This window comes from Leopardus geoffroyi, chromosome B2 (assembly GCF_018350155.1).
Source record: "Leopardus geoffroyi isolate Oge1 chromosome B2, O.geoffroyi_Oge1_pat1.0, whole genome shotgun sequence".
NCBI classification, from domain to species: Eukaryota; Metazoa; Chordata; class Mammalia; order Carnivora; family Felidae; genus Leopardus; species Leopardus geoffroyi.
Genome location: NC_059332.1, coordinates 126404374 through 126476462, shown reverse-complemented (window position 1 = coordinate 126476462; position 72089 = coordinate 126404374). Strand labels below are relative to the sequence as shown.

At 37.9% G+C, this 72089-nt stretch overlaps 2 long non-coding RNA genes across 2 annotated transcripts; both read right to left on the bottom strand.

Annotated features, from left to right (window-relative positions):
- Nucleotides 1-39677: 39677 nt before the first annotated feature.
- On the bottom strand, nucleotides 39678-41814 carry LOC123609094. Its single transcript, XR_006717607.1, has 2 exons — nucleotides 41720-41814; nucleotides 39678-40399 (listed from the first exon to the last, which is right to left on the bottom strand). It is a non-coding gene; the product is annotated as an uncharacterized LOC123609094 (long non-coding RNA).
- A 23664-nt stretch (nucleotides 41815-65478) lies between these two features.
- Nucleotides 65479-66596, bottom strand: LOC123609835. Its single transcript, XR_006717986.1, has 2 exons — nucleotides 66426-66596; nucleotides 65479-65635 (listed from the first exon to the last, which is right to left on the bottom strand). It is a non-coding gene; the product is annotated as an uncharacterized LOC123609835 (long non-coding RNA).
- Nucleotides 66597-72089: the final 5493 nt, after the last annotated feature.

The window sequence follows — 72089 nt, the reverse complement described above, 5'->3', positions numbered from 1 at the left end:
CTTATTTCAAATCAACATTTGGGCACACACGCTCCTTATAGAAAATTTACAAGTAAAACATTTTAACACATTGAATTTTCACTCTTGCAAAGTAAAAATCATCTTCTCATTTTATTTAATTGAAGAGGCAAAGCATGCAGTAAATTAAGTCCAATTTGCATGCAATTGTGCATGCAATGTAGAATTTGGCTTTAACTAGGGAGCAAGCTGTGTACAAACTCAAACACCCTTATATTTGAAGTTAACATTAATTGTTTACTTAAAATCTTCAGTCATTTCCTCCCCTTGTTTTCAAAGAAAAATATCACAGCATTTCTCTTTCTAATTTAAAGCCCACGAAATCCATAACTGACAATAAGAATGTATTCCCTGGGGGCTAATACATTTCTCTGATATCATAGTAGTAATGCCTTCAAGCTCTGTAGCAAGCCTGTAATTCTATAAAAAAAGAAAAAAAGCCTTGTGGCTTTGCTTCATATGGCTTTGCTCTATTTAATTATATTTATCATCCAAAAATATTCTGCACTTATAAAAATAGTGAATGGTATGTGGAGGAAGCAATGTACTGTATCATATTTTATGAAACTTCATATGCCATGTATATTGATCTGGTATAAACTAGAGAACATACTTTGTTTAAATTAAGGTTTTAAATTCAATTTTATACCAATTCCTTCAACTCATTATCCATAATATATTTGTTTACATCCATGGAAATGTTACCTGGTTAACTATGTAATTTTGCCTAATTCAGATTGATTTGTATCTTCTATCCTCTCGATTTGTGCAATTTCGTGTTACAATCATTAAATAATGAAAGAAGGGCTTTTGGTTTAATAAAATTATTATTGTCCCAGAATGTTAAATATGCAAGTGAAAATAAAGCAGAAACCAAATAAAAGAGAATGCTGGACACGTTTGGAGACACTGCACCTACCCTGTCTGACTCTATGACAGTCTTTGATAGAAGCGGTTTTCAGGGGTTTTCGTGTGTCCAGGGAATAGGAGACCGCTGGTGCATTTATTCTATTTAGCACCAGTTTTTAGAAACCGCCCAAGAGTTCCTCTTTCTGAGAATTATATCATTCCTTTGATCCCCCCCCCCAGATTTTCCCCACGCCACCCCATTGATGGTTCTTAGACTTGGATGGTGATTCCAAAGATCCCTGAACCACATTAAGACCTGTTGAACTCAGATTATTGACAGACAAGGCCCAGGAATTTGCATTTTTAAAAAACACTCCAGGTGACTCAGCTTCTGAAGATTTAAAATCCTCAGATGGAGAAACACTGCTTGGATGTTTTTCTGCATATCGGCACCCCCCAGCATAAAGCTACTGGACACCCTCCTTCCCACTGTGCAGACTCTGTGCCCTTTCTTCATCCTGAATATAATATAATCTGGCTGACTATCTCAGACTGATGGGAGAGCACTGGAAGGACTCATTAATTCACATAGATGTATCTTCATAGAGGCCTTCTGGTGGCTATGGCCAGCCCCACTGGAAAGGGTTGTAACCTAAACCAGAGACTATAATGGTCGGAATATCATCCAGGTGGTAGTTAGGATATTGCCATTTCCCCCTAAATAATAGATTGTACGTGTCTTCCATTTGCAGTGAAGAACGACAGTATCTCTGAGACGGGTATTCGTGTTGGATAGACCTCATCCTGAAACCCAGATCTGCCCAGTGCTGCCTATGTGGCCTAGGGCAGGTCATGTGCACCTTTCTGAGCCTTACATTTGTCAAGGGAGATAATTATTTATACTTACAGAATTGTTTAGATTAATAGTGTGTGAAAAGTGCATAGTACTCAATAAATGGTAGTAAAAATATACAAAAAGGTATACTTTCTATAAAAAGATTGTCCTGGTTCCTTCAGTGGTCCCAGGAGCCTACACAATTCTTGCACTTATGACAAAGTCTATGATGGTGAGGTTTGCTCCAAGTTCTGAGCTACAACCTTAGGGTTAAAGTTGAAGGTCAAGGTAAGGTTAAAAGCAAAGCCATTTAAATTAGCTGAAGTTCCTGGATTTTTTCTCTTTAAGACATAGAGTTGGGAAGGGGTCAGAAACAGAGATGTCTCCATCAAAATGTTCTTTAAATTGACAGCCAAATGCTTTTTGGTTAATACCAAACAATGGAATTCAATGTGAGAAAAAAAATATTTCTTTTGTCTAAATGATCATATTTTACAGCCTATTGATTAGTAATTTCCAATCATCTCAGTTTCTGGGATTAAGATAGAGGCTTCGGGCTTATAGTTTGTTTGTATTTTATTCTTTTCATTCGTTTAATTTTCCATTATGAATTGGACGTGAAATGTACACCAAATTCATGCATTAAATATCCCTGACATAAAAGACATCCCCAATGTATTCAATCATTAATGAGGTTAGTACTGAGTTTCAATTGCAAGAGAGCAGTGGCAAATTTCGGTATGTCCTATAGCAAATGCCTGAAGGTTTTTACCCTCCTGTAATATGAAGAAAGCACAAGTCAAATTATCACCTAGCCCTAGAATTAACATGTGAGTAGTTTCTATGTCTTAGATGCTACTGCCCTGAGGTAAAGTATAAAATTACATAGCCCTAGAATAGGTTTGCAGCCTTGAATCCTGGGCAAACTTACTTCAGGCTTCTGTAAGTTAATGAGACCTTTGTGGAGGTTCCTCAAAAAATTAAATATAGACCTACCCTATGACCCAGCAATAGCACTGTTAGGAATTTACCCAAGGGATACAGGAGTGCTGATGCATAGGGGCACTCGTATCCCAATGTTTATAGCAGCACTTTCAACAATAGCCAAACTATGGAAAGAGCCTAAATGTCCATCAACTGACGAGTGGATAAAGAAGATGTGGTTTATATATACAATGGAATACTACTTGGCAATGAGAAAGAATGAAATATGGCGTTTTGTAGCAACTGGAGAGTATTATGCTAAGTGAAATAAGTCAGGCAGAGAAAGACAGATACCATATGTTTTCACTCATATGTGGATCCTGAGAAACTCAACAGAAGACCTGGGGGAGGGGAAGGCGAAAAAAAAAAAGTTACAGAGAGGGAAGGAGGCAAACCATAAGAGATTCTTAAATACCGAGAACAAACTGAGGGTTGATGGGGGGTGGGGGAGAGGGGAAAGTGGGTGATGGGCCCTGAGGAGGGCACCTGTTGGGATGAGCACTGGGTGTTGTATGGAAACCAATAAGACAATAAATTATATTTTCGAAAAAGATAGACATTTTATTCCCTCATTCTTGGAATCCTACTTGCTCCTCCATATTTTGACACTCCCTTGCTTGCAATACTTATTTTAAAATACATATTTTCAAAGCATTTTGATGTCTCTTTTTATTGAAAGTACACTTAGATTCCTGAGTAAAATGACCTAGACATACAGTTCTGTCTTATCTTCTACTGGTCAAAGTAATTTCAGTGTTGTTTGTTCATTTTCTCATAATTCTGCAAAATACAAAAAAGTACAAAAATAGCGACTTTTTAATTCTATGGACCAACTGGAGAAAACTGATTTATGAGGACTGTCTAAAACAGAAGTTAGCAAATTATGGTCCATGGGCCAAATCCAGCTCACCACCTGTTTTTGTAAATAAAGTATTATTAACTGAAACACAGCCATGTCCGCTTGTTTAGATATTGTCCATGGTTGCTTTTGCACTCAAATGGCAAAGTTGAGTAGTTGCCACGGACATTGATGATCTTACAAAGTCAACAATATTTACTGTCTGTTTTTTACAAGAAGCGTTTGCCAACTCCTGGTCTAGAGCACAACCCTAACAATATTGCGAAGGCTAATGTCTGCGGTTTTCCACAAAGCTTCATCTGTTAATAATCCCTGGATAATGGATAGAGTCTAAACTTAACAAATGGTTATTTTTTTTAACCAATGGCTATTTTTGTGTTCTTCCATATAAGAAGTTATTTAATTTTTGTTGTCTTAAATGTTGGATACCTACTGGAAACATATGTAATTTTCTACTACATGGTATTATTTCCAAATGAGTTTCTGAAAACTGCTAACCTAATCATTATTCTTCAGAACTCTCTTAATGGTATTTGGTATAAGAGAAAGAAAAGGGCAACAAGGCATTGCACAGAAATCACCTCTAGATTTTTTAAGGATATTATATATAAGATATATAATAACGTTTTATTTGCTCTGGTTTGTATTTGGTCTTCCATATCAATAGTTCAATACATATAATTGCAAATTACATGTCTATTAATCTTTTTTAGGCAAGCACTTAACTTTTAAAGCCGAACAGCACACAGCAGAGGCTGATAAGTCCAAGTTAAGCATGGAACTGTTATATCTGGAATTTGGGTCAAACTATTCTTTACACATGTACACATGTACACACACACACCCCAAAACCAACTTTCTTCATGTTTTCATGTAGCCATAGCAACTAGGATTAACATTAGGAGAAGTAAAACTATCTTTCAAACCTCTACTTGTCTTTGCAAAGCATCCAGGCTTAGATGAGTATTGTGCAACATTATTTATTCTTAATCCAAAAACACTGCAAATCAAAATAAGAGTAATAATGAGGGATTAAGACCAAAGCTACTACAGAGTTCATCAAGTCATACAAAAGAGTTTCACCATATTTCTGACTCCATGTCTGTTTTCCTAGAAGTTGTTATTTGAGCAATAGAGTCCTTGCACTGACCTGAAACAATGATACAACGGCCAATTGAGTAACGGGGAATTAGACTACATAACAATTTATTCATAGAACACACTCTTACTAGGTGATTCAGACATAAGGCACTACACCAGCCACTGAGGGTTCAAAGTCATGGACTCTTCTTCAAAAGCCTGTCTTCATGGAGCTTACCCTTTAGCAGCAAAGAGAGACAAGCTGATCTAGAAGAGCATGGAGCATGCTATGTTCTAATGGAGTTCAAAAACATGACCCCGCCCACATATAAATTGGACAAGTTTTATTCAACTCATTAATTAATGAGTCAGATGTTGTGATCAGATCAAAGAGCATTTCAGAAGCTAGGTAGCTAGAGACAAGCTTGGGATAAGACTGATGGGTAGATAGAAAACTGGTTCTCGACCAGTAAGCCTTGGCAATTATTTATTGCACATGGCAGAAATTATTTGCATCTCTACTTTACAAAAAACTACAACTTAACATGTAACTTCACGTGTTCTGAGATATGTAATGAATAAACAGTGACCTAAATACATTCCCCTAATTACCTTGGAAGCTATTCCTCCTGGGACATTTTTGCCTTATTTCTAAGCTTCAGATACATTTTCTGAAGCACAAAGGAGGGCAGTTTTGTCATTTGGGGTCAAAATGGAGGAGCAGCAAGAAGGATAACATTTAAGCTGAGATTTGGAAGGTAAGTATGGGGATAAACGAGACAAGGATGGGAAGATGAACATGCTAGGAAAGGAAAAATATGTGAAAACTTTATGTTCATTCCTGTGCTAGTCTCTATAATCCACCCACAGACTGGTGCATCTTAAAACCACTCTGGAAAAGGTAGAAAACACTGAAGTTCCTTCCCTTAGAATGCAGAATAAACTTACCAACTTTTGATAGGCATTGATTAAGGAATAAACTCCCAGGTTGGCATTATTCTGAAGCTGGGGAAGAACCAGAATGCCTCCACAAACCCTAGAGCATGCCCCATTGTAGACCATGAGCTCAGCGGAAGGCTGAGAAAGAAAAAGAGGGAAAAAAAATCCTGTAAAATGTCTATTTACTAGCCACATGTGCTGCTTGTCTAAATCAGTTTGTGGTCTCTCACTTACTCTATTTAGAATTCTGTACATCTGGGTGTATTTTTTCTAGTGTTTCCTATCATATCAATGACAGAATTGCCAACACAGAGGTATCCATAAATTATCCTGCAGTCTAGTAGTTTCTAGTGTCTGGAAAGCTTGGAACAAAAGACTCAGATGCAAGTGTGAGCTGCTTAATTCAGGGAGTATTTGTGATGTTACCCAGGTGCCAATGACATCTTTCTGACCAGCTCAGAGGCACCAGGGACCAACCCAACATACATTTTTAATGTGCTCAGCTGTGACAGCATATACACGCAGAAGACCTTAAGGCCTTAAAGTCATCCTCTTGGAAACTGCCACACTTTTAGGGACCCAGAAGAAATGGTTTAATTAATCTTCTTTTTCAGGGTAGCTTTTTTTGATATAAATTATGTACACTGAAAACCTGCCAATTATAGCAAATTAGGGGACTTGGCAAGTGCATCCCTTGGAGGCAGATGGTAAATAATATCCAGATTCTGACTTGAAATAGGACCAGAGATTAGCTGGTGCAGAATGTGAAAGCAATCCAGATATGAGAAATAAACAGATTTAATGTGAGCTCAAGAGGAGAGTTTGGTTTAGGATAGCTATAGTGATGTGATTAAAACAGATGACTCATTACCATTACACACGTTTCCATGAGATAAGCCTGCTCTTAGAGCTTCTTCTGCGATTCTGTGATGAACAATTACTTATGGCATTAGTCTCCTGGGAATGTCACCTAAATGCTTCAGTTTCCTCACCTGTGTGTTGAGCATAGGACATGTCAGGGAAGGTGTTTAATGACATCATCATATAATGTGCTTAGCACAGTCCTTGGCAGACAGATGAGTGCTCAGAAAAGTTGAGTTGTTTGTGTTAGTGAAGTTATAATATGACTATCAAAGTACCTAACAACTCTCACACACCCTCATCCTTACCTTTTTGCCCCAAGTAATAGCTAATGTTTATGTTTCATTTTTCCAGAAAGGAATGGAAGGCTCAGATAGCTGAAGTACCATGCCTGTGTCATATAGGTCCCATGTGGTGAGTCCCGGATGCTTAATCACCTTGACACTCCGTTACTCAAAAACTGACAGTTACTTGAAACCCAATGAGATCCTGAAACATAAAGTCTTTAGTTGATACATCCTAGAAAGTGCCAAAAGGGCAGTAGGTGTATCAAAATTGAGACAACTTTCAGGGGATAAAGTAAAACAGGAAAAGGTTCATTCTCTGCCTACCCATTCACTCGCCCAAACTCAGTTTACCTCTGGTTTAAGTTGCTACGCCAAGGAGGATGGTGTTCTCAACTTATGCTGTGGTCTGATAGCTGTGTCCCCCCAAAATTCATATGTTGAAAATCTAACTTCCAAAGGTGATGATATTAGAAGGTGGATCTTTGGAGAGGTGATTACTGAAATGGGATTAGAGAAATTACAAAAAGGACCCCACAAAGTTCCCAGTCCTTTCCACACTGTGAGGTTGGAAAGACGTCCATCTGTCAGGAAGTAGACCCTCATCACATATCAGATATGACGGTGCCTTGATCTAGGACTTTTCAGTCTCCAGAACCATGAGAAATAAACAGCTGTTATTTATAAACCACTCAGTTTATGGTATTTTATTATAGCTGCCCAGACAGGCTAAGGCAGCTTATTTGCTTTATAACTGGATTGCTTTTTCATTAATTTACCACACACAAAAAAATCACTTAGTATAAGCACAACGTTCAGTTATAGAGTCCATACTTTGAGAAAAAGTGTAAGAGGGCAGGCCTGGAGGTAGGTGGGGGGACATCAACCAGATGACAAGGCAAAAAATGGTACCAGTTAGAATGGAGGTAAAGCGACAGAACCTGTAGGCATCCGCTTGCACAGGGCTGCCCCAATCCCTGCAACTCTCAGAAAAACACCCCTGACATCAGCCAGTTTGAGAACTGGAATCTTGCTGGAGTCAGGAGTCACAGATAGGACAAACTCAAGCGTGCATTCGTCATGTAATTCATGTTCCGCCTAGGTTGCTAAAATTGGGAATGACTCAATCATTGTACACCATTACAGCTATTTCCAAAGCTGGAAGTGATGCGGTGCACCAGCACTGATGCAAAAGCTTACCCCAATTAGCTTCTGCAAACGTTCTTCCTGCAACAGGGCTTCGTTTCCTAGGAGTCTTCAATCTAATTACAAGGCTTGATTCTCCCACAGGGCCTGCCTGGCCGGATGATTTCATTTTACTTTCAGGCTAACCTTTGCCATCAGTGATGTCACCAGAGCGTTCTGTCTTGTGAGAGGCTCCTAGGAACACACTAAAAGGTTAATTTGTTTGATATTTGGTTAAAGAGACTTCTCTACTGGAGGGGCTTTGTTTTGCTATAGGCAGGTAATGGCACAAAGCAGGCATCTTCAGAAGAAGGCAATTTGCACCCAGCCAGCACCAACATAGCTTTATGCACTAACTACCCAGGAGCCACTCAGATGGAAAATCACTGCTGAGAACGAAGTCAGTGGATCCTTTATACAATTCAGATTATTCGCTCAAGGAGATTTTGCATATTGCCTAGTGTTTTTCCTCTCAAAAACAGGAACTACAAAGCTCCGTAGAAAATGTAACTAGTTACGCCACAGAAAAAACTTGTGTTCATTGTAAACATTAGAAAAATGAGGGGGGAGCAGAAGTGACTTATATAAAACAATTCCCTCATTACTAGTTTCAAATTTGCAGTGTACTTACTGCTTATGGAGCCCCTCTCCACCCCTTGCTGCCCTGTCTCTAGTGACCGTGGCCTCTGCTATAAAGCCCTGCAGCCAACTGCAGTGCTCATCTTTGCTTAACAGGGAGAGCCAATGCTGACAATGACTTGGGAACAAAGCCAAGGCCACCAGTTGAGAAACTAAAAATCATGACAACCTAACATTTGGGGGGAGCTACACAATGAAAAGTAACAGATTCCACTAATTTTCCTCCTTTGCCAAATTATTCAAAATAAACATTCTAACCTTAACTTTGTTTATCTTTTCTTCTTAAATCAATGCTTAGCATTCCTCTTATATATGAGGGCTTCCCCCAACAACCGTCCCTCCCACCGCCTTTCAATAGCATGGTCTAAGTGGTTATTTTTATTTAATGAAATAAAACCTCATCTCCTCCCTATCTACACATTTTGAGGACTATTATTTCATAGAACAATGAAAAAACCTCTACAACATAATGAGAGAGTTTGAAGCATGATGTGAAATCAGCATATGAAAGCAGCAAATAAAAAAGTATATGACTTTTAAAACAAAGAATAGCAAGGTCCGTGAACAAATGTGGCAAAACAATAAGCCATATGGGCAGACTTCACACAGACTTACACAATGCACCCTGAGAACACAAATGTAGCTCACAGTAAAATTAGAAAGCTATAATGCAAGGGTAAGTTAAAAAAAAAGAAAAGAAAATCACTTGATTTGACAGGTAAAAAGTATATAAGACTTGTTGCCTAAGTGGTAGTTTTGGCTGAAACTTTAAAAATATGTATATCTTTTGGGGCGCCTGGGTGGCTCAGTCGGTTGAGCGTCTGACTTCAGCTCAGGTCATGTTCTCACAGTTCGTGAGCTCGAGTCCCACATCAGGCTCTGTGCTGACAGCTCAGAGCCTGGAGCCTGCTTCAGATTCTGTGTCTCCCTCTCTCTGCCCCTCCCCTGCTCATGCTCTGTCTCTCTCTGTCAAAAATAAATAAACATTAAAAAGAAATTTTAAAAAGAAAGAAAGATGTATTATTTAAAATAATAAACATTAACAAGAAACTAAAATGAAGCAACACAAGATTCTAGAATAAAGCAAAGCAGTGTGGGTAACTTCGTTGGCTTCCAAACCTTCACCAAAATTCTAGAAACAACACTGCTCAGTTACATGCTGATGATATGAAATAACACTGCCAAAATTGGGAGAAGCAAACTGAGATTTTATCCTTGAATTCTTCTTCTTCTAACTGACAAGTAGTAGTATATAGTTCCTGGGAGGGATAGTGAAAAAGAGGAAATGTTAAAAATAGGGATAGTTAAGTGTAGAGTTCACAACGAATAGAGAATAATTTAAATGGAAATGAAATGAAAACCCTACTGTTTAGAAGAAACCATGATTTAAGATATTCAACATAACCTCAGCTTAGCTCATTTTCATCTCCCATGCTCCCATGTTTTAGCTTCAAGGAAAGGAACTAAAATAAAAGTCAATGGTGATGGGAAAAGAAGTAAAAGTTTTATAAAAACTTTGCATTTTAACAGAAAAATTAGCAAATTAGATAATCTGTACCAAATAGTTCATATTAAGTGTAAGCAAGATGAAAACACACACACACACACACACACACACACACACACACACACCTGTGTGCCAAGTGAAAGACATTACAGAGGGGAAAATCAAACAATAAATAAGTGAAGAATGGGAAGAAACATGCACAAGTCAAGGAACGACTGTATATTAAGGCAAGCACAACACAAAGAGAAAAAAAGTCCCCATAAATACATTGATGCTACAGAAAAATGAAATAAGATAGTCTGACTCAACAAAGAAATGGAGAGACATAAAAAGAGCACATCCAGTAGTAAGGAAAATTGATGTCCAAAGCAACAGTGTTATGGAACACATTAATAAATATTAAACCAAACAAAACAAAAATAGAATAGACAAGGCTAAAAATAAAATCGGTAACTTAAATTGAGAGCTTTTTATAATCACAACAAATACAGACAATGCAGAAAAAGATAAAAAATAGAGAGAGGGAGATACAAAGGAGAAAAGAGGGAAGGAACTAAAGAAAAGAAAGGAAGGAAGACAATGTCCAGATAGATAAAGATGAGCCTACATAATATAAATGACTTCTCTGGAGAATAAAATCCAACCATAAAACCAAAAACATATTAAAGGATATAAAACAAGAAAATTTCTGTAACATAATGGAGGGAAAAAACAACTGAGATAAAGACAGTGCCTTCTAATTCCGATGAAATTAATTCAGAACTCTCAAAGCCAAAGCACATCCTGTTTTACTGTTGACTTTAAAAGATAAAGACTTCTCCAAGCTACCTCTGAATAACCCAAATCACATAGTAAAAGATAAAATCAGGATCCCCTGATTCTCCACATCAACATTTCAGGCTAAAATATTAGAAGAAAAAGTCTATAAACTTCTGAAGAAAAGGGAAGTGTGTACCCAGCCAGGTTTCAGGTACATTGGTGATCATGAAAAGGACATTCAGAGCCAGCAAGAAGTCAAAAGATACAGATTCTGAATGACTAATATTTGGAGGCCACAATAAGCCACTGGGCTCCATTGTACTTTTCTCATTTTAAACAGGAGAGTATTTTAAGAGATTAAGGTTGAATTGGGTTTGAGTAACAGAAAGACGTTGGTTATAATAATGGAGGATGGATAAAATGAAGGCACTCTAAGCTGGTGGCTGTATAAATAGAACGGAAGAGATACATATATGAGTAGAACTACAAAGTTTGCAAACAATGGTAGCTAAATTGATACCTTCTTGCTTGCACACATCTCTCAGCTTCACAGAAGATTTAGCCATCCCAGTATGTTAAACAACACTTTATATTTGTATACATTCTATTCTCATTTTTGTCACTCTCTAAAGCTTGTTTTGTTTGCTAAAAATATTTGCAAGTCAAATTATAACAGTTTTTCCTTCCAGAAATTTAAAAATGTATTCAACTTTTAGAATTGGTAATGTAATTTATACAAAATAATTGGAATATCCATTATAACTTGTGAAAGTTGATAAAAGTTTCAGCATTATTCCATTTCTATTCATGCTTCAAGGCTTAAAATGCCATATTTTTAGAACGGAAATTCTAATAACTTTATTGCTTTATTATATATAGTATTCCTCATGTAATGCCATACTCACCAGATCCCTAAGGAATTATCCTGGTTTCATATAGGGAAAATAGGTACATTAACAGTCTCTAAAAAATTCACTGTGGGGCACCTGGGTGGTTCAGTCGGTTGAGCGTCCGACTTCAGCTCAGGTCATGATCTCGTGGTTTGTGGGTTCAAGCCCTGTGTCGGGCTCTATGCTGACAGCTCAGAGCCTGGAGCCTGCTTAGGGTTCTGTGTCTCCTTCACTCTCTGCCCATCCCCCACTTGTGCTCTGTCTCTGTCTCTCAAAAATAAATAAATAAATGTAAAAAATAAAATTAAAAAAAATTCACTTTTACAAAAGTATGGATTCAGTATTTATTTATCAATAGGGCTGTTAGCTGATGCATTCAAGATCCTTACACAACCCAATTTCAGCCACAGGCGCCTTTATGTAGTAAAGCAAGGTTAGCCCCTGACCCCAGAAAGCAGAATTTAGCCCTCTAACTAATTTCTGTGAGAAACTTACACAAAAGTATTAGTGGGCAATGTAGGCTCCAATGAAAATTTGGATGGTCGTAGATGGCAGGTCATGTCTTACAACACTAAGGATCCCTTTGTTGGGGTCACCTTTCTGCCACTCTCTTCTTTTTCCAGAGATCCCAGTCTTTACTCTCTACCTTCTCTAGAGTAACTTACTACAAGCCCTGAGCCCAACTGCCAGCCCAATCTATCGCTGAGAAGTGTTAAGACATATTCTCACACGGGTGGAGTCTCACGAAGAAGAATTCTCAGGGCACAGGCAAGGAGAATATCACTTTTCCTGTAATGTGGTACTAAGTTACACGTGGAGAACTTCACCTTGGTTAATATCTAATACATCCTTTAGGAATTCATTCAATGAATATCAATCGGACCTCCACTGCACAAGCCAATTACTATAAATTCAAAACAGCCCTATGGAGGATTTTCATTTCCCTGTTCTTCTGTTTCTCAACTCTAGGTACATATGTGGGCCCCTGCATGTGTGCACGTGTGTGTTGGGGGTGTTAGTTTCCCAGGTGGTCCTCCAGAGATTCAAGAGATGAGACCACACCACGTGATAGTATATCTGGTCTCTGTCCTCATCCTAACTCACCCTCCCCACAGTGTGATTTATTTGTGGTAATGCGATTTACTTGGGATGGATAAACCTGGAAGAAGTTTAAGAAGTTTAAGAACACAGGTGGTACAGCCCCCTTTCTTTTCCTTTCCTTATTTTTGATTTTTTCTTCTTATGAAGCCATACCTCCTGGAGTTCCTGCTTTCCCAGAGTAGTCACATTTTGTTCAGAGCCAGGCTTATCTTTTAAAGATGGATCTGGAGACTAGTGTCTTTGTCCCAAATTTGGCAGATTCAAGGTAGCAAATCTGGGTGATCATCATATCCAGGTCTGGTGTAGGGGAAATGATCAAAAGCCTAGTATGGCTGCACACTTAATTCATTCTTCAATCCAGCTTAAGTATTAACAAACCTAATAATTTATCTCTCTCTGTGTGAATCTTTTGTTTTCTTTCAAAACTTGCTTGGTCAAACAATGGAAAAATATATGTTATTATCGCTTCATAAAACAACAATAGTCTCTAACTCTGTTATGCCAAGTAAGTTTAAGAAAAGAAAAAAAAAGGACGCAAGAAAGTTACCTAAATGATTTTCACGTTGGCATAATAAGAAGTTCATGAAACTGGCCATAATTTCTTTTCCCTCTCTCCTTTCTTCCCTTTCTCTCCTCCTTCCTCCTCTTTCCTTCCTTCCCTTCTCTTTTCCTCCTTTCTTTTCTTTCCCCTTTTCCTTCTTTTCTTTCCCCCTTAATTCCCAGATTATACAGGAATGCATAGGTGAAATAGAGCCTAGTCCTATTACCTGACTAGAGAGTGCCCAGGTCATCCCACCCACACAGACTATCCTACAATACCTCTTGTGGTAGCTGTCCTGGACCGCCATGCATTAGCCTAGTATAGGAGTGAAAACCTACCCTTGAAAACTCACTTCCTGTTTCTCATTCCCAACTGTTGCATCAAAGAGCAGGCCATGCGTATATTAAGTGCTATATTTCCCCACGCTCATATCCTCAATTAGGATTCTATTAACATTCATTAGCTTGTGTGTTCTGTGGTAAGAGACTTCTCAAGGGTATGGTTGTTTTATCTAACTGACCGGTGACCTCATTGAGGACAGAGACAAGTGATTGCTTCTCCTTTCCTTTGATGTCTCCCCCTACTTACCCACATGTCACCTAATATTCTGAATATAACTGATCCTCAATAAAATGTGCCATCTGATTGATAAACCATGCTAAGCAGTGATGCCAGCCCCCTTTTGAGCTTATATTCTAAAATAGAAGGAACTAATGCAGACATTGACATTTACAAAAAAGGCAAATGATACATGTTGAAAATAATGTTCAGGAAGCTCAAAGCTAAATTTGATGCTCTGTTTCAGGAGCTATCTTTAGCCTATAAATTCTGGTATAGCTATCTTGACCTAGCACGGCCCATAATCACATTCATCTGCCCTTGCTTGAATAGCTTCACCATATCTGCGTCTTTCATTCTAAGCTGCCTCAAATATTTTTTGGAGGAAAGAGGGATTGTAAATAACAAGTGTAGTTTTATCTCTGGCAGAATATATGAAGAGTTAAAATACAATAACTGCATTGTTCACATGTAATGAATAAAGCACAGCATACATACAGAAAAAAGAGAGAATGAAAATGGAAGGTTTTCCTGTAACTCAAATCTATTTTGGGGAAACAGAGAGGAGAAGCTGGATCATCTGAACTTAGAAAGGGCAGAACATCAAGGTTATCACCTTAGCTGCTTGTGAAAATGATTGCACAGTCTTTAGCAAGTGGCCCGGAGCCGGATCTGTGTTCAATGACTCATCCAAGATGTGGCCCTTCCATTAGCTCCCCAACTATAACACTGAGACATTCATTTAATTCTGACTCACATTGTCAAATGCCACACACTGAATCACCAAGCCTACTACATAAAGCACCTGGATTAAACGTCTCTATGAAATACTTAGCCAGGCTGAAAATCTCCATTTAGGTCAGGGAGATGGTGGAAACTGCTTACAGCTAGTTGCCTTGGAAGTCTCATTTGAGTTTGACTTCACCGGCTGCCTGGTTGCAAGATAAAACCCAAGTAGTCGATGGATTTTATTTCTGCATGGTGTTTTATGATTTCACTTTTATCTTTACTGTGTGCAAAAATATTCTCATTGATAATCCTATTCTTAGTAGTTTTTGCTTTTAAAAGTAATTTTCTTTTACTGGATGTTGTTTTCCTGCTTAGGTTGTTTTCCAAAGGGACTTTCCAAACATGGGGGGGGGGGCGGGGAATGCTACAAGGGCTTGCAAATGAAACGCATTCTTTGACTGTCCAGATGTTCATTTCAATGCATGCATCGTATAAATCTAAACTGATGAGAACGGTAATGGCCCAGCTCTGTCTGTCTTAGCTGGTGAACTCTGAAACAAGAAAAATAAGAAATGTGCTTTTTTTTGAGGTTAGGAGTTTTAACAACTCAAGAAAAGAAAACACTTTTTATATTTTATTGTTTTGATTTTGTGGACAGTAAAATTGACTTCCCACAATGGTGTTCTTACTGTATAACAGGCAAATATCATTTCTGTTTCAAAAAGAGGTTGAAAAGTTTTTTCAATAATGAGGTTATGTTTGTAAAAAGACAAATAAAAACCCAAAGCAATCCCAGAACAAATCTTAAAATGTGATCATTCTTTCTATCGCTTTTCTTTCTGAGGACTTCAATAGATCCTCTGTATCTCTTCATTGTTCCTCACACATCTCAAGTGTGGGCAGATGTGATAATCTTACATTTTTCCACCTCTGAGAATATATATAAAGTTATACAAATGCCATATAACACAGCTTCATTTGTTGTTCAACATCCTTTCAGAGATCGGGAGGATGGCTTCAGATAAGGCCTAGTGTCAGGACCCACAGCCCCTTTTCCTCTTATCCACAAAGCCATGCCCTTAGATTGACAAATATGGCTAGGAATCCTCGGAGTTGGGTTCCAGAAAGGCCAAGATTTCTTGATTCTACATGATAGCATTGGTCTTTTACTGTAGTTTTCACTTTGGAGAGAGAGACCCAGAGCAACATCTACCTGCCCACCCCTCCATGGAGGCAACCCTGAAACATTACAGGTGCACTTAGAGGAACGTAAGTCCCTGAGACATTCGAACTGCGTGTTGTCAGCAGAGGCATGGTGTTGCATTACTGATGTTTCACCTGGGCCTTTCCCAAAAATATTGTATGTCCGGTAGACGTGCTTGGGTGAAGTGCTTAACCTTGCACACATATTTGCTTAAATCATCTCTACAGTAACAGCCAGAGTTAACACTTACTCCGACCCACAAAACCTCAGAGCAGGAATGCTAACAACATACTGTAAGACAGGAGTATTTTCAAGCATCCTGCCTGTCTTAGTCCATCCGGGCTACTGTAATAAGATACCACCAACTGGGTGGCTTATAACAATAGAAATTTATTTCTCACAGGTCTGGAGGCTGAAAATCTACGCTCTGGATGCCAGCATGGTTGGCGAGGGCCTTCTTCTGGGTCTCAGACTTCTCGTGGTATCTTCACATGGCAGAAAGGGCCAAGGAGCTTTGTGGGGTCTCTTTTATAAGGACACTTATCCCACTCATGAGGTCTCTCCTTTCATTACCTAATCACCTCCCAAAGGCCCCACCTTCTACTGCCATCACACTGAAGATTAGAGTTTCAATATAGGAATTTGGGGGGGGAGGGGAGCAGACCATACCATTACCTTTCATATTATCAATGGCAAATACTTATTAGTTCCTACCAATGCACCAACACTAAGTAGCCATCATTCCCAGTACTATAGGAATTTGAGCATATCTTCAAGAAAAACCTTTATTAACCCTATCTGTTCATAATATGCATTCACTGCGTGTGTACCCTTGGCTGGGTCAAATTCAGTTTTCAACATATATGTTCTTAAGGTTTTTCATTTATACTTCCTCTTCCCTCCCCCACTACTAGATGATATACTCCTCTAAATGCAAGAATTGGTCAAGATTCTATTTCTCTTATAATCTCTCTATAGCTCTTAATATAGTGCCCTGGAGGGGAACCTGGGTGGTTCGGTGTGTTGAGAATCCGACTCAATCTCTGCTCAGGTCATGATCTCATGGTTCATGAGATCAAGACCCGTGTTGGGCTCTGTGCTGACAGCTCAGAGCCTGCTTGGGATTCTCTCTCTCTCTCTCTCTATATATATATATATACCTTCATATATATATACATATATATATATATATATACATATATATATATATGTATATATATATAATTTGCCTGGAAACCTTAGAATATTGGTGACAAACAGCTGAGTCAGTAGACCTGGAAACAAAAGAAGATTCTTTCTAGCATGGAAGAACAGCTAATAACTTCATTGGTTCAAGGAGAAGCAACAAGTTCAGTATTTATGGTAGTGACTATCATTTACCACAAAGTTCATTTGTTGTCATAGAATAACTTGATTTCATTCAAGGAGTCAGCTAAGTCAAAAGGACATTTATGGTTTCATGTACTGCCAAATTAGCACTGGCATTTAAAATTTTAAACACGAAGATCTTAAAAAATTTACTGAAACCACTGAAATACCTTTAAAGGCTAGAAGTAGTAATTTATCTTGTGGTATTAAAATTAAGTGTGTGGTTACCATCTGGCACAGTGACATTTCCCTGGATTAGTCTCTAAGTCTTCGAAACAATTTCAAAGGGGACTGTCCAAAGACAAGGAGATGGGCTGGAAGCGTGCAAAGTCTTCTCTAGCCCAATGATTATATAACTCATAAATGCGTCATGAAGCTTGTGGTCTTGGCATTTTTTTTTTCTAGAAGCACTACAGCACATCTTGGAATTTAAGAATTTTCTCTCACGGGTCTACAGCCCAGTGACCACTAACTTTGCTCTAAACTCAAGCACCATTCGGTGTGCAGAAACTGGCCACCACTGAGAGCACCAGGCCTACCTCTCTACCTGGATGAGCACGCTGTGCCCTCCTTCACCCCCAGTCTTGATTCAGTTAAAAATTCAACAACTTTGGTATTTTCATTTTAACACCTTCCTCTTTGTGTCTGATGCATGATATTTATTTTAAGTGTTTTAAAATCTCCAAATCTACTCATTTCTCACAAACTCATTCCCATTAGCACTTTCTCCTGGCAACTCTCCATGTATCTATGTACTACTTAAGCAAAAGGCGCCATTATTCATTTCCACATTTTTTTTTCATGAAGTGATAGCACCTGTCCCCAAATACTTACACTGACGTATGAACTTGGTGGGCATCTTTATCTTCCCACGTGAATAATAGCTTCATAGTTTCAAGATAACATCTGTTTACAGAATGCGGCTGGAGTACTCATGGTCCCACAGTATTTGTAAGGCAAATATCCAATGTGCTTCTGAAAACTTCTTGGAAAAAAGATTTTATCTCTCCTCCCTGAGCTGACCAAGTTGATATTCTCCCTGGTCCAGAGATCCATGCATAGAACTCCAGGGGCAAAGCTGGGTCTATTTGTAATATGGTTCTATAAATATTTAATAAAGAGTTTGACAGGAGGCTGGAGGCACACCAGACACCATGAATTAACCACAGAATACGTCCATTATATTGTCAGGGTTCGATAGAGGGCCAAAGATATGCAGCTGATCCCACATTCTGAGTAGACCAGCACTGTGATAGGAACGAAGCAGTCAAAAGTGGGTGAGTATCAATTCTTCCACCAAAGGAAGCTAATTCCTTGTGAAAAATCAGTGAAGAATGCTCTGATCAATTTTTAACAATACAACCAATTCTGATATATATGCAAAAGCTGGATCTCCCAGCTAAGCCAAAGTTCTCCAGCTCTGATTTTCACTTGCCAAGAGGTCTCAAATGGTGCCTTTCCTCAATAAATGAAAATCAAGCCAGAAGAAATGCAACAAACATAAGCTAGATGTCTGTATTCTTGGACATTCATTCAACTGTCAATACTTTTTAAGTTAATAAATATAATTTGGAAAACCAAAACCACCCAACCAACCACAAAGTAGACTGTCACAGTGATTTTGACACTTTGTGAAGGATGCTGTTTGGTTTCTAGGGAATAAAGAATGTCAGGATTTCTAATAAACCATTGATCATGCATAAAAGGTGAAGTCAACCTCCGTTACAGCAAACAGGTGGCCTCTGTGAATATGGTAGGTGAAGAGTTGAATACGCTGATGCCAAGCCTTGTCTCTTGAAGCTTTCTGTTCTGTTTTTCTTTCCAGGGACAGTGTAGAAGGGCAATAAATGGGCTCAAATAAAGGTAAATGCAAGTTTTTGTACTCTCACGGATTTGTTCCCCACCCCCCCGCCATTGACATCACTTCTTTTCCTGCCCCCACACTCAAATACTGAGAAAGAAAAGTATTTCAGTGAGAGACAGCAACAGGTTCCTGGTTTGGACCAAGTGCCTTCCGTGCCTTTATTTTTTTTAGCAGCCTTGCCCTTTAGACAAAAATTGGAGTAGCATCTTTTAGAAGAATCCCCTAAGGCAAATTGTGTTGGAGGGAGAGGAGAGGAGACAAAAAAGTACTTGACACTGAGAAAATAGGGAAATGATTTAAAGCTCTCTATTACACTCAGATTCACATGCCAGGAAGGAGAAATTAGCTCCTTTCTTTCCATCCCTACCCACAATTTAACGCATGTGCACACGTTTGCATGTACACATGCTAAGCAAATGCACACACACATACACAAACTCACACTGGCATGAACACACAACGCCTCCGTCAGTGTTTCAGGTGAAACTTAAGAAACCTATTTATCTCAGGTATATGGTGTGTGTGCATATATATATTCTCATTTCAACTGTGTTAATGTATGCTCCCGGAGAATCATTTGCCACTCTGCTGGTATAAGTCTAACCAAAGCGCCATCAGTAAACAATCTACTAGCATTTTGCACAAAGCAGTAAACACATTTGTCATGTCATTTTATGATGGGGAGCTAAGACCATGGCGGAATGAATGGCAGAATTGTATTCCCTGAATAAAAATTGTCGATGTAACTCCTGGACCATATTGTACATTTAAAGGTGCCTATTTTATGGACAAATTTTCTGTATTACATATGGAAACAGATTCTCACCATTAAAGAATGATTAGAGCTTCATTTTCGCTGTGGTTCTAAAAGAAAACAACAACCCCCTTTTTAATTTAAGATTTTAGAAAGCAAAGCTTAACAGATAAGTACAGGACATATTATCAGACGGAATATCTGATTCTGTTTTTTTAATGTTTATTTATTTTTCAGAGAGAGAGACAGAGTACTAGTGGAGGAGGTGTAGACAGAGAGAGGAAGACAGAATCTGAAGCAAGCTCCAGGCTCTGAGCTGTCAGCAAGGGCCCGCACCCATGAGCCGTGAGATTGTGAACTGAGCCGAAGTCAGATGCTTAACTTACTGAGCCACCCAGGTGCCCCAAGAATATCTGATTCTAAAACATAGGCATGAAAGCATTAAAATAGAAGCATAACTTTAATGGATTATAATTTAAGCTCTTTGCTTTTTGTGCTTAGAGAATAAATAATGATGCTATTATTAAAAGTCATTATAACACATGTGATGTGTGCAACGTGTTAGGAAATAACACAAAGCAAATGCTTTATGTCACTGGACTTATCTTTCTCCTTTGCATTGGGAAATGGGTTTCCTGGGAAAAAGAGATCAGGCTCTTGAATTTCTCTTCCTAACCAAAGGGAGAAAAATTAACTATCTTCCCTTAGGCATCAAGTTTCTGGTTACAGGTTCCAGCTGAACGACCACCTACCCCACTTCTAAAGGTACACACTGGACGAACAACACAGGAAACCAGTGCCACGTCTCCAAGAAGCCATGCGTGGTGGCCACACACCTTTTTGCACCTCTGGGGTCAGCCCAGCTGCCAGTTTGAGATCCATGTTGCCTTCTCACCAGGACCTCTAGCCAGGAGGGTTCACATCACAGAGTTATAATGTATCGGAGTTGAAAGGGGCCACAGAGGTCATTTAGTCCAACATTCTCATCTCAAAGATGAGGAAATGAGATCTATGCATTAAATGGCATGCCTAACACAGTACATTTTTGTCAAACTCTAGACCGGAAATACATTCCAACCAGCTCTCTAGAATTTTTCTATGCAAAGGACAAGGCTCAGAGCAGCAGCATGGAGAACTCATTAGAAATGCAGATTCTCAGCCTTTGTCCCAGACCTACTGGATTAGTTGAAGCTCTGCAAAGAAAGAACCAATCAGGGTTCTGTGTGTGGGGGGGGGGGGGGGGCGGCACGCGCGCGCGTGTGCGTGTATGTTTGTGTGTATGTGCACGTGTGTAGACTTATTCTGAGGAACTGACTCATACAATTGTGGGAAGCAACAAACCTGAATTCCATAAGAAAGGCCAACTGGCTGGAAACTGGGGAAGGATTTCTATGTTACAGTCTTGAGGCACGATACCTTCTTCTCCAGGAAACCTCACTTTTTGTTCTTAAGGCTTTCAATTTATCGGATGAAGTCCACCTGCATTATCAACAGTACAGTCCTTTATTTAAAATCAGCTGAGTGTAGGGGCACCTGGGTGGCGCAGTCGGTTAAGCGTCCGACTTCAGCCAGGTCACGATCTCGCGGTCCGTGAGTTCGAGCCCCGCGTCGGGCTCTGGGCTGATGGCTCAGAGCCTGGAGCCTGTTTCCGATTCTGTGTCTCCCTCTCTCGCTGCCCCTCCCCCGTTCATGCTCTGTCTCTCTCTGTCCCCAAAATAAATAAACGTTGAAAAAAAAATTTTTTTTAAATCAGCTGAGTGTAGATGTTAAATGACGTCTACCAAATACCTTCACGGCAACATCCAGACTACTGTTTGACTAAACAACTGGGCACCATAGCCTAGACATATTGGCATATAAAATTTATCCATTACACTTCCTGAATCAGAATCTGCATTTTAACATGGTCTCTGCTGACTCGCATACACATAAAAGTTTGACAAGCTCCAATTTAGCTATTTGTAAGTTTGGGTGAAGTCACAGCCCCAATTCTGTAACAGAGACATCCAATATGACAGCGCATTAAGTAAGTCAGAAGTTTATTCCTCTCCCATGGAATGTTTGAACATTGTAGTCTAGGGTGAGACAAAACAAAAGATTTAACAACCAGGAACCCAAGTCTCTCCTAACTTGTTGCTCCCCCATCTCCAATATTTGGTTCCTATTTTATGGTCCAAGATAACTATTTCCACTTCAGCCTTTGTTCTTATCAACAAAAAGGGAAAAGGACAATGAAGGGAACAACTCTTTCATTTAAGGACATGACCCAGAACTTATGCCATCACTGATGTTCAGATCCCATAGTCGAGAACTCAGTCACGTGGCCACATCTAGCAGCCACAAGGGACGCCGGAAAATATAGTCCTTTTACAGAATCATCCATTATTCCGTAAAAATTCAGTAATGTTCAGAGTGCTATAAAGAAAGAAGGGCTAACTGGCCACTAAAGGGCTAAGTAGCCACATTTTTACCACTTATTTTTCTGCACCAGGCTACCTGCAAGTACTTCTGGCACTATGGATGAAGAGCTGGGGGAAACAGCAGAAGAGAGAGAGCATCTTTTCAGCTCTCATCTATAGTAAGGAGAATTGAAGCCAGCATATCACTGGCATGATGAGGAAAGAGTTCACACTGCCATTTGCATTGACTGGCTACTTCCTTACTGTGGAGCCACTCTTGGCCAACGCGGACAAAATGTAAGTTTCCCTTGTCCCAAAGGAGTAACAGTGGTGGAAGAGGGAGAGTTTACACTCTGGCTTTTTTAGTGTTTCATCACTTCCATCCCCTCACTGCCACACAGGAATGACTCACTTCTGCCTGTTTTTTAGGCCAAGAAGAAGCATGAGAGAGGAAACAGCTCCAGTTAAAGAGCTTTCTCTTCTTGTTCAGTCCTGGTCTTTTTAGTATCCCAGAGCTGGGGAAAGAATATACAGAGCCACTTTCAATGTTCATGTTGACCACAAAACTCTTTGTTATTTCCTTTCCTGAGGCAAAGGCTGTGTGTTCAGGAGTAACTGAGAAGCATACGGAGGTATGCCTAGGGATGATTTGACATGGGGGTGATGTTTGCATAAATATATTTTCACTTACCTGATGAAAGAAGCTTTACACAAAAGATTACTTAATAGCAGAACAAAAAAAAACCTGCAAAAATAAATCAACTTGCCTGTCTCACTATCTTCTGCAATAACCCACACGAAGTCCCTGTAGAGACCAACCGGGCATATAGTACAGAATTTGCTGTAACCAAGGTAACAAAACATTGTTTATTTGTATCAACTTTTAAGACAAAAAAAAATCATTGTTATGGTGAATGTTTCTTTGTAATAACGCTTATTGCTAAGATGCTCATTTTCAAGATCTAGGTTATATCAGGCAATTTATTTTCTTGTTGGTATTAACTACAACTTTCAAAAGGTAATTAGAAATGCCTGCATTATAGGGCAAAAGTTTGCTATAAATAAGAATATAGCTGTGGCATGATTCTAATTACTTTTGTGTTTCTACAAAAAAATTATTTATTAACATAACAATATCAGTTAACTGATACTTACATATTGATTACATGGTCCACAAGCATAGAATACATAATGATATATATTATGACACTGTAAGTAATTTGCGTGTTTATTGTTTTATACAAAATCATTTGATATCTTTCTCACCAAACTTATCTGCTATCTAGTTCTATGATGAAGTAGAATAAAGCAATCCATCCCAAATCTTACACGCTCTTACAAAAGTACCATGCCTCCCAAGTGCATATACACATGCCTTTCTTAATAAAAGTACTCTTTTCAAAGTTTTTATTTATATGAAGATTTCACTTAGATGTTCAACATTGCTCTACAAATAGAACTTTTTTTTTAATTTTTTTTTTAACATTTATTTATTTTTGAGACAGAGACAGAGCATGAACAGGGAGGGGCAGAGAGAGAGGGAGACACAGAATCTGAAACAGGCTCCAGGCTCTGAGCGGCCAGCACAGAGCCTGACGCGGGGCTTGAACTCACGGACAGTGAGATCATGACCTGAGCTGAAGTCGGACGCTTAACCGACCGAGCCACCCAGGCGCCCCTACAAATAGAACTTTTTTGATGTTCATGACAGCAGAGCTCAGTAGCTGCCTGGAGTTCTGTGACATCATGCTCCCCCACTAAATTTTACCTTGATGGTCTCAATTTGATATGAATCTCTGATGGACATGTTGGCACAGCCCTCAGTCCTGCATGGATTCCACATTACTTTTTAAAAATATCACTATTACTTTGTCCACATTTGACTCAGAAAGGCATGATGAGTGTTACTACTTTGGGCCCCGGTGAATAACTACAGATGGTGTGGCTGTTATCAAGTTCCTGAAAACTTTTACCTTGCATGTGGCGTGTGAGTGTGTGTGTGTATTTGTGTGTGTGTGTGCGCGTGTGTGTGTGCGTGCGCATGTGGGCGTGTGTACAATCAATAGTGCTTACAGTTTATCACATCCTGCAATTTCAAATGTACATTACCAATATCACTAATGTAATGACTGAGTTTATACTTACAGAGTGGCCATTTTTACTTTGGACGTTAATGACTGGTTACGAAAGTCTTTGCTTACCAGCTAAAATAAAGAGGGGGTAGCAAATTGATGCTAGTTATAGAATCTTAGACATGAAAAGTGACTTTTCTTCTGTATTTTAAAAGAAATAAACATTTCTTATAGTTTGGTGAAGTAAAAATTAAGTTGTTATAGTGCTCCCGATTTCCTCTGGGACTGTGTCTTACTCAAGCTGCTTCTCTTAATATGTTTTCTTACATTAGGGAGAAATTGTTGCTCTAAGGATCTGGATTTCTATTTCCTGGGACTGTGTTCCCTATATAACTTGGTTTGACAAAAATAATTTCCATTCCCAGTTAGGAAATGAAAGCATAGGGCAGTGTAATGAGCATATGATTGAACTTTGCCAATAGCATAGACTTATTAGCTCTAAGAATTTGCAAATTCACATTAATTTTTTCCTACTCCATGATATATATGCCCTCTAGCTCTTGAATTAGATTTTTTATCCAACTTCACAGATGTCATTTTGGTTTCAGACTTAGACATTTTCTAAAGACTACATCTAGGGGCTACGTTTACATTCTTAAAGCAGGAATTTTCATTTTTTTTTAAATTCTGAGCTAATTTTAAGAAAATATTTAGTCACAGTAATATGTAATATGTATTTAATATGTATTCTCAACTATTTAGAATAGAACCCTAATTAATAGTAAAAAAAGAAAAAGGTCTAAACATAGCACTGCATGGAACACAGCTGAATGGTTTCTCAGAAGTATCAAGTTTGGTCAAATACATTTGAGTTTTGGCTACCATCATAAGCAAAGGTTATTAAATCCTCTAATTTATGTTAAGGGAGAGGAAAAATCACACGTGTTGATTTGTAAAATCAAATTTCATCTAGTTCTGAGCCCCACTAACCTTGATAGTAAAAGATCTGTCATGTTTGGGAGGCATGTGCTCTTATGTAAGAGTCTCTCCCCTTTCCTTAAGCCATTGCCCAGGTCCCAAGGAAGAGTCTCTTAGGGTTTTTTCCTTAGGGTATCCCTCTGTCCATCAGAATCACTGTCGTCTTCACTCCTCAGTAACAGGGAGCCACACTTTCTCACAGTTCAGCCATGTTCCATTTATTCTACTCCTCTCAATAGAGTCCCAACATCTTTCAGGGCTGGAAAATTCCAGCTGCCATCTCAGTGAGCTTGGATTTTCCAAAAAAAAAAAGTGACAATAATAGCCAAGTTCACTAATCATACTTACTATATGTGGGCACTTCGAATGCAGTCACTTGCTTAATAATCACAACATGAGGCAAGATACACTATTATTGTATCCATTTTACAAATGACACTATTGGGGACCCAGGGAGGCTAGGTGACTCGTCACTAAGGCAGTAAATGACACAGCCAGAATTCAAATCCATGCATTCTGGTCCCAGAGTCTAGTTCTTAGCCACTGCTTTATACTTCCTGTCCATATGGCAATCTCTCCATTTTTTCCTAAGTAAAGATAAGTCATCTGTGACTTTAGTCTACAGAGGCTTGATTGTACAGAGTGGTGACAAAGGTTGGGGGAAGAAAAAAAGATGTGAAGGAAAATACTTGCCATACTTATTTCTTCATGAAATGCCTCCAGAAAACTGCACACCACTGTCAAATTCTCAGTCAGGTTATATAGGTTATATAGCAAGGCTATATACTCATGTTATACTCATGTTATATACTGGGATATGCAATCAAAAAGAATTTTTTACAATTTCATATTTCTTTATTTATTTTTAAAAAATTGTTAATGTTTATTTTTGAGAGAGAGAGACAAAGTATAAGTGAGGGAGGATTAGAGAGAGGGAGACACAGATTCTGAAGCAGGGTCCAAGCTCTGAGCTGTCCAGAACCCGATGTGAGGCTCGAACTCACAGACTGCAAGATAATGACCTGAACCAAAGTCGGACGCCTGACTGAGGCACCCAGACACCCCTAGGTTTTTTTTTCATATTTAAGTATTCACGTCTTCCACATGAGTTCCAGCCACTAGATATGATGAGAAAATTACCAATATCCAATATAGATACCAATTCAGTGTGATTTAGTAATTTAAACCCTGTAGGTGTGTTCAATCTGTTTAGTGAATTACTTAAATCCTTTTATTTCTGAACCTCCTCCTTCTTTGGCTCTTTTCTAAGATGGGGTCCAGGGGTGTGGGAAAGGAGCTTACATTCCTCACTGTGTAAAGTCCCCAGTTTTGTTTTGTGCTTGCAATTCAGGGGCTGATAACCCGTGCTAGTGTGCAACCTCCTTCTCCCTCCTCACAGAGCATCAACTGATGTTAGTGCACGAACTGCCACCCATGTGCTCAGACCCACTTCCAATAATTACCATGCCAAATCATGTTAAATAAACAACTGATCACTTTCCTCTCCTTCCTCTGTCATTAAATCCTCCCTCTTTGCTCTATAATCCCCAGGATGAAACTTTTCACTCCTCTATATTATCACCACTTTCCATTCAAGATAAAAAGCTTAACTTACACAGCTTTTCCTTCTTCTTCTTTTTTTTTTTTTTTTAGGTTATATTTTTGCAATTCAATTTTATGGCTATGGGAATCTTACTTGCTAGGTAGATGATAAATGGACATTATAATAACTGTTCTTAGCTTTAATCCACAACTCTCATTCCTTGGGAAGGTAGAAAATTAATGTTCTAGTTATTTATGGCTGTGTAACAAACCACCCAGATACTTAATGATTTAAAACAACAATCATCATTTATTTTGCTCACAAATTTACAATTCGAGAAGGTGTTGGCAGGAAGCGCTCATCTGTGTTTTAGATTGAGTTAACTGGGGTAGCTCAACAAGGTCTAGTTGATACACTTCCAAGACGGCTTACTCATGTGGCCATAAAATTAGTACTCAGCTGAGGTTATTGGCCAGGTATCTTAGTGTCTTTCCATAAGGCCTCTCCACAGAGTTGCTGCTTCCTTACAGCACAGTAACTGTTTTGCAAGGAAGCAAAAGAGAGTGGAAGCTGCCAATCTCTTAAATCCTAGGCCCTGCAGTTTGGCTGAGAGTCACTTCTGTTGTATTCTATAAGTCAGAGTTTCCACAAAGCCTCCTACCGTCAAGGGAGTTGTGGGGAGGGGGAGACGGGTTGGAAATGAACATAAACTCCACCTCTTAACAGATAAAGTGCAAAGAATCTGTGGCTGCTATTAACCAACTATCGTTAATTTAGTAATTTTCAATGACATTAAGTAACTCCTAGGCTTTTGCAGTTAGTTACTGTTTAAAAGTAAGTCAGGGATCAGAACTTCTAGTGAGAAAAAAAAAAAAGAAAAAAGAAAAAGAAAGAAAAGAAAAACTATAAAACTATGCAAAATTTTCAAAACACGGTTATCTAAGAGTTCTGAATATCAACCAAAGGCAAAAAAAAATTTAAAAATGTTTATTTATGAAAAGCTGCTGACCATCCTGTAAAAATTGGGAATGTGTAATGTTCTTGTTTGAGGCTGTTCCCATCTCCTACCCACAGCTCAGATGGTGGGATACTGGGCAGAGTTGGCCATGAAAACCGGCAACTTCACTGTTGGTGGAGGCTGACTTGTTTTTGAGCAGAAGGCAAAAACTCCCTTTTCTACTGCACTGCTGGGGAAAATAGCAAACCTGGTAGAAAAAGAACAAGAAAAGCATACAGCTCTACTAGGCTAAGTTTTAATTCCACTTGTAGGAAGCAACAGATCAGGGACAGGGACGTCCTTGAAATGACAGAATCATGGATGGACCAGGTAATTTCTCTTTACATTTCTGGTTAAGGTGGCAGTCCATGTGGAGGAGACTCAAGAAGGCCCAATCTAGCACACATCACTGTCTGATTAGTCTGTGTAAACACAAATAAATGACCGTGGAGAGTCTACATTCTCTACATATCAATGGCTGACAGAGAAGCTGTTCATTCATTCAAGAAAGACCTGAGAAGGCCTAGCAAAAAGAACAGCTTAAGTGGGGGCACGTGGGTGGTTCAGTTGATTAGGCATCCAACTTTGGCTCAGGTCATGATCTCACAGTCTGTGAGTTCGGGACCTGCATCAGGCTCTGTGCTGACAGCTCAGAGCCTGGAGCCTGTTTCAGATTCTGTGTCTCCGTATCTCTCTGCCCCTTCCTGTCTCTCTCTCTCTCTCTCAAAAATAAATAAACATTAAAACAAATTTTAAAAAGAAAAGCTTGAACAAATTAGAAAAATATCTGAATTTTGAATGCATTCACCACCCCATACAAAAATCCATCAATAAATGGTAGAAGCCTTTTTAAGTCCAGGAATTTAAAAAAGGAAAAGAGAAAGTAATAACAACCATCAGGGGAAAAAAATCAGGCCTAGAATTTCTTAAATATATTATCTAAAATGTCCAGTTACAAACAAAAAATTTGAGACTTGCAAAAGAACAGGAAAATATGACCCATATGCAGGAATTAAGAAAAATAGTCAAAAGAAAATAACTCTGAGTGAGCCCAGATGTTGAATTTGGCAAATGGAAATGTCAATGTCACTATTGTGAATATATGCAAATAATTATACCTTATTTAAAGAATTAAATAAAAGTATAATGATAATGAACCAATAAATAATAAATTCAATGAAGAAGTAGATTTTTTAATCGACACAGAAGAATAAATAATTAGTGAAATTAATGATAGATCAATAGAAAATGTAAATCTTGAAGAATAGAGACAAAAAGATTGAAGAAAATTTAACAACCTCAAAGATGTACGTGTAAGACTACATCAAGAATAGCAAAATGTTTGTAATGAGAGTCCCAGAAGGAGAACAGAGAGAGAAAAGGTAGGAAAAAACATTTAAAGAACTTAATAAATGAATATAAAAGCAAAAAAAAATATTTAAAGAAATAATGAACAGGAATTTTAAAATTTTAATTTTAAAATATTAATCCATAGATCCAAGAAGTTTAATGATGCCTGGTTAGGATAAGCACAGATTCACAACTAAACACACCATAGTCAAACTGTTGAAAGCCAAAGGAGAAAAGGAAACCTTGAAAACAAAGGAAAAAACAACATGCACAGAACAATAAGATGAATAGATAATTTCTCAACAGATATAATGCTAGAAGACAGTGGAATAAAATATTTTAAACACTGGGATAATATTATACTTAACAAAGAATACTATAACCAGCAATTCTATCCTTCAAAAATGAAGTCCAAGTATAGACATTCTGACTTGAACAAAGACTGAAACAGAAATAAATACTACTGGGCCTTCACCACAATGAATTCTAATGGATGAAATGACAGCAGATGATAACTGGAATCCACAAGGAAAAACAAAGAGCATCAGAAATAAAAATGTAGGGGCACCTGGGTGGCTCAGTTGGTTGGGCATCCGACTTTGGCTCAGGTCATGATCTCATGGCTCGTGGGTTCAAGCCCCGTGTAGGGCTCTGTGCTGACAGCTCAGAGACTGAAGCCCGCTTCGGATTCTATGTCTCCCTCTTTCTCTCTCCCCTCCCCTGTTCACGCTGTCTCTGTCTCTCAAAAATAAATAAACATTAAAAAAAATTAAAAAGAAATAAAAATGTAGATAAATGTAAAAGATTGCATAAACTATGCTTTCCTTTCTTATACTTTTTACAAAAGGTATAACATTATATCAAACAATAATTATAATACTCTAAGCTTATACTTATATATAGTATATACAAAAAGAATAACACAAAAATGGTGAAGAAATAGTAGAGGAAAGTAGCTACATTTTATTAGCATTAAATTGCTATATTTTACTGGAATTACATTACCTAGGTAGACTCTATATAAGTTAAAATGCATATTGTAATCCTTAGAGCAACTGCTTAAAAAATAACTGAAAAGCATAAACAATCAACAAAGCAATTAAAATAAGACACTAAATATTTGTTAGCACAAAAGGTAGAACAGAGGGAAAAAAAATATGACAAGTTACAAGCAGAAAACAAACAAATTTCAATATTCCATTCTCAAACTGATGTAACAACATGGAAAATCATCACAGATAAAGAAGACTTGCATAACTTATCAACTAACTTGACTTAACTGACATTTATGAAAGATTCTACCCAAAACCCCCAAATTATTCTTTCTTTTCAAGAACACATAAAACATTCTCTTAAGAGGAGCACCTGGGTGGCCCTGTGCTGATAGCTCAGAGCCTGGAGCTTGCTTTGGATTCTGTGTGTGTGTATCTTTCTCTCTCTACCCTTCCCCAGATCGTTCTCTGTCTCTCTCTCTATCTCTCTCTGTCTCAAAAATAAATTAATACACACACACACACACACACACACACACACACAGAACATCTTCCAGGAGAGACCAAATGCTAGGACATGAAACAAGTCTCAATAAATTTAAAAGAATTAACAAACAGGACTCCCTGGGTGTCTCAGTTGGTTGAGTGTCCAACTATTTCATGATCCCAAGGTTGTGAGATTAAGTCCCTTGTTGGGCTCTGTGCTGACTGTGGAGTGTGCTTAATATTTTCTCTCTCTCCCTGTGCACCTCTCCCCCACTCATGTGCTCTCTCTCTGTCTCAAAAAAATAAAATAAAATAAAATTAATAATAATAAAAGAATTCAAAAGCATTCAAAACATGTTCTACAGTAACTGTGGAATAAAACTAGAAATCAACAATAGAAAACACCTGGAGAAATATCTGTAAAGGAAACTAAAGGAAATTAGAAAATAATTTGAAGTGAATGAAAACAAAAACAATGTGCCACAGTACATCAAAATATTGTGGTGGATGTGAATCAATGCTTAGAGTGAATTCATAGCTTTAATACCTATTTTAGAAAAAGAAAAGAAAAAGCCTCAAATTAATGATCTAAACTTTCTCCTTAAGAATCTAGAAAACGAAGTGCTAATTTAATACAAAATAAGCTGAATGGGGGGAATAATAATAAATCGGAGCAGAAAATAAATAACAATAAATCGGAGCAGAAAATTATGAAATAGAAAAAGAAAAACAATACAGAAATAAATAGGAAATAGGAACTTGGTTGTTTAAAAAGATTACAACATGGATAAATCTTTAGCCGTATTGGTCAAGAGACAGACAGAGAGGAAGAGAAAGAAAACAAAAGTCACCAAAATCAGTTATGAAAGAAGAGACATTGCTATTAACTGTACTGAAATTAAAGGGTAATGTGAACATCACAATATCAATAGATTAAACAATTTATGTATTTATGGACAATGTCCTAGAAAGACACAAATTTTCAAACTAAAGAAGAAATAGATAATCTAACTAAATCCATAGCAAGTAAAGAAATAAAAGTGATAATTACAAATTTTCCCACAAAAAAAGCTCAGACCTAGACTGTTTCAATCATGATTTCTACCAAATATTTTAAGATAGAATAATATCAACTTTACATGAACACTTTCTAAAAATATAGAGGGAGGAAATACTTCTCCACTCATTCTATGACCCAGAAAGATCCTGATACCCAAGTCAGAAAAAGTCAACCTAAGAAAATAGCAGACCACTATGCTTCATGAACACAGGTGTAGAACAACCCATAAGAAAAATGCTAGCAAACTGAATCCAGCAACACATTAAAAGATGACTGGTAAGCACATATAAAGATACTCAACACCATAAGTCATTTTGAAAATGTTAATTAAAATCATAAGAGATACAACTACATACCTACAAGAGTGGGTATCATCACAATAACTCAAAGTCTAGTGTTGGCAAGTACATGGAAAATCTAGAAGCCTCATACATTGCTGGTGGAAAACAGTTTAGCAATTTCTCAATAAGTTAAACTTAAACAAACATACCATTCCAATCAGCAATTCCACTCCTAGGTATCTACCTTCATTTCAAGAGAAATGAAAACGTATGTCCATGTAAATACTTGTGCATGAATGTTCATAGCAGCACTATTCATAATAGCCAAAAACTAGAAAGAATCTAAATGCCCATCATCTGACGAATGGATAAAGAAAATGTGCTATATCTACACAATGAATACTCTTCAGCAATAAAAGCGAAGAATTGATGAAATATCTACAATATGAATTATCTAAAACTTATGCTAATTGGAAGAATCGAGATATGAGAGACGACGTATTATATAATTCAACTTATGTGAAACTTCCCCAAAAAACCCTAGGTGAATCTATAGATACAGAAAGCAGCTTAGTGGCTGCCTGAGGATTAACTGTAAGCATGTAGCAAAAAAAAGATTGGGGATGGAGAAACTTTTCTTAAATTGACTCGTGGAGGATTTCTCAGCTTTACAAATTTACCAAATATCATTCAGTTCTAAACTTGTAATGGGTGCATTTTGTGGCAGGTAAATTATACTTCAGTAAAGTTGTCTTAAGTAGAGCCAGTTGATTTTCCTTCTCCCTAAGCCCCTCACTTTCTCTTAAATTGAATTTTTCTTCTTCAATTAGCATATCGATACTTTGGAAGGAGTGTGGATGACATATAGTCTGCAGCAATCCCTACTGGAATTCATTGAAATGTATCCATGTTTCATTAAGATCACTGTCAGCCACCTTTTGTGCTCTCATCTGCTGAAATGCCTGCTGACCCACAGGCCTTCAGTCACATGTTAACAATGCCATCTTCAGGGAACACTATTTTAGTGTTTAGTCTATAATTCTCTCATAGATTTTTCCTGATGAACATTGCTCAATAAATCATATGAACACAAAGTTTTGTTTTAGACTCTGCTTTTAGGGAACCTGGTCTCTTAGCCCTGATGCCCCATTAATTTACTGACCTTAATACGCTGTTAGGTGGGGTGCATCTGTAACTTCCCCCAAAAAAGAGGTCCAGGTAGGACATGACTTTCTGCATTTTCTACCCTACTCTTATTGTACCATGTTGGTGCAGAATAATTGTCTATGATGCTTGCTGTCCTCCCAAGCTTCACTCAAGGAATGGAATAAAGATTCACTGTATCCTCAATTCCCAATATCCCATGAATGGGAATACCAGGGAGCAGTGCATTCTAATCAAAATATAGAAGTCCTATCTCTAACTCTTGGTTATGCTCCACAGATCTCTTTACATTGGTTTAGGGAACCAAGTTTTCTTTACAAATCTTTCTCTTTAAAAGCTACGTGTATCACATCATCCTTCTTTGGTTTGGAAAGATCCTTTCTGTGTCAGGACAGTAATAAACCTGAACCGGTGGGAATACAGACAGTTTGTAACAACAAAGAAAGCATGGGATTTAAAAAACACTTTGATTAATAGCAAAATATTACCTAATACATATGCTGTGATAGTATTCATATATATTGTTTCTAGTTTATTATGTATAATTCGTAAGTTTGTAATGCATTATAATCAATATTTTTGTTCTTATCCCAGCCTCCATAAAGTCTAATAATTACAGTTTGGGGACACACATGATACCTAGCAAGTCTTCAAATGAATCCACTTACTGATTGTTCATTTACTGAGTTGCCAATATTCTGAATGGTATTACATTTTTACTTCCTAACAAAATGAAGTTCAACAAATTGTCATTATCATTCTTTTTTTTTTTTTTTTTAGGGCTTCTAAAGTACATTGAGACTGCCATATAGAATAGTTTATTGAGATAAGATAATGTAATAAAAACTGCAGAAGCTTTGAAGACAGATAAAATCTTGTGTCCCAATCCTGGCTCTTCTGCTCTTTGCCAATGGCAAGAATGCATTCATTTTGACTCCTTAAAGTGTTAGTTATTAATGAGGAGAGGTTGTTTTGAAAAATAAATGTGATAAATGCATAGAGAAGACCAATATAAAACATAAAGCACTTTAAACATGTTAATGTAATAGGATGAATTTTAAAAGATGCAGTAAAAGGACACATCAATGGGATGAAGGATAGCCAAATTTCAAGCTTGAAAGGGTGAGAGACAGAGACACAGAGAGAGCGAGAGAGAGCAAGAGAGACAGAGAAGAAAGAGACAAAGAGATCAATAGAGAGAGGTAGAGAGAGAGAGAAGACAGAAAGAGTTTTATGCTCCCAGCTTTATTTCCAGAGAGAAGAGAGCAAAACAGAACATGATGTCAAGAGAAAGGCAACCAAATGGTCCTCCTTTTTCCCTCTTTTTTTTAAAAAATATTGCACATTTTCTGAATGAACTGAGTTGTCAGAGAAATTGAGAGCACCCAAGTGAACAAAATCAGACAAGCTAGAAGCTGAGCATGAAATAAAGGGCTGAAAGAAGTTGAATGTGTGACGGTTAATCTTATGTGTCAACTTGACTGGGCCTCAGTATCAACCTAGATACTCACCAAGATAGTTGGTCAAGCTTCCTGGGTGTGTCTGTACGGAAGTTTTTGGAAGTGATTAACATTTGAATTAACACGGTGAGTAAAGCAGATTGCTCTCCTCAATGCAGGTGGACCTGACCCAATCAGTTGAAGGCTTGAGTAGCCCAGAAAGGCGCACAAAAAGGAAATTCTCAGGACTGAATGCTTCAGCTGGAACATGGAATCTTCCAGGTCTCTCTCCCTCTTTCCAACTGCAGATCTTGGGACTTGTAAGCCTCCATAGTCAGATGAGCCAATTCCTTATGACAAATTATACTTATATGTATGCATGCATGTATTCTGTTTCTCTGGAGAAACTTGACAAACACAGTAATACAGATAATGGAGAGTACAGGTGCTAACAGTTACACAGTAGGTAATGAATGGAGGGCCACATGGCATAGCAGAGGGAATGAACGGGCCTGGGTTCCGCCTCCGTTCTTTACCAACTGCGGGGAACACCTGTTGCTAAGATGTGATCCTGCCAGTAACATTTGGGAATATTGGAGAAAAGAAGTCAGCCGAGGCCATGGACACACCAATGTACTCAGAGCAGTTTCAATTTCAATTTCCTTGCAGGCAAAACAGCAGCAGGCTGGGAGAACTGGAAACAATGTGTGTGGAGGGTCTCGCACATATTAGATATGAAATGAATCCAATGTGCAAAAAAGAAAACCTTCTCTACCATGCCAGCCAAAATAAATGGAATGAGATACTCTGGGGGGGGGGGATGATGATTTTAACAGTGTTCAGCTTCCATATCCATCTGTAGGCATAATCATTTTTGGACTTTTATTATTGTTCCTGAACTTCAAATTTTCTTGTACTAAGAAGGCCCACAAAGGCTGAGAACGAAGCAACATGAGGCTATCCAAAACGATGGGTATCTTCTGGTGTGACAAGAATCCTGCCAAGCAGTGTGAGAAATTCCTAAAACAATAACCTGCATTCCCACTACTGCGGAAATGGAAATATTTATTGTTGTCATTATCACCACTATTATCATAATCGCTATTTTCTGAATCCTCTGCCAGAATAATTAATCCCTAAGTGGGTGTAGTGGTGTGAGTTTCATGTCTGTGTACAGCTCTACCTGGAGGAGCCCCAAGCACTTTCAGCCTCCATCTCGTCCAGGCTGACCTCATAGCCTCCCACCATCGGCCTGGCTGTCTTATCTTGAGTAGATAGGAGACCATTTGCTCAGTTTCCCAAGTTCAAAATCTCAGCCTCAACATATACCCGTCCATCTCTGCCTCTGCTCTGTCTTCTCAAGTACCCAATACCCTGTTCTTGTCCATCACACCTGTTGAGTCTTCTCTCTGCTCCCTGCCAGCTGAGGCCATCTTATTTCAAGACCTGAATAAGAAAAAGCCTTAATGGTCTTTCCACTGTCAGCCTCTAAGGAGGAGGTCTCAGCTTAAGGATTTTTGTTCCAAAAACAATGTTGTTTTAAAAAATTAAAAACTTGAAAGCCAGCCCATAGCATGATTTTGAGATATTCAAACGACAAAGAATTCCTTTTACTTTAGGGTAAATTTACATTATCCTCAATTACATTTTTTTTTTTCTTATAAGGGAACTAGTCGATCCTTCCACCATACCCTCTTTGACTTTGCATTTTTCTCTTTTTCAACAGTCATTATATTCAAGTTTAAGTATTTATCCTGGGCACTTCTCTGTGCACTTAAATTTTTTAATGCTTATTTACTTTTGAGAGAAAGAGACAGACAGACAGAGCACGAGCAGGGGAGGGGCAGAGAGAGAGACACACACAGAATCTGAAGCAGGCTCCAGGCTCTGAGCTGTCAGCACAGAGCCCGACACGGGGCTCGAACCCACGAATTGTGAGATCATGGCCTGAGCGGAAGTCAGACACCTAACTGAATGAGCCACCCCTCTGTATGCTCTTAAAGGCAACCATTATGCCTTACTCCTCCATGAATCTATTTGAACACCTAGAATGTTGAGTAAACCATAACAATATCTATTATAAATAGCAACTGAAATTTTTGCCTTAGACAAAAGCAATAGTTGTGAAAGAAATGGCAGCGCAACAGCTCTTGCGTCAAGAAAATATCCAAATGTGCCACAAGTCAAAGATCTGGGGCTGAAGTCAGTCTTGGAAGGTAGTCCCAGGAGATAAGCAGAGATACTTGCCAGTGCACCGTAGACGTCACCTAGTCTGAAAAATGGCAGGGACGATCTTTTCCTCATACACATCATGAAACAGGGATTACTGTAATTATTATGAAAGATTCTATCTCTAGAGACAGTTTTAAGAGTCTCGGTTTACCAAAGAGGAAAGAGAGAAACGATCTCCTCACCTTACAGTCGATTTCGGCAGTTTGAAGAGAAACTCAAGCAGATGCTGTGGGCATCCTGCCCATATATGGCAGTCCTCACACACGATAGGACACACTGGGTGGGCTTGCAGGACCTGTACTTCTTTGCCAGAGGGCTTCCTCAAGCTGACAAAACTCACGTGACCCCCCCTGTGCGGCATTCTGGGTATGTTTGTGTATTAACTTTCCCTGGGAGTAGACCTTCTCCCTTGGGTAGATTAACTCTGAGGCACGTGTTCTGTACCAGCTTTCAGCGCTCCCCCAGCAGAATTAAGCTCTGGTGGACGATAGTCTAGGATCCTTGATAACGCACACTTCATTGGCTGCTTTTCTTCGTTGTCCCACCTCCCCCTTCTCCTACCACTGCCTTCTTCTCTGCCCAGATAAATTACTCACACATTAATCTGTATCTCAAGCTCCATTTCTGAGGCACACCAAACCAAGACTCTAACCGTCACTTCCACCAAAATAAGAACGGATGCATAAATCAGAAGTAGTGAAAACTCTGGGATAAGTTAATCTTTGAATCCAACTCAGCAAACAATTATTGAGCACATACTATAGCAGGAAGTGTGTGAGCACAAATAACCCATAAACCTTGACCTGAGAGAAATCACTAGTTTCAAAATAGACAATTACTGAGAAAATTTTAAAAGCACAGTGACCAGTATATCTAGAAAATGATTTTACACCCCAAAACAGGAAGCATCTCAATTTCATCAGTGTCAGGGAGTGGAGTAATGGAAGTCTTGCCAAAGGAGAAACACTTGATCTAGTTTTTTCTAGACAGAAGTCAAAAAGGGAGTATCAGATAAAAGGAACGTTATGTACAGAACAACATGCCACAGTCTCTCCATCACAAGGGTATTGGGAAGACCTCAGAAAGGCTGGATGGTAGAGTGGTTAAGAGAGCAACCACTGAAACCAGACTGTCTGGGTTCAAGTATTAGCTTTTCTACTTATTTTCTGTGTGGCCTTGAGCAAAACAATTAATCTCTCTGTGACTCAATTTGTTCACCTATAAAATGACGTTTCCTATCTCGTTTCTTGTGGGTTTTTTTTTCTGTCCTTTAAAAACTTTAATGTAAATGAACATTTTAGAATAGTAGCAGACATATAGAAAGGGCTGCATAAATAGTAATTGTAATCTAATATCATGTAATCTAATCTAATTAGATAAAGTCTAATCTAACTCACTGGGAAAAGAATAAGTGGTAAAGCTGGAAAAGAAGACAGGAGACAAACCATGCTGGGTCTTAGACTCCAAGCTAAGGAACTCTGTCTTCATCTTTGAGGTCAAGGGTCAGCAAGCTACCAATGACTCAACTCACTGGCCAAGTCCAACCTACCAATAGTTTTTGTAACTAAAGCTATATTGGAACATAGCTACACTCAATTTGTGTATTGCCTATGACTATTTTTATGCTACAATGGGACAGCGGAGTTGTTGCAACATACTATATGTCCCACAAAGTCAACAATATAATAGCCACCTCTTATCTGTGAAGAATATGTTCCAAGACCCCAAGGGGATGCCTGTAACTATGGATAGTACTGAACTCTATATATACTATGCTATTTCCTATTCATACATACCTGTGATAAAGTTTAGTATATAAATTAGGCACAGTAAGAGATTAACAAGAATCAATAATCAAAGAACAATTATAACAATATATTGTAATGAAATTTATGTGGATGTGGTCCTTTTGTCTCAAAATACCTTATTATACTGTCTTCACTCTCTTTCTTGTGATACTGTAAGATAATGCCTACAAGATAAGATGAAGTGAGGTAGGTGATATGGACACTGTGACACAGCATTAGGCTTCTATTGACTTTCTGGAGATTTGTTAGGAGAATCATCTGCTTTCGGACCATGGTTGACTGTGGGTAACTAAAACCACAGAAAGTGAAATAGTGGATGAGAGGAGAATCCTATATTTACTATCTGGCCTTTAAAAAAAAAAAGCTGCCTCCTCCAGCTATAGATGAAAGGAAATGATGTGCAGAGTAACAGGCAAGTTGTATAGAGTAAAAATCTGCACACAGAGTTAGATGGCCATTCCACAGGTCAAGATTAAAGTTGATGAAGTTAATAAAACCAAACTTCATATAGTGTTAGAGGAAGAAGGGCTTGGTAAATAGATGAGAGAGGAATATTGTAGGAGTTGATAAAGAAAGGGTAGAATAACTGTGATAAACATGCAGGCTACAGGACATGTTTAGCCTATAAGTTAGTGTTATTTATCCCACAGTGTTGATACATTTTGAATTTTTTGCCAACATTTAAAATATAAATATATCACCAATAAAACCTGAATCTCTGACTCCTTTGGAAAAACTGAAAGATCTGACAAAAGTGTACTTACAGACCTGAATGGTAGAACCTTCTTTAGCTCCAAGACACCTGCCATATTTACATGAGACATTTGTTTTCTAATACATCACATCCTTGACTGAGTATTACAACTGGGTCAGCTTCATTCACGCTGTAAATGTGTTGAGTCTGAATCTTCTAGGGTTCAAGAGTGTCATATCCCAGCATTTATGGGCATGAGACATGGATCATGGGAGAAGGAGGAATTTTTTCAAAACAGCTGTAAACAGAAAGAGTGACCTTGAGGGACAGCAAGATTTTGGTAAGAACAAGGAGAGAGTACTGAATGAAGAGGCTGAGGTACACCATCAATTTATTTATGAAAGAATAGAGGTTTACAGTGAAAGAGAAGGAACATGTTTAGGAGCAATCGCACAGAAAGGCAAGGGGGAACAGGTCAACAGCAGGAGAAATATAACCGAATAGTCAAATACTGGTTATCAGAAATATCGCATTTTGGTTGATGCATGAAGTTGACTGGGATGAAAGCCATAGACGAAAGTGATAAGCCCTAGAGTCCCCACCTTCCTTGTAAAGTTACTGTGGTGTTAAAACCAGTTGTGGGTAGATTTGCGTTGGTGTCGTTAAATGTCGTCTCAAAGACACTGCCTACAAACCTGTCCAAGTTATTTAGAACTGCCCTTAGGCTAAATCAGGGCCATAGTGAGGTCTCTGTCAGGAAAGCCCTAGGGACAGGTGCTGAACTGGTTCAGTTAAACATGTCTGTTTTTGCTTCAAACTCTAAGATCACATATTTCTGATATCTTTAGAAATGGCAGAGGAAAAAGTCATCTAAAACAAGTGCCTTAAAAGGAAGCCTCAATCTCAGGACTCTTCTGTTTCTGAAGGAATGCTCTTCACTGAGCACCTTGATGGCCTTTGCGTATGAAAGAGCATTGCCCCTAAGCACAAGGAGATGTGGGTCTTCTCACCCTGCATCCTGGTACTCCATGTGTCTTCCTCTATTTTTCTTAATTTGCCTCAAATTTCTGTCCTTTTTTCCTCAGGAGTCACTTATCTAGGAAAAAATAAAAAAAATATATAAGGAATGGCAAAATATCATTAAAACTCGCAGCCTTTTCAATACCTATTATTACTTTCTTCACTATAACAGAGAGAAACATTTCCTTGGTCTTATGTAATACGATATTCCCTTGCATCCTTCAGTGCTTGTCCCAGGCAATCCTATAAAGTCTTATTTTTATTTCATTAGCTGTTAGGAATAGCCATGAGGCAATGCCACCTGTCAGCCACATCCACCCAGACACTGCAGTAGAGGAATCAACCTTGAAGAAGAAAAAAAGGCCAAGGTCCTGAACTACTTACTAGGCAATAACCTTACACTACATTCTTGAGACAAGAAGATATTTTAATCTCTACATTCTCAGGTGAAGATAATTCTTTATTCAAATGAACCATTTTACATCTCAGGGAGAAAAAATGGAATTGCAGAAGGTGTAGATACGGATACCAACAGTGATGAAGTTTGGTAAATAAAGTCAGTTAAATTTTTTCTCCAAGGAATTATCAGTCGGGTAGGGAATAGACAGAGAACAGACAGTATTCCAAGAGATGGTTATAAATAGACAAGAAAAGTAAAACAATAGTAACCCACTTTTGATTAAGAGAAATACGATGAAATGTTGCAAATACTGACTTTTCTCTTCTATACCAAGATTCATTCTGGTCTTTGCCCTGGGAGAAAAGTTTACTTGGAAACAGATAAGCAAGAATTATGAAGACTTTTCAGAAGTTAATGCACATGGCCCTCTTCAGTATTTTATAAAGTTGATTTCCCACAAAGTTTTAAGAAAGGAGGAAGGAAAAGATGAGACAGGAAATACAAGTCCCTAATGACTTCTCTTTTGACCCACAAATGCAAGTGGAGGATGAGAAAACACAAAGTACTGCTCAGAGCTAAATGATCATCGCTCATACTTCTGCTAGAATTAGAAGTTCTCTAGTTAATGGAAAAAAGGAATACTGTGGGTTTATATTTAGTCTTCTTAAAGCAGAAAGAGCCTAGGAATATGGAACTTGTTTACTCTCCCTCCCCCTTTTCTTTCTTCTTTTTGTTTTCTAAAGAGATAACTTAGATTTATGATTTTTATTAGAATAATATATATGCCCTCCTTATCCTCTTCTGGGAATAGGAAAAATACCTCACTGGTAAAGAGTTGATCCAATTCTTCCTTTCTCTAAGAATTTAAGGAAAGAAGTATTCTTTATGATACAAAATCTGCTCCCTATGACTTGTAAGTCAAATTAAAACTTGCGGGTTATGTGTGTTATTGTCCTCTTAAACATGAGAAATCCAAGAAATCAAAACAGCACTTACTCTCTGCACTAGACACGGAGGTCAAGATCCAACGGTATGTCACAATCTGTTGTGAGCTCTGTGGCAAGTAATGTGTTACTATTAATAGTTCAAAGTTTGCAAATGATTTACTTTTGTTTGTAAGTTAGAGCGAAGTCAAGGTTATCCTGAAATAACTCTCGCTCAGCTGTACTCTGATATCCTTCTCTGGATGGGAGGTAAAGGGAGGCTTTATAACCACGATGCCAGTGAGTGAATGTTACCCACTGTTTGCTTTCCGAGGCAAAAAAAGGTTGAAACCACTTTATCAGACTGAGCGCAGGCAGCAAACCATGCTGTAGATCTTGAAAGCAAGGTGTCATCTCAAAGTTAAACTAGAAAATCAGTGCAGGATGGATGTGATCAGAGACATGTAAAGCCATTAAGAATAAGGTGTGTGGGGCCATGCAATGGAGAAATTCCAGGCATCTCTCTTGGGGGGACGAGTGCATCAGGACCATCACCATTAATTTTTGAAAGGCTAAATGTTCCTTGCTCTGAACGCCAGACTCAGAAAGCGGAGTCTTATTTGGTTTTATATATTTTTTTCTTTATTCAAACAGTATGAGTATCCAAGACTTTGACATTTATATTTTTATTATAAATTTAAAAATTAGCATTCTGGTCTTAACGACAAAATGAAACGCGGTGACGCTCTGTTTGGTTCCAGATCCTGTGCTAGGCACTAGGTTTACTGAGAAAGCGTTCTTAAGAAAAAGTCTTCTTCTTAAGGAATTTCCCTTGTGAAGTTAATTAATGTGAGTTTGTTCCCGAAAGGTTAATAGACTCCCGCTACGTGCTCAGAAAATCATGTTTATGAGCCTACACAATCGAGGAACAGACTGGATTGTGGTGAATTCATCCAGAGAAACAGCATCTTATGTCCTCCTGAAGACTAAACACTGATCTCCACTGAAAAACATCCCGCACCACAATTTTCTTTGTATATATATAAAGTTTTACTCATCACGGACTGGTCACTGACCTAAAATTCAGACAGTGCAAGTCTGCTACTTATTAGCTTCAATGCGTTGTACGAAAGTTAACACCCTTGAGATTTGGTTTTCTTACCCACAAAATGAGGCTGATCATTCTACCTGTGACTCCACACAGATGTCATGAGGCCAACACGGGAAGCCAAAAGCAGGGAACCAACCTCTCTTCACAACTCCGGTGTGTCAGGCACGGTGGTGGACAGTTTGCTCATGTTCCCTCCTTTACCCCTCACAGCAAACCTCACATTAGGCCCTATCGCCTTAAAAGTTGACTTTCTTTCGGCCGCATCTTGTGGTGGCAGAGCTAAGACGTGAAGACCTACCTGTCAGCCTGCAGGGTCCGGGCTATCCCTCACTCTGCCTGTATGACACCTAAGACAATTTATGCAAAGCCACTTTGAACGTTGGAAGAGATTCTATCGTTACCATCCAAGTCTCTGCTCTGAGAATGAAAGTAGCCCCTGTAACGCACTTACTTTATTCCTTTCCTCCGGGTAGTTTTCTACCAGGAAGGTTCTTTTCTTTCCTTTTTCCCCTCTAATTCTTACCCATTACTCAAGGTTGACTATACTTGTCTGGGCAACAGTGATCTTTCCTTCCTATAACATTTGAAATATCTAAACTATTCACTCTCTCAGGCATTCAATATGTAGTATTGTAGTTATTATTTCACATGTATCTTATTTCCTCAGCTAGACTGTAATTCCCTTTGGGTAAAAGAATGTCTTGGTATTCCTCAAGTATCGTGCCATTTTAGGATCACGCCGCTAAAAACAGGTTTTCAAATATGATTGATATTGATATATTAAAACAACTTATAAGACAAAGACTGAAAAGGTGGTTACTAAAACAGGTAGTCTAATCTATTTTTAAAAGACATTTAAGCATTTGCCCTGCCCATGTTCAATTTTACAATCTTTTTCTCATATTTAAAATAATATAGGGGCCTCTGGGTGGCTCAGTCGGTTAAGCGCCTGGCTCTTGATTTCAGCTCAGATCATGATCTCATTGTTCACGGGTTCAATACTCGTGTGGGGCTCTGCACTGGGAGTGCAGAGCCTGCTTGAGATTTTCTCTCTCTCTTTCTTTCTCTCTGCCCCTCCCTACTCTCTCTCTCAAAATAAACAAACTTTAAAAATAAAATAAAATTAAAAAGTAATATGAAGAAAATTTTTTTAAAAAATGTCATTACCTGAAAAGTACCACTGTTATTATTTTTGTGTGTATACCTCCCTACTTTCTTTTTATACATTGATATACTTATAAAACTTGACTTTAAAGAGGCACCTGGGTGGCTCAGTGGGTTAAGTGTCTGACTGTTGATTTCAGCTCAGGTCATGATCTCTTGGTTTGTGAGATCGACTCCTGATGGGATTTCTCTCTCCCTCTCACTCTTCCTCTCCACTCCTCACCCCATGCACTCTCTTTTTCTCTCAAAATAAATAAACATAAAAAAACTTGAATGACAAGAAGTTTTATTTTGTAATATGTTTTTACTTATAATCTATAGATAACATATTCCGTATTATTATATAACTTCTCATTACATAATGTTAATATAAAAATACACCATACATTTATTAGTTTTATTTATTTATTTATTTTCATTTATTAATTTGTTCCATGTTTATTTTTATCAGTTCATTGATTGAGCTCTTTCCCTGACTCTCCATTTCCCCTTACCACAGCAATAATTACCAGATTATTATAGACCCTTCGAGAGTTAGCCTCTGGATATAGAAGATAACTAAAGAAGTATGTGTATCCGTCTTTTAAAAAAATAGTAATGGAATCATACCATATATGTTCCTTACCTTGTCTTTTCATTCATAATGTGTTGGGGGATATGTTCCTTATCAGTACATACAGATTTGTCCACATTCTTTTAAATGTCTACATAGTATTCCACTGTATGGTTATACCATGATTTATGCAATCAATCCCTTATCTACTAAATGGTATATTTCTTTCACTTACAGGATTTGTTACATATCTCTTCCAAATAATCCATCATATCATCCTTTATAACAAGCCTCACTCCCTTTTCTCCCCAAAGGTTTTGCTTCTAGAGCTCTTCATTCCTGGGTTTCTGTCTGAATCGATCACTCTCAAGCCATGTATGCAAAGTTGCCACACTGGCACTTTCTCCTGAAGTCAGCTCTTCCGTAGATACTGTAATTTGTTCTTCCTTAGTTAACGCATTCATTTTGCTGTAGCACATTCTCTAATAGCTACCTAAGAAAGTATGCTTGGATCCTTAGATGTCTAAGGTATTTGTTTTGCCTTTATATTTATTTTGGTTGGATATAGAATTCTGCACAGAAAATATCTTTGGTCCAATTTTGAAGATTTGAATGGAACTTCTATGACTTCAAGCATCCAGAGTAGTTATTGGGAAGGTCAGGGCCCTTCAGAACCTCGTACATTAACCCCTTGCCCCTCTTGGTTAAGTCTGTAAATATACTTTAACTATTTCCTATTTTCCAAATTTGTGTCACAATTAGTTTCCAATGACATCCCATATTCTGTTTTCTTTGATGGACTTCATTCATTATTCTCAGTGGAACTTGTCGGGGGTGGGGGACGGGGATGGGAAAGAGGCAATAAATACATGTATCAGTACACCATCTCTGTCCCTAAAGCCCAATACTTAACTATTGTGCTTGTATCAACTAAGAAATTTCTAGTTTTTCACTTTTATAAACACTTGAACATTTTCACAGCTAAGTAGAAATTATAATTATTTCTTAGGTTATACTAAACTTTAAATTCTCATATAAAAGTATTTACGAATTCTCTAATACATTTGATAGATATTTCCAAGTGTATTCATTTCCCATTGCTGCATAACAACTTCTCACAAACTTAGCAGCTACTTCATAGCTCCCAGGGATCAGCAGTCTGAGCATGGCTTAACTGGGTCCTCTGCTCAGGGCCCCACAAGGCTGCAATTCAGGTGTTGGTCAGGGCCATATCCCCATCCGGGGCTCAGGATCCTCTTCCAAGCTGACATGTTTGGCAGAATTCATTTCCTTGCAGTGATAGATCTCATGGTGGTTTATTTCTCCAAGAGCAAGAGGAAACGGGGTATCTGATCTCAGGGAAGGCCTCAGCCCTCTTTTAAACTAATTAGGGACCTTGATTCCATCTTTAAAATCTCTTCACCTTGGCCATGTAGTGTAACATAGTCATGAAATGACTCTTGCCATATTCATAGGTCGATCCCTCCTACAGTGAAGAGAAGGAGACTATGTAGGGCATGAACACCTGGCAGGAGAAGCAGAGAGGAAGGGGATGGGCCTTAGGGGGGTCGTTACAGAATTGTGCCCACCACACCAAATTACCCTAAGAAAAAGCTATGTATTACTATATCCCACTGCCAAAATAATTTTAATTAACTACATAAAAATTCGGACAAGTGCAAGAAATATTTACTCCAGGTACAGTTACTCTAACTTTTCTACCTTTTTAGTTTTCATTACCCATGCACCAAAATTTTGACCAATCTCTATCCATTACTTTCCCTCTGTTTGCCACGGCTTTTCAATGACCCCATTTAATTCTTAAATGAAATCCTATTCATTGTTTAAAACCTAGAGGAAAATACGATGACATCATTTCCAGATTTTTGCCAAAAATGCAATTAGACATTACTCTTTTTCTAGGAATTCTGCTAGTCAACAAATATTGAGAAAGAAGAAATAAGTAAACCAAAGTTCTTGGTCTTGAAGTGCATCTAGCCTGTGATGGACAGTAGCAACTATGACAAGTACGCCAATTAAAATAAAAAAAAAAAATTCCTGAGAAAAAAAATCTTTTGAAACATGAAACCAGTCGAAGCTCACAGAGGAAAAAAATGAAGAACTTCACTGCATAAAGAGTAAGACCCTCAGTTTTTCAAAATAAAAACATGCCAATAAAAAACAGTGGGGAAGATTTATATAAAAAATATACTTACTTAACAAAACACACACATGAAAGCATGAATTGGAAAATTTGCAAAGGATATGGACCCAAAATTTAAGAAAAAAAATACAAATAATAACTACTTGAGAAGTTATTCTCCTTACTGGTAATAAAAGAGATACAGTGAAAGACACTTTCTTTCCTTTTTCAAAATAGAAAATTTTACAAACTATGATCACCAAGTGCTGGTGAGCATATGACAAGCTAGTTTCTACTACATATCACGTAGAAGAATAAATTGAGCAACTTTGTTTTGAAAGGGATTTGTTAATAGTAAGCAGAATGAAAGAGCTTCATACTTTGATCTTATAATTCCACAAATGAAAAAAAAAATTGGAAGGAATTAAGGATTTCAACAAGGATGGAATCTGTAAGTAAATGAAATATTACAGAGTGAATATTTTTAAAAGTCAACTCTTTAAAAATATTTTAGTCAGATGAGAAAACTAATGCATTGATATGTTACATTAAAGAGCTCCACAACAAAATTGATCACTTCTAGGTAAACCATGTAGATGGAAAAAAATTGAAAATAAATACACTAAAAATTTTAGCCATGATGATCTCAAACCCAATTATGTCATTTTTCTGTTCTTGTTGCAAATACTCTACGTCAACAAAAAATTTTTAAAACAGTAATAACAGGTCCATAAAGTTACAAAGTTGATAAACAGATTAGAAAAAGTCAATGTTGTTCACTTATATAAGTAAAAGTTCTGGGCAGAATTGGAGCCCTGAGGCTTTAGGTGCATTATAGGAGAGCACCAAGTGAGTATAAAATCCACTTCCTGTTTGAAGCCATGAGATTGAGGACACTGGAGGGGGCATGACCTATAGTGACATGTTGGTCAGAGAACAACCAACAATGGAGACCACTGGATGAAAATCAGAAGCTGGAGAAACCAGCCCAGCTAGAAAGGTACTTGACACAGTCTGATTATTCTAGCAGAACATAGATCCCGTTGTCTTTTCCATATCAGTCAAACCCTTATCTTAACAATTACTCTAGCTTGCAGGTTTGTGGATTAAAAGCAATATACACCATTATTTATTCACTGATGACTTCTTAAATAAACCGTGAAAAGATGAAATCAACTGTAATAGATTATCTGCAGAGAAAATCTGAGATCAGTGACATGAACCCATATTTTCTAAAAAAAAGTTTTTATAAGAATAATGTCAACAAAATTTTCCAAAATTACTTTGAACTTTGATGATTAACATTTATATGTAAGGATATGAGGAGTTATGATGAAGTTACCAACAAATTGTTCTTCATCTTCATAAAAGATTAAATAAAGGAAGAGAAAATAAGCTTAAATCACAGTAAGAGAAAGAATTTTCTTTTTGTTGTTTTCTTTTGGAGTCGAGAAGCATGAATAAAAAGCTGGTGATTATATTACTGCAACCAGTTGCTTCCAAGGTTATTGTCTTATCACTCCTGAAGATCTTCAAAACAGTACATTCAACAGTCTGACTTGCTTTAGGCTTGCACCTTAAGTAAGCCTAAAGCATCTGTCTAGAAACAGAATGGACAGAATGATCTGTCCCTCTCCCTTAAAGCTCCTATGTTAATAGACTATAGTACATTGCTTAAGACACAGATTAAATAAATAGCACACTATATTTTAGTTTTGAAGAACAGTTAATAAATATTGCACTAAAAAGATGCTAGACACATAGTAGACTGTTTGCCATCAATGTCGTGTCATATCTCTGAACAGTCAACCACAGAGGATGGGCCATACCTGGAAGAGGAGATTGCGAGAATAGACGTGAGCTCGCGGGTGGGCCTTGCAATTGTTAAAGCATTAGTGAATGGGATCCCTTTCCTAGAGGAGAAATGCAATTTTGTCGGGAGAAAGAGGGAACTGTTTTCTTTTTTTATGAAGCAGAATTCCATTCTAATTCTCTGAGCCTTTTACTATAACTGCTCTAGCATGTGTTTTAAATTACATTGTATGCATGTGTTCCCCATAAAATTAGCCATCATGACCCATTGTTCCACAGTCCTCCCTTTCATCACATTTTAGAGGCCTGTGTTCCATATTAGCAAATAACCCTTAGGGAAAATTATGCATTTTCCATACACCAGCTTTGTTACATATTTGATAACACTTATTGTATATTTAAGGATATGGGTCGATATGTAAAGTTTTTTAAATAACAAAATAAGTGGCTGATTGTTTCCTCGTGGCAAACAAACTAGGAAGTCAAACTGAATATATCTAGCATCAATATCAAAACAGAATTAACAGCTCCACTTTTAACCCATATGTTCGTGAATATGTAACTCCATCAATATGTTAACTAGGGTGAAGGCACATTGCCAAGTTTAGAACCCACTCAAATTCCTTGGGTTCTGAGTTTAAAATGAAATTTGAAACTTTCCAGGTTCAAGGTCCTTTTTGGTGCTGTAAAAATGTGACTTCCTGGTGGAAAAAAAACTAAATTATTTTGGACACCAGCTTGCTCACACAAAACAATATGATAAGTGTGAATGAATCAGTAACATATGGTTACATTTTCTTTTTAAAACCCTATTTTTTTAAACATTTTAAATGGAAAATTCATGGTAAAAACATGCATCAGATTTAGCCAACTCTAAATCATTTGAAAAATATTTTTAAGGCATTTTTCTCTCAATGGATATGTGGCAGAATTTCCAGCCCATAGTGTTAGTGTAGCTGCACTCTTTTCCCCAGCCGTCCCCCAAGACCCTCCAATTAGTGCACAGGAGAAAACAAAGTGCTGCTAAATTCTCCTTTCTCCTGCTCTTTTTCTCGCTTACTTCCTTGAGTCTGTCCTGAAAAACTTTATGTATCATTTCTATTGCAATGGCACAGATGTTTTTAAATTAAATTGTGCTTCAAACTACTCTCAATGTAAAGCTCTAGGGACTAGCAGCAAAGGCTATACATTAATGATGAAAAGGAATACATTTGTTTGTAATTCGGAATAGACATCCCAGAGACGAGAAGTGTTTCCTTGTCCTCAGCCCACAATCCATCAATCCAGTCATCAAAATTAACTACTACATGGGTATTTTCTCAAAACAACTCCTGAGTGGGAAATAAAAATACAAGGAAATAATTGAATACTGTAATGTCTCCCATCTCAATACGTTGGTGTATGTGTGTGGAAAACACTATTTTCTGTATTTTACCTCCTCTGAAATGCTTTCTGTCATCAAGTACCTAGAATTACATTTTGACACTAGAAAAGTTCCTACTCTGGAGTCAACCCTACGTGCAAGCTCACTTAATTGTCTGCCTAAATTGTTTCTGAAAACAAGATTGTATTATCCCTGTGAGCTTATGACTGCAATTCTGTTCAGTTTTCTAGAGTTCTACATGTTCGTTTCTCTGAATATTGCATGTTTCCTGACTTTGGTCGGGGCACCTTGCCAGCTGCACATTTGAGAGCTGTACTGACTTACCTAGTCAGCTCAAACATTATAGAGGTCTGAGCTAGGTCTGGACTACCTATCAGAATTTATTACTTACTGGATTTCTTATTTTAGAGTATTAAAAACAACATTCTATTTCTTCTAAATACTATTACCTTAGTATAGATATGGCAGACCACCTATTTATTTCAATTTCCATTCAAATAATCTAAATAACCATATAGGCATTGCATATGGAATATTTACTACCATAGTGTGTAATATCCATCCACATTATTTAGAGAGAGAGAGAAAAAAAAGGAAACTATTTTAAAACGAAGAACCCTGTATGTACTTAGCACATAAAATGTGATAGTACAAATTCTACAATATTGCATTATTTTTATCTATATAAACCTAGGTCTAAGGCCACAATTAGTTGCAATTCCCTAAACTGTGGCAGATTAATCCATGAAGGTTGTCTCCCAAATCTCTAATTATAATTAATGAATCTAATTACTGTGATGGCTTGAGAATTTTGCTTTTGTCTCATAATGTACTCTGTCTGTTTTCTGTTTTCCATGAAAAGAACATCACCCTAAAATTCAAGAACGCTGAAAATTTCCCCTCCAAAAAGGAAATTCAACTGTAATAATGCTGAGTGTATTTATTTAAGATTTAACAAAGTTTATTGAGTAAATGATCAGACACCTTCCTACATTCTGGAAGTTTTTGAGAGCTACATAAATTTTATGCCATGCGTGTTGGGAAATATCTTTAGGCTATGACTATGACATTCTTTTCATGTTTCCAGAAATCGGGCAGTCAATTTTCAATTATGTCTTCTTTAGATTTTATTTGCTTTTAAATCATGTTATATGGAAGATATATTTTGACATCTTCCTCCTAAATGAAATTTTATTTAAGTGAAAAAGGAAACAGCATAAAGCAACATTCCTATGTTATAATCACTTGCTAAGTTCTATGTACATTTTTAAAAGCTGGAAGAAGTGGCATCTTAATAGACAGATTTGGGAAATTTGATTTCTATTGACCAATTCTTTTTTTTTTTTTTAATTTTTTTTTTCAACGTTTATTTATTTTTGGGACAGAGAGAGACAGAGCATGAACGGGGGAGGGGCAGAGAGAGAGGGAGACACAGAATCGGAAACAGGTTCCAGGCTCCGAGCCATCAGCCCAGAGCCCGACACGGGGCTCGAACTCATGGACCGCGAGATCGTGACCTGGCTGAAGTCAGACGCTTAACCGACTGCGCCACCCAGGCGCCCCTCTATTGACCAATTCTTAATCAAGAGTAAAATATCACTCAAACAGAAAAGAAGTACATCTTCGGAATGTCTTACTTCACTACCAATCAAGTTAAGAATGACTCTTATGTTTTACCCTGGCAAGTTTTGGTTCCATGTAATTGTGAATAATCAAAGTCACTGAAATAAAACATTTACGAATGATGAGTTTTTCTAATCTACAGGTTATATTAGCAAACATCCACATGCCTAGATTCATGAATCAACAAATAAAAACAACTTTAGTGCCACTTCCTATATTTAATGACTTTTTTTCCTTATTCAGCATCCTCCCACTCAGAGGAAGGTACAGTCATAAAGTAATTGCCGAAAGCAATGTTGCATTTTTTTTTCAAAGTGAAGAAACAGGCCTGGTTGAGAAATGTACCTAAGAGTGTAATACCATCCATTCAGCTTACTCATTTAAATTATTCATATTATTGAGCATAGAAACCTAAGGATTGGAGATAGATGCCAGAAATAGTTAAAGGAAGAGCAAACCTTTTAAAAAGGTGTGAGAGATGGAAATATGGTAACGCATCCCTGGATCTAGACTCATGGAATTATAGAGCCTTCAGTTTGAAGGAAACCTCTGTTACACATGTAGCTCTCTCACCACTATCAAATTTCTCTCAGACAGCCCTGTTTATACGATTTTGATAATTGGGAATCCACTGCTTCACAAGGGCAGCTGAATTCATTATTTAAAGAGCTCTGGCTATTTTAAACCTGTTATTTCATCGGTCTCCCTAAAACTTCTACTTCTGAATCTGAGCTCTTCCCTCTGAAGTTAAACAGCAATCCACTATATACATCATCCCCTCATGTATACAAAGATAATCGCCATGTCTACTGTCTTCACTTCTTCACTTCTACAAAGGAAATGTCCTTCATTCATACAAATGTTCCTCAGAGGGCTTGGCCTTCAGCCCATTCAATCATCTTGATGGCACTTTTGTCATTGTCTTCTGGAAGGAAATACTCCTGTGACTTACCAGGAGGGAGTTCAATAAAAGATGAATGTGCAGATATGTCCACTGATGTGTCTATGTTTACTTTATTTGGTAATTCAGGATTACTAAGGGACAACAGATGTCCATTGGGTGAGGAAGCGTGGAAATGTGATCTTGACCAAATGTCCTCAACGGAATCTGCTCCTATCACTAGGGGACTTGACATGGTGGCTGAAGATAATTTCAGGTATCCGAGAGATTACTCTCACCATGAAGTGCATAATTTTAAGGATATAGAAGATTGAATGATGGAAGCAAATTTACAGAACAAGTTTACACTGGTGCCATACATGAAGTTTTGTGCTGCTTTGGACCCCCACCCTTCCCACACATATATGTGCACAAATCCGAAAAGAAAACCTTTCTATTAATGACTTCTATATCAATATTACTTTTCCTGACTAACTTTCTAAAAAATTAGTCTCACCATTATAAAAGAATAGTCTCACCAGTAGAGAAGAAAAAAGCCTGTAACACTAAGACTTTCTTTCCCTCACCTGTGGTGTGGTACCCTACAAGATAGCTAGAAGAGAAGATTCAATGAGCTTCAGAAAAATCCAATATTTCTCTACTGAATATTGAAAAGAGACTGAAGTCAGGTTGCATGGTTTCATTTGTTTGTGTGTGTGTTTGACTTTGGAAGCCACACGTCCATGAGGTGGGGCAAGGGGGATAGGCAGCCACGGCCAATTTGTAGACATTCTTTGGCCAGATACAAGACTCTAGATGGCAGCATGTCACTGAGTAGGGTAAAGGGCTAGTTGTTTTAGGTGACTCATCTTGAGCACCAAAATAGGTAGTGATGGTTGTGGCATTCACAATTATATACATAGAGCTCCACACTGCTCACCTAACTAGAACAGCCAGTGACCATGGCTGCAACAAATATTCACAGATGCACTCTCCAGGCCCACAGTGAGCACACTGAGCATCCTCAAAGGATGATAGAATCCCAGAAATTTCAATGAGTAGGAAAATGTCAGAGCAAAGAGTTGACTGGAACATTTGGAGAATCTCATTTGGGGCAAAAAAAAAATTCCATACTTGGGACCTGAACACCATCTCCCATTTCCCTAGATGTGCACACATGCAAATTGCATGAAAACAATAAAATATCTCCTCTGCATTTTACAGCACAAACTCCCTTGCCCTCATTGGGCAGCTAAAGAGGTGTATTTACTAAAACATAACAAGCAGAAGGAGACAGAATTTTGGCTCAGGGACAGAGGCGAACACATCTATTAGCTCAAAGACTTTGGGAACATTGACAAACATAAAAAAAAAGAAAGAAAGATTTGATTGGTATAATACTCAACTAGATGATGTTAAATAAATACTAGTAGAAAAAATAATACAAACCCTTTAAAAATCTCCCACTGCCCCAACTCCTTTTTTAGTCCCTTATCTCCCGCTCTGATTATTTTTCAAAATCAATTCATGTTATAAGCACATTTGGTCAACAAAAATTCCAAGATAGGTTTCATATGAATCATGTTCTGGACAAGTCTTTTCTCTCTTATGTATAGAATTAATAGCATGAACCTAAGCGCAGGTCTTGACTTTGATTTCTATTAAATTTTATCTGGTTAGTTTGGGTCCATTATTTGAACCTATTGAAATAATTTTTCCTCTTGGCTCTCTCATCCATTATATTATCTCTCTCATCATTGTATAAATTAGTTGATAAGTAGTATCTTTTATCCTTGAGGTCCAAATGGGCCAATAACAAATAAAAAATGTTCCTTAAGAAGTGATTCTCTTCAGTCTATTGACTTTTGAGAGCAATCCATTTGCCTATTTCAGGTTTAATGAATGTACAGGTTATGAACTGAAGCTTTGTCTAAAGACTAATATATATAGCTTTTGGAACAAAGCATCATTAACCATGATTTGTAGAATGATCATCAATCAAACTATTCTCCTTATTTACTTACATTTTTATTAACGCACTTAACTTTTATTATTTTTTTCATATACTTCCATTTTTCTATAAGACATTCCCTAAATATTTAATAGTTCAATTCATGGAAAGGAAGGGAGAGGATAACAAAATTCATGATTATTCCATATGATTCAGGAACTGTGCTTGACATGTTATGCTTGACACCCTTTATCCCCACAATCCCATGCATAATGTCTTATTCTCATACTTTTTATAGATAAGGAAACTGAGGTTCTTAAAAAAAATTATGTGCGGGGCGCCTGGGTGGCGCAGTCGGTTAAGCGTCCGACTTCAGCCAGGTCACGATCTCGCGGTCCGTGAGTTCGAGCCCCGCGTCAGGCTCTGGGCTGGTGGCTCAGAGCCTGGAGCCTGTTTCCGATTCTGTGTCTCCCTCTCTCTCTGCCCCTCCCCTGTTCATGCTCTGTCTCTCTCTGTCCCAAAAATAAATAAACGTTGAAAAAAAAAAAATATGTGCATTGGCTAAAAGCACCGAGTTGGTAACTGGTGAATCTATAACACAAAACCAGATTGCTCTGCTTCGAAAGCTTGCCTGGCTTGCTTTTCATGAAGGGTGCACTCTCCTGAGTTCACAAATCTCCCTTGGTGATTTGTATTAAGATGTTGCAAAAAGCACTCAGGAAAAAAAAAATACAAATAAAATCAAAACCAAAACAAAACACACACAATCAGCAGAAGTAAGGATAGTAAGGATAAGACAGGTATAAGAATATCTTGAATACAAGATGAATGAGACTGGCAACAAGAAAGATATAAACACTATGGTTGGAAAAGAAAGAGAAGGAAAGCTACCTTTTATTGAGGAAGCTGTATTTGTCCCATGCCCCTTCTTTCATCTGGACTTTCATCCCTGATTGCATGGTTCATTCTAGCCTTTCCCCACCTCCTTTATGTTGTGGACAACCACCCAGCACAGGAAAACAGAGCATGCTTTGGAATCAAGCACACCTGGATCTGATCCTTGGGCATGTCACTTTACCTCTCTAAATCTCAGTTCCTTTTTCAGGAAAATTGTCACATTAGCACCTGAACACAAGATTGTAATAATAAAATAAATTATATCATACATGTCATGTTGGTATTCAGAAAATGGTTTTCCATTGTCTTACTGTTTCTCAAACTATTTTTGTTTGAACACTATTTTATGTGATGTGTAATTCCTGGTTTGGGGTGTTATATGTCACTTCTCTCTTAAGAACCATTAATGACTCCCTTTGCTTTCCTTGTCATTCTGTGCCAGGTTGATAAAAATACTTCCTAATCCAGTCTTTCCTACTTGAGGACATTTTATCTGCAACTGTGTATGAATCAGAACAAGAGCACTACTAACTTACGAATAGGCCTCACCCTCACCCCAGTCTCAAGGCCTCTGACCATTTTTACTCCCTCTTTTCCTCTGCTTATTCTTCACACAAATCTTATTCATCACCTAAGACTCAGCTCTGGTTCCACCATAGCTACAGTGAATTTCTCCCACTTTATTGATTTATTCTTCCTCCTGTGAACTCTTACAGTGATTATTGTTCATAGAAAAGAATTTAGCACTTCATTTTCAGCTCATCTCCAAGACTCCAGCCTTTTTCTTCCCTTCAGACTCCCACAGGTAGGCATCCCAACTTAATCCTATCCTGATTCTCAGGCCAATGTGAAGATGCAACGTACAGGTCTACAAGTATTATGTAGGCTCAAATCATGCTATCCTTTTCCTTTTTTCAGATTGTTTTCTTTTTTAATTTTTATTTTTTTTAATGTTTATTTTTGGAGACAGAGAGATAGCGAGTGGGGGAGAGACAGAGAGAGAGAGAGAGACAGAGAATCCCAAGCAGGCTCTACACAGTCAATGCAAAACTCAAACTGTGAGATCATGACATGAGCCAAAATTGAGAGTCGGATGCTTAACTGACTGAGCCACCCAGGTGCCCCACATGCTATTCTTCATACAAGCTGGTCCAACTTAAGACCACTCAGGTCCAGGCCCTCAGTCCAGCACAGCCTCTTAGGTTTCTACACTGCTCCTTGAGTCTGTTCAATAGCATCACCAAGGTTCCTCCTCAATGTCAGTGTGTTTTCAATTTATCTGTTCTCTAATGTTGGCTCAAGGCACAAAGCTAGATGTCTACCTTGTCCCTCAGATAATCTTAGCATTCAAAACCTACTTGGAAACTATCGTCCTCGTGCACTTACTTCCCCCCTCCCCTTGGTTCCTTTGCTGCTTTTGCCAGTTATACTACCCCCAATTAAATACTACTACTACTGTAATAATAATAATAATAATAATAATAATAACAACAACTTCTGTTGAATGTTTACTTTGTTTTAGACACTGTTCCAAGAATTTTACATGTCTTATTTCCTTTTATCTTCACAGCAATCTGATGAAGCTTATTAAAATAAAAACCGAAGCAGCAAAGGATAAATATCTTTTCCCAGGTCACATGGCTAATAAGTGTGACCCAGCAGAGGCCACAAAGCAAGACAAACAGTCTCCACAGTGTACCTTCATAGCATTACTCCAGAATTAAGAATTGTACCACTTCATACCCATTAAAGGAATCTTGAAAGGTGATCAATTTTGCCAGCTGGACTCAAGACACGATTATAGCCTAGCTTACCCAATCTGAGCTTCATTTTACTCAACTGAAAATTCTTAAAGCCAAATTCTTAAAACTTGGGCCTCATATACCACCTCTGTCATTCGAACTGGTCCCAGCTGGATCAGTTCCCAGTATCTGGCAATCCCAGTTGCACAGGTATTGTGGCACAGTCCAGCTCCCATAAAATGGGCAAAGTCTTAACTTGAATGTAATTTTCCTAAAGTCAAATAGTGTGCAATTTAATTGACATGCCATCCTATATCTGCAATAAACCATCCAGAAATAAACGTTACGTACAAGCCTATACACACTCCCTGGGGAGCAAGATCTAAAGTCTTCAGTGATTTTAAGAAAGCTGGGGAAAAAAAATCTGAAACAAAAGAAACATAGGAAGCATAAGGCAAAAAAGAAAATAGAACATACGATAAAGAGATTCAATGCATGACCTCTCCAGTCATGGGTTTAAGTAAGGACATACGTGTCACCTCTTTTGGCTGTACAATTCTGGGCAACTGAACCTCAGTGTTCTTCACTATAAATTAGGGATGATAATTTAGACCTACCGGAATGTCTTATGAGAAGGATAAAAAAGTGATAGTACATATAAAAACACCCATTACCCTTAAATTGCTATATAAATCCTGTAGCTTTGCTCAATTTTATTTACACTTCAAACAACCCTATTGAAAGTATCACCTCAAATTCCACAAGCAAATAATTCTAACCACACAACCTCTATCTACACATACAAAGTTAATGAATCAGTACATAAAGGTGCTTTTTTTTCTAAGTACTTTAAAGTTTGTGACTGAGAAATACATTTGGTGAATTATTCTCTTTCTTTCGCATGTATAGAGTCAACCGTGTCCTTAACTCTCCCAACTCAGACCTCACCATCTGGTTCCCGGCAGTTCTTAAACAATGTCACTGGTCGGTGGCATCTCTACCCCCAGGCTAAATCTGACAAAAGTCTTTCATCAAGTTCCCTCATTTCAGTGCACAGAATTTCAATGTATTATTTGTATTAAAACACACATTCAAAAGCTCAAACAAAAACAGCATGTCTACGCCTTTATTTTAAAACATCCACATTAACTTCTTGCTCTTTGGCTTTCCTGTTGGTTGGTAGAATGACACCGAACACCTGAAAACACTACTGCTCTGATTACCAGAATAACGTGCTGTTCTCTCTTCTATTTGGTACAGGGTTATGATTCCATCTTGAGTCTGGAATAGCTCTGAGATGGGTTATATAAGCATGAAAACACCTTGTCATCATTTGCTTCAAAACTTTATTTGAAAATGTTTTAAATCCTAGAAAATCAGGGAAGTGTCAGCAAAACCTAAATTTGGTATGGCATTTGAGAATCACAAGATTAGAGTCCTCTGTTGAAAAGATGACTGAAAACACGGTTGTTCAGAGATGTATGTGCTATGAATGTGGTAAGAGGCTGCAGCAAAAGAGCTTGGCTTTGATGATGAAGCAGCAGAAACGTGAAATGCCAAAATAGCTCTGTGCTTTCACAGAATTGGTTAGAATTACAGGAGATCATAAGCAGGGAATCATAATCTTGTTTGGCATTTGAGAGTATTAGGTAAAATAACAGCTCTGGTTTTATTTTGTGGACTATTCTATAAGAAGAAGGAAGTGATTGGATTAAAAACAACAAATTATTTTTTTAATTCATAGCACTTTTATTTGGGACTGTTGCTTAAGAAATATTGCTTTTAATTGTCACTTAGAATGACAGATATTAATGAATTGGGGACTGTTTTGCAGCCCTATCCTTGGAATAGAAAATGGACCTAATTTTAAAGAATTTCAGATCTACTCTCTTTGTGAACTAAGCTAAGAAGCTTAAGGACTGGTAAGTTTTTCTTGGTACAGATCATTTTCCATATCGTTAAATAAAGCATTCTGCAAAAGAGATATAAAAGCACATAAAATTTTGACAGGAGAATTTTCCTTATTGGTGATGTTGATCTTAAAAAACAAAAGAGCCGTTATTTTATCAGCAAATAGAGTTTATTCAGAAATAGCAGAGGAATAGCACTTTGGGACAAGCAAATATGGGAAACCATAGGCAAGATAGAGGAGAGTGGCTTGCTTTTATAAGGAAAAGGAAGGAATTGGGTAGGGCTGTTCTGCTGAGTTTTCATTGGCGGGGCTGTTGTTGGGCAAGGAGAAATTCTTCTTTCCCCGTGTTGGGTATGTAAAGTAAACGTCTTTCTATTGGGAAATGTAAAGTGTGCTTAGTATGATGAGTGGTAGCTCATGAAAGCTCCCTCTAATGGGCTGCCCAACTCCATTTTAAATGAGGTTTCCTTTATTTATTTTCACTTTGGCAAAAGCAAATACGATTAGCACATTTAGGCTTATAAACCAATTTCTGGTCACTGTTTTCTAGCCTCAAAATCTTGTTTATCTCTGCCTCACTACAGGAAAAGAGAACTCCTTCTAAAGCACTCACGGGAGACTCGTGAGCATTACATGATACAGTGGAGAGATGTGAGGTCATTATGTCTTACCAATGGGGGTAGGTCTCCACCTAATATAATAACTGGGAAGCTATTTCATTAACAGATGCCATTTTGAAGCCTATCCGGTCCTGGTTTGGCTACATAGAGATAAATATTAATCAGAATCCACTATTTAAATCTTTCTGTTAAAATAAGCAGAAGCAGAAATCAGATATGAGGAAGTTCTGCAGAGATAGCGAGGGATGAGCTTTTTTAAACAGAAAACAAATTCACCATCTGTTGACAAAGCCAGTTTGTTACAATGTACTGACCCATCTTCAATCTCCCTGGAAGCTAGGGGTGGACCACAGTAACCCAAGAAAGACTGAGGAGATGGAGAATTACACTACTAAAAACTTTAGTAATGAGGGGTGTTTGGGTGGCTCAGTCAGCTGAGTGTCTGACATTTGACTTTGGCTCAGGTCATGATCCCAGGGTCGTGAGATCTAGCCCCACACAGGGTTGCAGCATGCAGCCTTATTAGGATTCTCTTTCTCTCTCTCTCCCTCTGCCCCTCTCCCCTGCTCATGTCCTCTCTCTCTTTCTCTCTTTCTCTCTCTCCTCCTCTCTCTCAAATGAAAAATAAAAATAAGTTCAAAAAAATAAGTTAAACAAAGCTTAGTAATGAGGAATGACTAAGAATTATGAAAATGGATGATACCATCCTATCACAATGTCCCAAAACCCATGACACCACAAACGACTATATGATAAAGCCTTCGTAACAGCAGTCATGCACTTCAGATTCAACATTCTTCTTAACCTACATAAAAAACACCAAAACTTTCAGCCTTACCTGAAATGATGCAAGAGAAAATAAGATAAGAGAAAACAAACATATTCAAGAACTATGTATGAGGACTTTCATATCCTTTATCTATAATAAAAGTGAAGTGGGACCCCTACTTCCATTATAGAAGTAAACCAGAATGTAATTTCAAGGAAAATCCATTTAATTATGAGAATTAAAAATGGAAGAATACCATTACCATCCTAAACCAGTGAGTGGAATTTCCTCTCCAGGATTTTTCCTTCCAAAAAGATACAGCTAGAAAATATGAGAAGGCTATTTTGACTTCTTGAAACAAAATTTAAAAAGCAAGAGACACACAGACATGTAGTCTTTTTTAATGAGCTGAAATTGTTGGCTTTGCAGTGACACCACCTGGATTCAAATCCTAGCTTGTTTGCCATGTGACAATGGGCATGTTACCTAACCTCTCGGTGCCAGATTTCTTCACTCATTAAAAGTAATAAGAGGAATTAACTCAAAGATTGGCTGTGAGAATTAAGGGAAACGCTATTTAAAAGTGATTACAATGCCCCCCAACATATTCCTCGTACTTCATTTATTCATTCATTCATTCGTTCATTTTGCACATGTTTATTGAACACCTACTCTGTGCAAGTAGGATCTTAGTGCTTGGGTTACAGCAGTGAAGACAACAATGCTTCCGTCCTTATGAACTTTATATTCTAGTGGATTTCTTCTATTATATGAATCAGTTATTATCCAAGAACTTATTAAAAACATTTCATTTCAACAGGTACCGATGCACTAATGCATTATAGACATAAGACATAGTCCAACACTCATTTTACAATAAGTGAAGCCTAAGGAGAAGTGAGAAAAGACTTTAAAATAACCAAAAACATCTGCACTCATGCCCTAAAAGCAATGTTTCTTAAAAAAATTAAATTTGGGATGTAAAGCTCTTTTTGAGAGTTTATTAAAAACCACAGATCTGTTTCTAATAAAGTTAACATACCTACCGAAAGAGCCTACAATTCCACTCCTAGGTAGTTACATGTCTCCCCCTAAAAACTAAAAGGTATGTCCACAAAATACATGTAAAAGAATGGTCATAGCACCTTTATTTATGATAGTGAAAAGCAAGTCAAAGGTCCATCAATAGAAAAAAAAAAAAAGACAGTTGAAATCTGGTATAGTCATATGGGAGAATAGTGCTCAACAGTGAAGAGGAACTAAGTACTGATAGATGTAATAACATAATGAAATTAGCAAACATTAGAATTAGACAAAAATGAATATCTATCGTATGGTTCCATTAAGATGTCTTCCAAAAATAACCAAAACTAATTTCTAGTGGTAGTTGCTCTGTGGTGCATAGGAAATTGACTGGAAAAGGTGCCCAGGGAACTCTGGATGATGGAAATCTTTTATATATTATTTTAAGTAGTAACTACACAGGTGTATATAATTGTCATAGCTCCTAGAAATCATCTTTTAGGATGGGTGCATTCCAATTACATATTAACACATTAAAAAAATAAGTCATTAAAAACTGTAGATACTCATATATTTTACATAAAATTTCAGATGGTAAATAGACCCCAGAGTGAAATTTTCTGACGTAGGTACTAGTGATAGTTGGTTAAATTAAAAAAAAAAATGTTTAGATAGATAATTCAAGAAGGATCTTGTAGAGAAAAAGCTTGATCTAATTCACTGACATTTCCTATATACCAAATTCTATTTTGACATACTTTCCCCTCAGACAGTCAAAATACAAGGTTGTACTTGATCGGGACATAATCACCATTAATTTTTTAAAGGCACAATTTTTGAGTCATTTTGCTATTTATTTTGACAGGTACATAAGGTGAAACAGAAGGTGTTTCTGTAAGTGTACTATGAGACAATCAATTCATATCTCCCCTTAAATGCCATATTGTTCTTTGAGCAATATTTTTATATATTCTAAAGAAATATGTGCTTGGGCCCTTTAAAAAGAAGCAATTTTCCATCAGGGATCTGTGACCCTGGCCAAGCTATACATCTGCAAAAAAATGCCTATAGAGACTAATAAGGAACCCAATTGTATGCTAATTTCAAATTAGCTTTTATACTAGCTTCAGGCTTCAAAGGGGGCTAAGAGAAAAGAAATACTGATATGGAAGAAAATTACTCTTGATTAGAAAAAGACCATCGTAAGAGAAAAAGACCATCCCATTTCTCTCTCACTTCTGATTGGAGCAAAAGGCGTGGAGAGAGGAAAACAGAGAATTTTGACAAAAAGGAGACAGAAGAAGAAAGCTAAATATAAAAGTGGCAGACCAGCCCAAAGGAGGGAAAAAAAATCATTCGGACCAAGTTTGTACTTATTTCTAGGAGTGAAAAAAATAAGATTAGGCTGAGGAATGATTAAAGTTTAATAAGAAAGTATCTGAGTATACTGGCATATTTACTTAAATATTTTCTGAGTTTTATTTGAACAATGATTTATTAGTTAATAGTGTTGCTTGTTGATTTACAAGAGTTTAGTTTTTACAGAATAGAATAATGTCACAGGATAAGTGGTTCTATCTTATATATGCCTTTGAGCAGTTTAGACATTTAATTACTTGCCCCAAGTCTACTGGCTTTTCTCCCCCTGAGGAAACTAGCCTTTACTGTAGGCATAGAACCTGAGAGGCCATAATCTGTACCCATACGTCTTATTCCTCTAACCCTAGCCTATAAAAAATGACTATTTATACACCTTACATAAACCATTAGCACAGACCAGTAGCTTTTAAAGTTTTGACCAAAACCCTCAGTGGAAGATGCATTTTACATCATGACTCAGAATACATGTCTACGTCACTGAAACAAAAGTCCACGAAATAAATTTAACTCTTACCGAATGCAATTTGCTTTGATTTTTTTCCATTCTCTTTTTAATGCTAATTGTTATCCACTGGATGGATTTCACTATCGCAGTTTAAAAAGCACAAATTACAAATGCTTATTCCACTCCTCTTTGCCTAAATTACCTTTATGATTTGTAAAATGGCACTAAATTTCCTCTGGCAATATGCTAGATTCCAAGAGCCTTAAGACTTACTGAGGCATGACCTTTGTATCTTCAAAAGAGATCTCTAAAGAACTCGCCTAAAGCAGATGTGAAACTAGTAAGATACCTTTTCCCCTTGCCCTTACTTCTGCTAACTCTGATGCTCACACTGTCCCCCTCTGAAATATGATCCACCTCCATTCCTGAGGTCCCAGGGCAGGACCCGGCATCCTGCTTTTGCTCCACTGGGCAAGGCCATGTTGGCCTGCTCAGAAACAGAGATTTACTGATTTAATACAGCCATCTATTTTAATCAAATTGTGGTAGCTTTTAGCCACTCAACAAAGTATTTATTGTTCTTTTCATTAACTGCATGTTGTGCTCTAATCCCCATGTACCTTCTTGAGTATAAATGGTGAGGATGGCGACCAAAGAGGAGGAAGGCTTTTCCCTCTAGGAAACTCTACGTAGTGAAATGGAGCCGCAGCACAGTGTCTGAACCAAGCCTACATCTCTATAAGGATGTCTAAGAGAAGAAAGGGCGGTCTCCCAGCATGTTCACTCACAGCAGAACGGAAAGGATTTAGGACACTGGGAAAAGCAGAAGCAGGGTAGGCAGACAGCAAACGATGCTGATTGTTGGTGAAGCGGGAGGGGCCGGGACATCCTTTACGTGCACAAGTGGTGGTCCAGTGATTCCTGGTCTCCGTGTCCTTTAGAGCCACCCGAGAAGTCTGCTTAAGCCACAACGAGTTGACCAGTGTGCTGTACAACCCTAGCCCTGACAGCGAGCCGGAGGACAGATAGGGAAAAGCAGATACACAGAGTCCTAAAGGAGCAGGAAGCAAGGAAAGGTAGAGAAGGAGTGTATAAGCCAAAAGCTGGTAGTGTTTTCCCAAGATGGGTGTTTCCCCAGGATCACACGGCTGATGAATCATAACACGAACCCAACCTAACATGGTGACACCAGAAGACTCTTACTTACGTATGTATATAAGGAAAATGGGGGGAGTTTGCCCCAAACTGCACAACTTGATCCTTGGGCAGATCATGATCATCATTAGAATCATGTATTATTCTAATTTATGCACCCGTGTCCAGTCCTTACCCTCTAAGGGGGGAATAATAGAAGTTCACTGATGCTGGAGCTGGGTTACTCTATCGTGCATATGATGCTATCCAGCACGCTGGATCCACTGTCCTAATAGGTGATGTATCCTATTAGGATAATAGGATACATGATAGTATCCTAAATTAGCACAAAACGGCATGAATAAAACAGTTCTACAGTGCGGCTACTTCACAAGACAAATGGCCTCAAAGCCCTGACCTTAGAACTGACAACCATTCATAACATCTCTACGAAAAAATATGTTCCAGGCTCCACGCAGCATTCTTCCGGGCAAACTTTTAAAACACATTCTGCTTAGGAACTGTCCCTACTGATCCGCGATGCGTTTGTTTTGCACATGAAGTTTGTTCGGACTGTTTTACAAAGACATTTCCGGCTCGCTCTTGGAAGATGACTTCAAGTAATAAATTGTCACCAAACATGGACATGAAACTTTAAAAAAAAAAAAAAAAACAGTCGGGAGGAGGAAAAGATGTACAAGCTGAAAACAAGTCCATTTTGGGAAGGTTCTGAATGTCCCGGTGAAGGGAGCTTTTCACTTTAAAGGACAAGCTGCTAATCTGATATGTGTTTCTTCGTTCGTGGCCCTTAATATAGAATTCTACAACGTGAAAATAGGAAGCCGGATTTATCTGGCTTTTGCTCTAATGGTACTAAACTGCCCGGAAATTGCAACGCACGCTGTCGCAAGTTCCAAACATGAAAAGAAAAGCTCTACTACCAATCCCCTTTCTAAAGTTTTATACGAGGCTCCAGACTTTGTGGATGTTCAAGAGCAAATCAGGGCAAATACAGGAAATTCATAGATAGTTTAGTGGCTTCAGGCTTCCCAATTATATTAAAACGTTGAAAAGATGCTTTGGCAGATTCATTGCCTCTGCTGTTACAAGTCATAAATTCCAACGTGTTGGTGTCAGACTGTGTCGATTGCACTCATTTATTAATATTTGGGATCCTATAAATGAGCTTACTGAACGTTAAGTATTACCCATTTACTCCTTTACGGAGGTCTAATATAACTGCTCCAGCCATAGCTTTCAGTCATCTCTGTAAAACCATACATGCATCGCCCCAGGGGAGACTTACATAAGCCCCCTCGGAGGAGAGGGGGGGAGGAGGAAGTAGCAAATTGCAGGATCTGTTGATCTTGGATATCGGTCTCCACAGGAGCTTCCAAATGTGTCTTTGTTTATGTTCTGAGCTCTGGGTTGTTGTGGGGTACAGATCTAAAGAGGAAAGAATTTGTTGCCTCAATAAAAAAAAAAGTGTGTAATTAAGCTGTGGAAGAAAGGTAAGGTGAAAGGAAGTTGAAAGCCTATCTCGGTGTATGCCAAAACATTCACACATTTATGAATTTAAACATTATCTTTTTTTTGTTTGTTTTTTTTGTTTTTTTTTTTAATGTCCGGCCTTCAGTCTTGTATAGTGGTTAACGAATCTCCAGTTCTCCACACAAAGTAAAAAAAAAAAAAAAAAAAAAAAAGGTATGCCAAAGATGCATATAATTCAGACCCAAAAACTACCCTGCATGAACCATCCATATAATTAATGCAGTGTTTCTTGGCTGGTGTTACTGAGGTCTTAATTCGGCACTTTGTGGAACTTACTGTGTAATAGAGAGATCACTGGCTCGGCTTCCTAGCCATGCACTGTGTGTAAATTAGTCGACCTCTCTGACCCTCGGTGTGGTTTTATTAAAATGTGAATTATAAGGAAATATTAAAGTGATGATTAAATAAATGGAAAAAAAAAATTAAGCAAGCAGCACACCTCTAAAATGCAGTTTCCTCCCCCACCTCTCCCTCCTCTTCCCTCTTTAAGAGCTATATATACATTTTTAATAAGAAATGATATAAGTGATCAGAGCAATTATCCAGAAAGCATAATGTTTCATTGCAGATACTGTTAGCGCACTCCATGTGTTATGGGGCATGAGTAAATGGGACACCACTTTGGCCACCGAATCCTCCGGGCAGAGGGTGAGGGGAGCAGGAAGGAGGGTAACAGTGGGTTTACCAATGTTCCCCGGGCAGTCTGGCCACTCCATTCATGAAGCTCCATGGTGTTTCTTCTTAGACTCCAACCGGGCAGAAAGTGATTGTCTCAGTCCAAACAAGTTTAATGGCCCTACTCTCCTCATACTGCCTCACAGTAGGACACAGAAGACTCCTGAGGAAGGAACCAGCATTTCCCTGGATAATACGGAAAGCAAGTGAGTCACATGTCACATAGCATATTGGAAGGAAGCAAAGCCTCCTCAGCAGCATTGCATTAAAAGGATTCAACTTCTATTAAGCCTTGAGTACTTGCCTAAGTAGACACCAAAAAAGTGACGTGAACAGTAATAGGCTCCAGTATCTGTTCAATTCCAGTTCAGAATCATGAAACAGAGAATTACACAAAAGCACACATGCATTCCCTCCTGTCCCCCATGCACCCACGCGTGCACACATATTGGACAATAAAGGAACAGAAATTTGGAATATTTCAGAACACAGACAAGTGTTCTGTGTCTTCACCATAAGCTTAGTGGAGATAGATGAGGTGTATCAGAACTTCATTATAGAACATTCTAAATCTGTGACACATATTTATGCTTTTCAAGTTTGTAACATGCATGTAATTCTCCTTCATTTTTTCTCCCAGTATTTTTTTTCTCTGAGCTAAAGGAGGGCATGAGCTTTGTCTTTTTTTCCGTAGTTTTTTTTTTAAGAACATTTTCTCAATCGGGTCTGTTTCTGTATGTCTTTGCTTCAGTTGACTGAGGCAAGCACACTTTGAAGGTTAATATGGTAGCCTGTTGAGAAGTATCACTATGAAAGATAAAGATATTGGTTATGTTTGTACAGGTATCTACACCAGGGTGAAAGTGAGTAAATCTCTGTCTTCCCTTAGTATAGATTGGTAATTTTTGAATTTATCTAAGTTGATCTTACATTAATTTAGGTTTTCAACCTAGTCTCCTCCCAGGCAATGAGTTCCATACTATTGTTCTCCTTTCTCCAAAATAATACAGTTAATTTTTGTTAGAATTCACCATAAACAATTCACCAAAATTTAATTCACCTCCTTCTACAAAATACAATAACATCAAAATGTTATCTTCATTGATATGAAGACTTTCTTTTACTTTTTCTAAAGTTGAAACTTTACTCCTTCCCTTTTGTTGTGACCTTCCAAAGAACCATAGTGGCCCAGTCACCATGATTTCTTCTTACAAAAACCACATTTTTCCCCATTAGGTCATGTATGTTTGACCACTAATTGATGACTCCATCATAACTTCCAGTGGGTGGTGTAGGGACTTGAGGAAGAACTACCAGTTTCCTCGGTAGAAAGGAATTTCATTAACAATCCCCCCAAATTTCCTTCCATCTCTAACAAAAGTGTCACAATTTAGCCCCTAACACTCAAACCACTTTTGATTATTAAAATAATGCCCTAATACATATGTCAAAACCCACATAATGTACAACACCAACAGTGAACCCTAACGTAAGCTATAGACTTTGGGGGATGATGATGTGACAGTGCAGGTTCATCAGTCATGACAAATACAACATTCCAGTGAATGACGTAGATTGGGGGAGGCTAAGCATATATGGGACAAAGGGCATATAGGAAATCTCTGTACTTTCTCAATTTTCCTGTGAACCTCAAACTGCTCTAAAAAGTTAGTCTATTGGAGCACCTGCGTGGTTAAGTTGGTTAAGCATCCAACTCTTGATCTCAGCTCAGGTCATGATCTCATGGGTTCGTGGGATAGAGCCCCACCTCAGGCTCTGCACTGACATCCGAAACCTGCTTAGGATTCTCTGTCTCCCTCTCTCACTGACCTGCCCCTGCTCATGCTCTCTCTGTCCCTCTCTAAATAAACAAATAAATAAATAAATAAACAAACAAATCTATTAAAAATAGAAACTTACATAGAACATGAACAACAGACACTGTTTGGAGCACTTAATATATTTTATGAAACTGAATTTATGTAATCTTCATAACAACTTTCCGAGAGAGACATTAATACTCATATCCCCTTTTTGATGAGGAGGAGACCGCAGCAGAGAAAGATTAACAGAACCCAAATGGCACAACTGCAAAGTGTCCGAGCCCACAGCCGGTGGAGCCTATGTACCCATCATTACACTGTTGGATTACTTCTCAGTCATGCATGATCAAGTCCCCCCTCACACATTTCACCTCTCCACCCCAAGCACACTCCCTTAAACTCTTAGCTGCAGTTGCTTTCATAGAAGAACTGTATACTTTACATAAATATATTCTTAACAATTCTGCATGTGTCAATCTCAAAGACACGCTTCATAAGGAAAAGGGGAAGTGAAAGAGTCTGTAATGGTTTTCTCAGTCAAGATGAATATAAGGAGTCATTCGAGTTTTTCATTTGCATCAGAATCAGCAGATTGCCTCACTAGGTCTTTGGCGAACTGCCCAAATCTGAAGTATTACGCAAATTTGTATTTACTGAGTTAGCACCTTATTGCCTTGGTTGTCCCATGGTTGTTTTGGGAGGTTTTTATTTTCTTCTTTTACATTTTCTGTTTTAAGAGTTGTGTCCTTCTAAAAACAAACAAACAAACAAAGAATCAAAAATAAAAATAAAAACAGAAAAGAATCAACATTTTTTTTTAAAGTTTTGTCAAGATAGAGACATCTAAGTTGTTTTGATAGTCAGGGTGCCATAGATGAGAGAACTTTCAAAAGAATCACTATTTGTTCCCAGAGTTCAAGTTTCTTTTTGAGTAGTTTCATGAAAATTATTTTTTAAATACATACATATATATATATATATATATATATATATATATATATATATTTACATGCAGGGTTATGTTCTGAATGTCATACACACATGCAAAAGTCACTTTACAAGGAGAGTTGCTTGGATGCAAGAAGAATCTCACAGAATACAAACGAACTTGGAGGAATTAGTAATACTTTGAAAACAATAGGGAAATGACAGTAAGAGTTAAAGACGTAATTGAAATCTGTCTTTGACGGAAATAGTTTCTAAAAGAAATGTAAGCATCTGCTGGCAGCTTTTAAAAATATTAATGATTACTGAAATTGAGAAATGCCAACAGTATGGAGTGAATAAAAACTACTTCCCTAATGAGGTTTCATAAGATGAGCAATTGTTTTGTACATGTTCTAGACTTTACTTTTATATTTAAGGATTAAAAAATAAAACAGTGCAAAGAGTGTTTAAATATAAAAAAGAAGACTTGTGGCAAATTCAGATTATGATATAATTGACCATTAAAATAGGAATGCCTTCTTTAGCCAGAAAAATGAATAACTTGTGTTCTCTGCGGCATGTTTTTGCAAAGAAAAAGTAGAAAGGATGTTTACTTGAAATGATGTTGATCTTTAGTGTTGAAGTTTACAGAAGAGAAAAATATAGAAATAATGTGTGCATGGACAGCCCCAGGATGCATACAGTGGATGCATTGTGTTCTCTCGGGTTACATAACTGCTTTGAAAGTCTTCTTTTCTGTGTCATCAAGGAAGAATTTTGGGCCCTGCCAGGACACTCTACCATTTGGCCCTGTAGACTCCAAGCATGCCTGGAGACATGTGCCAATTGGTTGTTGGTTTTTGAAGAGCGTTCTGATCTCCGTGGAGTTACCCCACTGGACTTGGAAGAGTCTGACCCACATGTCACATTCCAGCTGTTGGCTTGTTTGTTTTTAATCTCAATCTAGTTTAATTGGAATAAGGTGAGTCACCTTGCAGGTATGTCAGCTGACACGTGTGTCGTGGAAACTGATTAAAGGGGTTGGACTCGAAATTGAACAGATAAGACTGTAATTTAATGGGCCTCATAGGAACTGCAATTTGTTTTTGTTCTTGTTTTCTCTACTTACCTTGTAAACAGATTCCTTAAACTTTACACTGTGAATTTGGGGATGCCTGGGTGACTCAGTCAGGTAAGCATCTGACTTTGGCTCAGGTCATGATCTCACAATTCTTGAGTTCGAGCTCCACACTGGGCTCTGCGCTGACAGCTCAGAGCTGGAGCCTGCTTAGGATTTTGTTTGTCCCTCTCCCTCTGCCCCTCCCCCGCTTACGCTCTCTCTCTTTCAAAAATAAATAAACATTAAAAGAAATTTTAAAAAAAGTAACAGTATACTACGAATCTTAATCTTTGGCACACATAGAGCTTTTCTTCTGTGAAACAGGGTTACTCGGCATGTAGTCAGTATCTGAATTCCCATCTTTATCATCAGAACACTTATAATGTGTCAGGTAGTATTCAACGTGCTTTCATAGATTACCTCACTTAATCATGGAAGCACCCATATGAATTTGTTTCTATGGTTTTATCCTTCTTTATGAAGAGGAAACAAACACAAAAAGGCTAAGTGACTTTCCCAAGAACATCCAGTTAAGATGGGGAAGAGACAAGGTATAGATGTCAACACAATCACAGAACACAACCAACTTGTCTTGCAATGTGAAAATTATTCACTGAATCAACATAAAGGAAATAAACTATTTTCCTAGCTGATTTGGTAATTACTAGTGTCCAAAATAGTTATCAAGCAGTTTGGGTTGAAATAATTTAATGAGGGGCGCCTGGGTGGCGCAGTCGGTTAAGCGTCCGACTTCAGCCAGGTCACGATCTCGCGGTCCGTGAGTTCGAGCCCCGCGTCGGGCTCTGGGCTGATGGCTCAGAGCCTGGAGCCTGTTTCCGATTCTGTGTCTCCCTCTCTCTCTGCCCCTCCCCCGTTCATGCTCTGTCTCTCTCTGTCCCAAAAATAAATAAACATTGAAAAAAAAAAATGAAATAATTTAATGAAATTTAAAAAAAATTTTTTTTAGGATTATTTATTTTGAAAGAACAAGAGAGGGGAGAGGTAGAGAAAGAGAAAGAGGGAGAGAATTCTGAGCAGGCTCCACACTGTCAGTGAGGAGTATGACACAGGGTTGAAGCTTCAAATCATGAGATCATGACCTGTGCTGAAACCAAGAGTCAGAGGCTTAACCGACTGAGCCACCCAGGTGCCTCAAAATAATTTAATGAGTTTTTAATGGTAGAACCCCTCCCCTCAAGATAACAATAAATTCCTAAAACCTGGATGAACAAATAAAAATAGGAGAAAAAATTAGGTATTTTAGTCATTTGTGATTATGGTCTCAATTTCAAATTTCAGAAAGCCATAACTAATAATAAGTTGTACAACATTCACAGTTCTTAGAACAGACCAGGATGGCTAGACAAAAGTTGATTAAAAATAACAACAGAACACATCAATTCTCACTCAAAGTAAATATGCTTTATTAAGATATCTCTATATATTTTAAATTATTTCTAATTAGAGAGATGTTACTTAATATATTTTAAAGAGGCTGGTCATAACCAAAATACGTCTGAGGTCATCGTATTAAATTTCAATATTTTTTTTTATATGCACAGACTTCTAGGATATCTTTTCCATTTACTTTAGATCATCTAGTACCCAGACCATGCTATGATACAGAAGTGATCTGAGCATAAGAGAAAAGATCCTTCCTTCCTCAGAGTTCCTCCTGGAGGGCCTAGGAAATAATCCCCAGGTGGGGAAACCCAAGGACTGACAGCAATGTGGTGCTTGAAGGTCAAAAATAAATCTCCTTAAGGGAGAACTGGAAAAAATCAGAGAGGGAGAAGGGAAAGGG